Genomic DNA, 71,326 nt, shown 5'->3' with positions numbered 1-71,326 from the left:
AAACCCTGAGATTGGGACCCCCCGAGTTCTCGACTCTCCAACCAGGGGGGAAACAGTCTCTCAGCCTCTACCCTGTCAAACCCTGAGACTGGGACCCCCCGAGTTCTCGACTCTCCAACCAGGGGGGAAACAGTCTCTCAGCCTCTACCCTGTCAAACCCTGAGACTGGGACCACCCGAGTTCTCGACTCTCCAACCGGGGGGGAAACAGTCTCTCAGCCTCTACCCTGTCAAACCCTGAGACTGGGACCCCCCGAGTTCTCGACTCTCCAACCAGGGGGAAAACAGTCTCTCAGCCTCTACCCTGTCAAACCCTGAGACTGGGACCACCCGAGTTCTCGACTCTCCAACCAGGGGGGAAACAGTCTCTCAGCCTCTACCCTGTCAAACCCTGAGACTGGGACCACCCGAGTTCTCGACTCTCCAACCAGGGGGGAAACAGTCTCTCAGCCTCTACCCTGTCAAACCCTGAGACTGGGACCCCCCGAGTTCTCGACTCTCCAGCCGGGGGGGTGGGGAAACAGTCTCTCAGCCTCTACCCTGTCAAACCCTGAGACTGGGACCACCCGAGTTCTCGACTCTCCAACCGGGGGGGAAACAGTCTCTCAGCCTCTACCCTGTCAAACCCTGAGACTGGGACCCCCCAAGTTCTCGACTCTCCAACCAGGGGGAAAACAGTCTCTCAGCTTCTACCCTGTCAAACCCTGAGACTGGGACCACCCGAGTTCTCGACTCTCCAACCAGGGGGGAAACAGTCTCTCAGCCTCTACCCTGTCAAACCCTGAGACTGGGACCCCCGAGTTCTCGACTCTCCAGCCGGGGGGGGAAACAGTCTCTCAGCCTCTACCCTGTCAAACCCTGAGACTGGGACCACCCGAGTTCTCGACTCTCCAACCAGGGGGGAAACAGTCTCTCAGCCTCTACCCTGTCAAACCCTGAGACAGGGACCCCCGAGTTCTCGACTCTCCAGCCGGGGGGGGAAACAGTCTCTCAGCCTCTACCCTGTCAAACCCTGAGACTGGGACCACCCGAGTTCTCGACTCTCCAACCAGGGGGGAAACAGTCTCTCAGCCTCTACCCTGTCAAACCCTGAGACAGGGACCCCCGAGTTCTCGACTCTCCAGCCGGGGGGGGAAACAGTCTCTCAGCCTCTACCCTGTCAAACCCTGAGACTGGGACCACCCGAGTTCTCGACTCTCCAACCAGGGGGGAAACAGTCTCTCAGCCTCTACCCTGTCAAACCCTGAGACTGGGACCCCCGAGTTCTGGACTCTCCAGCCGGGGGGGGAAACAGTCTCTCAGCCTCTACCCTGTCAAACCCTGAGACTGGGACCACCCGAGTTCTCGACTCTCCAACCAGGGGGGAAACAGTCTCTCAGCCTCTGCCCTGTCAAACCCTGAGACTGGGACCCCCCGAGTTCTCGACTCTCCAACCAGGGGGGAAACAGTCTCTCAGCCTCTACCCTGTCAAACCCTGAGACTGGGACCCCCGAGTTCTCGACTCTCCAGCCGGGGGGGGAAACAGTCTCTCAGCATCTACCCTGTCAAACCCTGAGACTGGGACCCCCGAGTTCTCTACTCTCCAGCAGGGGGGAAACAGTCTCTCAGCCTCTACCCTGTCAAACCCTGAGACTGGGACCCCCGAGTTCTCGACTCTCCAACCAGGGGGGAAACAGTCTCTCAGCCTCTACCCTGTCAAACCCTGAGACTGGGACCCCCGAGTTCTCGACTCTCCAACCGGGGGGGAAACAGTCTCTCAGCCTCTACCCTGTCAAACCCTGAGACTGGGACCCCCGAGTTCTCGACTCTCCAGCCGGGGGGGGGAAACAGTCTCTCAACATCTACCCTGTCAAACCCTGAGAATTTTATACGTTTCAATGAGATCACCTCTCATTCTTCTAAACTCCGGAGAATATCGGCCCATTCTACTCAATCTCTCCTCATCGGACAACCCTCTCATCCCGGGAATCAGTCTGGTGAACCGTCATGACACTCCCTGGAAGGCAAGTCTATCCTGAAATCATTTCCACCCCCTCCTCACCTGATAAACACAGACCTAGGGGCAACGGAACAGTAGGTTCCTCAAACCCGATGGGTTCCAGTTTCTAAAGTGGACACAGAAACCTCTTTCCCCAGAGAGTGGTGAGAATGTGGAACTCGCTCCCACAGGGAGTGGTTGAGGTGAATAGTATCGATGTATTTAAGGGGGAAGCTGGATAAACACATGAGGGAGAAAGGAATAGAAGGATATGGTGATCGGGTGAGATGGAGAGGAGGGGGGGGATGGGAGGAGGCTCGTGTGGGGCAGAAACACCAGCACGGAGAGGATGGGCCGAATGGCCTCTTTCTCTGCTGGAGGGGAGACTCCCATCTCTGTAACCTCCTCCAACCCCGACAACCCTCCCTATCTCTGTAACCTCCTCCAGCCCCTACAGCCCTCGCTATCTCTGTAACCTCCTCCAGTCCCTACAACCCTCCCTATCTCTGTAACCTCCTCCAGCCCCTACAGCCCTCGCTATCTCTGTAACCTCCTCCAGTCCCTACAACCCTCCCTATCTCTGTAACCTTCTCCAGCCCCAACAACCCTCCCTATCTCTGTAACCTCCTCTAGCCCCTACAACCCTCCCTATCTCTGTAACCTCCTCCAGCCCCTACAACCCTCCCTATCTCTGTAACCTCCTCCAGCCCCTACAGCCCTCTCTATCTCTGTAACCTCCTCCAGTCCCTACAACCCTCCCTATCTCTGTAACCTCCTCCAGCCCCTACGACCCTCCATATCTCCGTAACCTCCTCCTGTCCCTACAACCCTCCCAATCTCTGTAACCTCCTCCAGCCCAACAAACCTCCCTATCTCTGTAACCTCCTCCAGCCCCAACAACCCTCCGTATCTCTGTAACCTCCTCCAGCTCCCACAACCCTCCCCATCTCTGTAACCTCCTCCAGCCCCTACAACCCTCCCTATCTCTGTAACCTCCTCCAGCCCCTACAACCCTCCCTATCTCTGTAACCTCCTCCAGCCCCGACAACCCTCCGAGATCTCTGCGCTCCCTCCAATTCCGGCCTCTCGCCCATCCCCCGACTCCCATCGCTCCACCATTGGCGGCCGTGCCTTCAGCTGCCTGGGGGCCCCAGGAGACTCAGGAGTCTGTCCTGCCAACTGGAAGGAAACTGAGAGATCACGCAGCCCCAGGCCACGTGGGAATCGGAGACGATCGATTCCACGAGGTTGCAGAAGATGGATTCTGAGGCTGGATGTCTCGAGTGGGATCGTGCACCCACAATCTGCTGACTCCGAGGTGTGTGTGTGAGAGAGAGAGAGAGTTGTTCCCAATGAGCCACAGTTGGCGATGCTGTTTGAACGTTCAATCCTGCAGGTGTAGAGGAACGCAGCTCTGGAACTTTATAAATAGCATCTGTCAGATTGAATCACACTCGTGTTGTGCTCGCGTCTCCCTCCAGGACTGGAGCACAACACTTACAGCTTGACAGTCAAAGAGCATTATCAAAGGAGGCACCAACTTTTGGCGGAAATCATTAGCTGAGGCCCCGTCATCCGTGAATCAGTCAGCGACTTCTTCTCCACATCACAAGAAACCCCCAGTGCAGTACAGAGGGAGTGCCGCACTGTCGGAGGGTCAGGACTGAGGGAGTGCCGCACTGTCGGAGGGTCAGTACTGAGGGAGTGCCGCACTGTCGGAGGGTCAGGACTGAGGGAGTGCCACACTGTCGGAGGGTCAGGACTGAGGGAGTGCCGCACTTTCGGAGGGTCAGGACTGAGGGAGTGCCGCACTGTCGGAGGGTCAGTACTGAGGGAGTGCCGAACTGTCAGAGGATCAGTAATGAGGGAGTGCCGCACTGTCGGAGGGTCAGTAATGAGGGAGTGCCGCACTGTCGGAGGGTCAGGACTGAGGGAGTGCCGCACTGTCGGAGGGTCAGGACTGAGGGAGTGCCGCACTGTCGGAGGGTCAGTACTGAGGGAGTGCCGCACTGTCGGAGTGTCAGTAATGAGGGAGTGCCGCACTGTCGGAGGGTCAGGACTGAGGGAGTGCCGCACTGTCGGAGGGTCAGTACTGAGGGAGTGCCGCACTGTCCGAGGGTCAGTACTGAGGGAGCGCCGCACTGTCGGAGGGTCAGTACTGAGGGAGTGCCGAACTGTCGGAGGGTCAGTAATGAGGGAGTGCCGCACTGTCGGAGGGTCAGTACTGAGGGAGTGCCGCACTGTCGGAGGGTCAGTACTGAGGGAGTGCCGCACTGTCGGAGGGTCAGTACTGAGGGAGTGCCGCACTGTCGGAGGGTCAGTAATGAGGGAGTGCCGCACTGTCGGAGGGTCAGTAATGAGGGAGTGCCGCACTGTCGGAGGGTCAGGACTGAGGGAGTGCCGCACTGTCGGAGGGTCAGCACTGAGGGAGTGCCGCACAGTCGGACGGTCAGCACTGAGGGAGTGCCGCACTGTCGGAGTGTCAGTACTGAGGGAGTGCCGCACTGTCGGAGGGTCAGTACTGAGGGAGTGCCGCACTGTCGGAGGGCCAGTACTGAGGGAGTGCCGCACTGTCGGAGTGTCAGTACTGAGGGAGTGCCGCACTGTCGGAGGGTCAGTACTGAGGGAGTGCCGCACTGTCAGAGGGTCAGTACTGAGGGAGTGCGTCACTTTCGGAGGTTCAGTACTGAGGGCGTGCTGCACTGTTGGAGGATCAGTACTGAGGGAGTGCCGCACTGTCGGAGGGTCAGTACTGAGTGAGTGCCGCACTGTCGGAGGGTCAGTACTGAGGGTGTGCCGCACTGTCGGAGAGTCAGTACTGAGGGAGTGCCGCACTGTCGGAGGGTCAGTACTGAGTGAGTGCCGCACTATCGGAGGGTCAGTACTGAGTGAGTGCCGCACTGTCGGAGGGTCAGTACTGAGTGAGTGCCGCACTGTCGGAGGGTCAGTACTGAGGGAGCGCCGCACTGTCGGAGTGTCAGTACTGAGGGAGTGCCGCACTGTTGGAGGGTCAGTACTGAGGGAGTGCCGCACTGTCAGAGGGTCAGTACTGAGGGAGTGCTGCACTGTCGGAGGGACAGTACTGAGGGAGTGCCGCACTGTTGGATGGTCAGTGCTGAGTGAGTGCCGCACTGTCGGAGGGTCAGTATTGAGGGAGTGCTGCACTGTCGGAGGGTCAGTACTGAGGGAGTGCTGCACTGTCGGAGGGTCAGTACTGAGTGAGTGCCGCACTGTCGGAGGGTCAGTACTGAGGGAGTGCCGCACTGTCGGAGTGTCAGTACTGAGGGAGTGCCGCACTGTTGGAGGGTCAGTACTGAGGGAGTGCCGCACTGTCAGAGGGTCAGTACTGAGGGAGTGTCGCACTGTCGGAGGGTCAGTACTGAGGGAGTGCCGCACTGTCGGATGGTCAGTGCTGAGTGAGTGCCGCACTGTCGGAGGGTCAGTATTGAGGGAGTGCTGCACTGTCGGAGGGTCAGTACTGAGGGAGTGCTGCACTGTCGGAGGGTCAGTACTGAAGGAGTGCTGCACTGTCGGAGGGTCAGTACTGAGGGAGTGCTGCACTGTCGGAGGGTCAGTACTGAGGGAGTGCCGCACTGTCGGAGTGTCAGTACTGAGGGAGTGCTGCACTGTCAGAGGTGCCGTCTTTCAGTTGAGACATTAAACCAAGGCCCCCGTCTGCCCTCTCAGGTGGGTGTAAAAGATCCCACGGCCACTATTTGGAAGAAGAGCAGGGCGGTGAGGGGGGGCGGAGTTCTCCCCGGTGTCCTGGGGACAATATTTATCCCTCAACCAACATCACTAAAAAAAACCAGATGATCTGGGTCATTATCACATTGCTGTTTGTGGCATCCTGCTGTGCGCAAATCGGCTGCTGCGTTTCCAGCATTGCGACAGTGACCACACTTCAGGAAATGTATTTCATCGGCTGAGAAGAACTTTGGGACCTCCTGTGGAGTTGAAAGGCGCTAGAGAAATGCAAGTTCCGTTGATCTGCATTGTTGAATACGGGTGCTGGTTATCAGCACAGTGTTGGTGATATTGTGAATGATTGGAAGGAGGGAGTCCCAGTGATAACTGTGAGTGATCGAGCCCTGTCGAGTAAGGCGAGGGAGTGCAGTGACAGAGCGAAAGGCTTTAGTCATCGAATCACAGACGGAGGCCATTCGGCCCGTCCTGTCTGTGCTGGCTCTCTGTCAGAGCAACTCAGTTGGTCCCACTGCCCCCCGCCTTTTCCCCCGTAGCCCCCGCACAACTTTACTCTTCACATCATTATCCAATTCCCTTTTGAAAGCCACCATTGAATGTGCCTCCACCACACTCTCAGGCAGCGCATTCCACATGCCAAACACTCGCTGCCCATAAAGGTTTCCCCCACCCCCCCGCTCCTCCTCAAGCCCCCATTGCTTCTTTCTCCAATCGCCTTAAATCGGTGTCCTCTGACTCTCCATCCTTCCACCAACGGGAACAGTTTCTCCCGATCGACTCTGTCCGGAGCCCTGGTGGTTTCGAACACCTCGATCAAATCTCCTCTCAACCTTCTCCTCTCGAAGGAGAACAGTCCCAGCTTCTCCAATCTATCCACGTAACTGAAGTCCCTCATCCCTGGAACCGTTCTGGTGAATCTTTTCTGCACCCTCTCTAAAGCCTTCACATCCTTCCTAACGTGTGGTGCCCAGAATTGGACACAATACTCTAGTTGAGGCTGAACCAGTGTTTTATAAAGGTTCAAAACTTTCTTGTTCTTGTACTCTATGCCTCTATTAATAAAGCCCAGGATACTGTATGTTTTATTAACCACTCTCTCAACCTGTCCTGCCATCGTCAATGATTTATGCACATATACACCCTCCCAGGTCCCTGCCTATCCCTCCTCAAAGTTAAGTGCCCCGGAATATTTAGTTCTCAACTTTCATTGCCCAGGAGCCAGGTCTCCGTATTGACTGTCCGATCGATCCCACTTATATCCACTCTGGGCATTCATTCATCGATCGCATCTGCTCAGACAGGCTACGCGATTCCTCCAAAACCTTTTTCCGACAGCGTAATCGTGTGCCTGCGATGCTGGCACCCGCGCCAGCTCACTTCATAATGCCTCATTGTCTGTGATTAATTTGCAATAAATAACCTTGTTATTGATCCCGCGCTTTCCAGCCTAACCTCTCCCTTATAATTGCCCTGGTCTCCCTCGCTTTAGCTTGGCGAAGACCCAGGGAGCTCATTAGGAAAGCTCATTTTAGTGAGTTCCCTTTCTTACCCGCACTGACTGGCAACGCAAGGAATGTACAGTTATCATTCTATCAGTGTGAGGGAGCAACGGGACTAGGACGATGATGTGTGCACGGAAAGGAGTGAGAGTCCCTCTTTAAACAGGATCCCTGATGGAGAGACTCCCTCTTTAAACAGAGTTTCTGACAGAGAGACTCCCTCTTTCAACAGGATCCCTGACGGAGAGACTCCCTCTTTAAACAGGGGTCCCTGACAGAGAGACTCCTTCTTTAAACGGGGTAACTGACGGAGAGACTCCCTCTTTAAACAGGATCCCTGACAGAGAGACTCCCTCTTTAAACAGGGTCCCTGCTGGAGAGAGTCCTTCTTTGAACAGGATCCCTAACAGAGAGACTCCCTCTTTAAACAGGATCCCTGACAGAGAGACTCCCTCTTTAAACAGGATCCCAGATGGAGAGACTCCCTCTTTAAACAGAGTTTCTGACAGAGAGACTCCCTCTTTCAACAGGATCCCTGACGGAGAGACTCCCTCTTTAAACAGAGTTTCTGACAGAGAGAATCCCTCTATCAACAGGATCCCTGACGGAGAGACTCCCTCTTTAAACAGGGGTCCCTGACAGAGAGACTCCCTCATTAAACAGGGTCCCTGATGGAGACACTCCCTCTTTAAACAGGGGTCCCTGATGGAGAGACTCCCTCTTTAAACAGGGGTCCCTGACAGAGAGACTCCCTCTTTAAACAGGATCCCTGACTGAGTGACTCCCTCTTTAAACAGGATCCCTGACAGAGAGACTCCCTCTTTAAACAGGATCCCTGACAGAGAGACTCCCTCATTAAACAGGGTCCCTGATGGAGAGAGTCCTTCTTTAAACAGGATCCCTGATGGAGAGACTCCCTCTTTAAACAGGATCCCTGATGGAGAGACTCCCGCTTTAAACAGGATCCCTGAGAGAGACTCCCTCTTTAAACAGGGGTCCCTGACGGAGAGACTCCCTCTTTCAACAGGGGTCCCTGACAGAGAGACTCCTTCTTTAAACGGGGTACCTGACGGAGAGACTCCCTCTTTAAACAGGATCCCTGACAGAGAGACTCCCTCTTTAAACAGGGTCCCTGCTGGAGAGACTCCCTCTTTAAACAGGATCCCTGACAGAGAGACTCCCTCTTTAAACAGGATCCCAGATGGAGAGACTCCCTCTTTAAACAGGGTTCCTGATGGAGACACTCCCTCTTTAAACAGGGGTCCCTGATGGAGAGACTCCCTCTTTCAACAGGGGTCCCTGACAGAGAGACTCCCTCTTTAAACAGGATCCCTGACTGAGTGACTCCCTCTTTGAACAGGATCCCTGACAGAGAGACTCCCTCTTTAAACAGGAGCCCTGATGGAGAGAGTCCTTCTTTAAACAGGGTCCCTGACAGAGAGATTCCCTCTTTAAACAGGGGTCCCTGACAGAGAGACTCCCTCTTTAAACAGGGGTCCTGATGGAGACACTCCCTCTTTAAACAGGGGTCCCTGATGGAGAGACTCCCTCTTTAAACAGGATCCCTGACTGAGTGACTCCCTCTTTAAACAGGATCCCTGACAGAGAGACTCCCTCTTTAAACAGGATCCCTGATGGAGAGAGTCCTTCGTTAAACAGGATCCCTGATGGAGAGACTCCTTCTTTAAACAGGATCCCTGACAGAGAGACTCCCTCTTTAAACAGGATCCCTGATGGAGAGAGTCCTTCGTTAAACAGGATCCCTGATGGAGAGACTCCTTCTTTAAACAGGATCCCTGATGGAGAGACTCCCGCTTTAAACAGGATCCGTGAGAGAGACTCCCTCTTTAAACAGGGTCCCTGACGGAGAGACTCCCTCTTTAAACAGGGTCCCTGACAGAGAGACTCCCTCTTTAAACAGGATCCCTGATGGAGAGAGTCCTTCTTTAAACAGGGTCCCTGACAGAGAGATTCCCTCTTTAAACAGGGGTCCTTGACAGAGAGACTCCCTCTTTAAACAGGGGTCCTGATGGAGACACTCCCTCTTTAAACAGGGGTCCCTGATGGAGAGACTCCCTCTTTAAACAGGAGTCCCTGACAGAGAGACTCCCTCTTTAAACAGGATCCCTGACTGAGTGACTCCCTCTTTAAACAGGATCCCTGACAGAGAGACTCCCTCTTTAAACAGGATCCCTGACAGAGAGACTCCCTCTTTAAACAGGATCCCTGACAGAGAGACTCCCTCTTTAAACAGGATCCCTGATGGAGAGACTCCCTCTTTAAACAGGATCCCTAACAGAGAGACTCCCTCTTTAAACAGGATCCCTGACAGAGAGACTCCCGCTTTAAACAAGGTTCCTGATGGAGACACTCCCTCTTCAAACAGGGGTCCCTGATGGATAGACTCCCTCTTTAAACAGGGGTCCCTGACAGAGAGACTCCCTCTTTAAACAGGATCCCTGAAAGAGAGACTCCCTCTTTAAACAGGGGTCCCTGACAGAGAGACGTCCTCTTTAAACAGGGTCCCTGACGGAGAGACACCCTCTTTAAAAGGGGTCCGTGACGAAGTGACACCCTCTTAAAAAGGGCTTGCTAACAGAAAAGGAAAGAACTGGAGCCCATCTTTGCACACTTGTCTCGGCATTTATTTACAGAGATACACATTGCATCATGAATCTCCGAAGCCAACAACCACAGTTTCAGTCTGTTTTTATTTATAGGGGCAAAATGACTCCCTCTTTGTACAACACATGTATACAAGTAAATACAATGAATGTGCAATTAACAACTAACATCTCCTTATGTGGCTCGGTGTCAACTTTTATCTGAATTACACTGCTTGGGATGTTTTATTCTGTTAAAAGCGCAAGTTTTTGCTACAATTTGTCAGAGCAGGAAATTATCCTCACTGTCACTGTGTGACGATGAGGAACAGGCAGGGTTATGTGACGGACATGAAGGGAAGGGAGACTTGCATTTCACTAGCGCCTTTCCCCGGCTCAGAACGTCCCAGCACCGGGAGTATGGGGTTCAGACATCCGGAGGGGGGATTCGAACCCTCAAACGTGCTGGCTCCGGAGCGAGAGTGGGCGTTGGGATGTAAAATGGAATACGTGCTGGCGTGCAGGAGGTCTGCCCAGAATCAGCCGCGTCTGGTCGTGTGCAGGGATCAGTTAGGTTTCTGCACCTGTGTGTCCTTCATTAAGCATTACAGATTCACCCAGTACCGCCCTTCACCAAGGGTCATTAACTTGTTTTGATTATGGAATATCTTTCTATTAATAAGAGACTTGCAGTTCTTCTCAGAGTCTTGTATCACCTGTTGTAGCACTTCATCACCTGCAGTTCATCTGTGCCAGTTGCTGGTTTTTGTCAGAAGTGAAGAGGGAGCTTTACTCTGTATTTAACCCCCGTGCTGTACCTGTCCTGGGAGTGTTTGATGGGGGACAGTGTAGAGGGAGCTTTACTCTGTATTTAACCCCCGTGCTGTACCTGTCCTGGGAGTGTTTGATGGGGGACAGTATAGAGGGAGCTTTACTCTGTATCTAACCCCCGTGCTGTACCTGTCCTGGGAGTGTTTGATGGGGGACAGTGTAGAGGGAGCTTTACTCTGTATCTAACCCCCGTGCTGTACCTGTCCTGGGGAGTGTTTGATGGGGGACAGTGTAGAGGGAGCTTTACTCTGTATCTAACCCCGTGTTGTACCTGTCCTGGGGAGTGTTTGATGGGGGACAGTGTAGAGGGAGCTTTACTCTGTATCTAACCCCCGTGCTGTCCCTGTCCTGGGAGTGTTTGATGGGGGACAGTGTAGAGGGAGCTTTACTCTGTATCTAACCCCCGTACTGTACCTGTCCTGGGAGTGTTTGATGGGGGACAGTGTAGAGGGAGCTTTACACTGTATCTAACCCCCGTGCTGTACCTGTCCTGGGGAGTGTTTGATGGGGGACAGTGTAGAGGGAGCTTTACTCTGTATCTAACCCCCGTACTGTACCTGTCCTGGGAGTGTTTGATGGGGGACAGTGTAGAGGGAGCTTTACTCTGTATCTAACCCCCGTGCTGTACCTGTCCTGGGAGTGTTTGATGGGGACAGTGTAGAGGGAGCTTTACTCTGTATTTAACCCCCGTGCTGTACCTGTCCTGGGAGTGTTTGATGGGGGACAGTGTAGAGGGAGCTTTACTCTGTATCTAACCCCCGTGCTGTACCTGTCCTGGGAGTGTTTGATGGGGACAGTGTAGAGGGAGCTTTACTCTGTATCTAACCCCCGTGCTGTACCTGTCCTGGGAGTGTTTGATGGGGGACAGTGTAGAGGGAGCTTTACTCTGTATCTAACCCCCGTGCTGTACCTGTCCTGGGGAGTGTTTGATGGGGGACAGTGTAGAGGGAGCTTTACTCTGTATCTAACCCCGTGTTGTACCTGTCCTGGGGAGTGTTTGATGGGGGACAGTGTAGAGGGAGCTTTACTCTGTATCTAACCCCCGTGCTGTCCCTGTCCTGGGAGTGTTTGATGGGGGACAGTGTAGAGGGAGCTTTACTCTGTATCTAACCCCCGTACTGTACCTGTCCTGGGAGTGTTTGATGGGGGACAGTGTAGAGGGAGCTTTACACTGTATCTAACCCCCGTGCTGTACCTGTCCTGGGGAGTGTTTGATGGGGGACAGTGTAGAGGGAGCTTTACTCTGTATCTAACCCCCGTACTGTACCTGTCCTGGGAGTGTTTGATGGGGGACAGTGTAGAGGGAGCTTTACTCTGTATCTAACCCCCGTACTGTACCTGTCCTGGGAGTGTTTGATGGGGACAGTGGAGAGGTATCAGACCATGAAAGTATCTCTGGGATTTTGTTCACTGCTGCCTGTTTACAGCGAGCGCTGGGAAGTGGATGGTTGAGTTCTGCTCCTGATAAGCAATGACCTTAAAGTCTGTCATAGCCAATCCATCAGCCCAGTAATATACTCGTCTGTTTCAACTCTTGTTACCCTCTCATCCTTGTTGCACATTGCTTCAGATTGCAGAGAAGAAGAATTGTCAAGTCAATCTCCGTCTTTGCACACCAACAGCAACACTTCCCAGCTCATTCACCGTGCATTTACATAGCGCCTTTAATGTAGTAAAGCATCCCAGGGTCCTTCACAGGAGCGTAAATCAGACAAGAATTTGACCGCAGGCCACATCAGGTGATATCAGGGACCGGCAACCAAAAGCTCGGTCAGACAGGTCGGTTTTTCAAGGAGCGTCTTAAAGGATTGGAGAGAGAGAGAGAGAGAGGCGGAGAGGTTTAGGGAGGGAATTCCAGAGCTCGGGGCCCCCAGGCAGCTGAAGGCACGGCCGCCAATGGTGGAGCGATGGGAATCGGGGGGGACGGGCGAGAGGGCGGAATTGGAGGGAGCGCAGAGATCTCGGAGGGTTTGTAGGGGCTGGAGGAGGTTACAGAGATAGGGAGGGTTGTAGGGGCTGGTGGAGGTTACAGAGATAGGGAGGGGTGTAGGGGCTGGAGGAGGTTACAGAGATAGGGAGGGTTGTAGGGGCTGGAGGAGGTTACAGAGATAGGGAGGGTTGTAGGGGCTGGAAGAGGTTACAGAGATAGCGAGGGTTGTAGTTGCTGGAGGAGGTTACAGAGATAGGGAGGGTTGTTCGGGCTGGAGGAGGTTATAGAGATAGGGAGGGTTGTATGGGCTGGAGGTGGTTATAGTGATAGGGAGGGTTGTAGGGGCTGGAGGAGGTTATAGTGATAGGGAGGGTTGTAGGGGCTGGAGGAGGTTACAGAGATAGCGAGGGTTGTAGGTGCTGGAGGAGGTTACAGAGATAGGGACGGGTGTATAGGCTGGAGGAGGTTACAGAGATAGGGAGGGTTGTCGGGGCTGGAGGAGGTTACCGAGATAGGGAGGGTTGTAGGGGCTGGAGGAGGTTACAGAGATAGGGACGGGTTGTAGGGGCTGGAGGAGGTTACAGAGATAGGGAGGGTTGTAGGGACTGGAGGAGGTTACAGAGGTAGGGAGGGTTGTAGGGGCTGGAGGAGGTTACAGAGATAGGGAGGGGTGTATAGGCTGGAGGAGGTTACAGAGATTGGGAGGGTTGTCGGGGCTGGAGGAGGTTACAGAGATAGGGACGGGTGTATAGGCTGGAGGAGGTTACAGAGATAGGGAGGGTTGTAGGGGCTGGAGGAGGTTACAGAGATAGGGAGGGTTGTAGGGGCTGGAGGAGGTTACAGAGATAGGGAGGGTTGTCGGGGCTGGAGGAGGTTACAGAGATAGGGAGGGTTGTCGGGGCTGGAGGAGGTTACAGAGATAGGGACGGGTTGTAGGGGCTGGAGGAGGTTACAGAGATAGGGAGGGTTGTAGGGACTGGAGGAGGTTACAGAGATAGGGAGGGTTGTAGGGGCTGGAGGAGGTTACAGAGATAGGGAGGGGTGTCGGGGCTGGAGGAGGTTACAGAGATAGGGAGGGTTGTCGGGGCTGGAGGAGGTTACAGAGATAGGGAGGGTTGTCGGGGCTGGAGGAGGTTACAGAGATAGGGAGGGTTGTCGGGGCTGGAGGAGGTTACAGAGATAGGGAGGGTTGTCGGGGCTGGAGGAGGTAACAGAGATATGGAGGGTTGTCGGGGCTGGAGGAGGTTACAGAGATAAGGGAGGGTTGTCGGGGCTGGAGGAGGTTACAGAGATAGGGAGGGTTGTAGGGGCTGGAGGAGGTTACAGAGATAGGGAGGATTGTCGGGGCTGGAGGAGGTTACAGAGATAGGGACGGTTGTAGGGGCTGGAGGAGGTTACAGAGATAGGGAGGATTGTCGGGGCTGGAGGAGGTTACAGAGATAGGGAGGGTTGTAGGGGCAGGAGGAGGTTACAGAGATAGGGAGGGTTGTCGGGGCTGGAGGAGGTAACAGAGATATGGAGGGTTGTCGGGGCTGGAGGAGGTTACAGAGATAGGGAGGGTTGTCGGGGCTGGAGGAGGTTACAGAGATAGGGAGGGTTGTAGGGGCTGGAGGAGGTTACAGAGATAGGGAGGGGTGTATAGGCTGGAGGAGGTTACAGAGATTAGGAGGGTTGTCGGGGCTGGAGGAGGTTACAGAGATCGGGACGGGTGTATAGGCTGGAGGAGGTTACAGAGATAGGGAGGGTTGTAGGGGCTGGAGGAGGTTACAGAGAGAGGGAGGGTTGTAGGGGCTGGAGGAGGTTACAGAGATAGGGAGGGTTGTCGGGGCTGGAGGAGGTTACAGAGATAGGGAGGGTTGTAGGGGCTGGAGGAGGTTACAGAGATAGGGACGGGTTGTAGGGGCTGGAGGAGGTTACAGAGATAGGGAGGGTTGTAGGGACTGGAGGAGGTTACAGAGATAGGGAGGGTTGTAGGGGCTGGAGGAGGTTACAGAGATAGGGAGGGGTGTCGGGGCTGGAGGAGGTTATAGTGATAGGGAGGGTTATAGGGGCTGGAGGAGGTTACAGAGATAGGGAGGGTTGTAGGGGCTGGAGGAGGTTACAGAGATAGGGAGGGTTGTCGGGGCTGGAGGAGGTTACAGAGATAGGGAGGGTTGTCGAGGCTGGAGGAGGTTACAGAGATAGGGAGGGTTGTTGGGGCTGGAGGAGGTTACAGAGATAGGGAGGGTTGTTCGGGCTGGAGGAGGTTACAGAGATAGGGAGGGTTGTAGGGGCTGGAGGAGGTGATAGTGATCGGGAGCGTTGCAGGGGCTGGAGGAGGTTACAAAGATAGGAAGGGTTGTCGAGGCTGGAATAGGTTACAGAGTTAGGGAGGGTTGTTGGGGCTGGAGAAGGTTACAGAGATAGGGAGGGTTGTAGGGGTTGGAGGAGGTTACAGAGATAGGGAGGGTTGTAGGGGCTGGAGGGGGTTATAGTGATAGGGAGGGTTGTAGGGGCTGGAGGAGGTTACAGAGATAGGGAGGGTTGTCGGGACTGGAGGAGGTTATAGTGATAGGGAGGGTTGTAGGGGCTGGAGGAGGTTACAGAGATAGGGAGTGTTGTTTGGGCTGGAGGAGGTAATAGTGATAGGGAGGGAAGTAGGGGCTGGAGGAGGTTACAGAGATAGGGAGGGTTGTTGGGGCTGGAGAAGGTTACAGAGATAGGGAGGGTTGTAGGGGTTGGAGGAGGTTACAGAGATAGGGAGGGTTGTAGGGGCTGGAGGGGGTTATAGTGATAGGAAGGGTTGTAGGGGCTGGAGGAGGTTACAGAGATAGGGAGGGTTGTCGGGACTGGAGGAGGTTATAGTGATAGGGAGGGTTGTAGGGGCTGGAGGAGGTTACAGAGATAGGGAGTGTTGTTTGGGCTGGAGGAGGTAATAGTGATAGGGAGGGAAGTAGGGGCTGGAGGAGGTTACAGAGATAGGGAGGGTTGTAGGGGCTGGAGGAGGTTATAGTGATAGGGAGGGTTGTCGAGGCTGGAGGAGGTTACAGAGATAGGGAGGGTTGTAGGGGCTGGAGGAGGTTACAGAGTTAGGGAGGGTTGTTGGGGCTGGAGGAGGTTACAGAGATAGGGAGGGTTGTCGGGGCTGGAATATGTTACAGAGTTAGGGAGGGTTGTTCGGGCTGGAGGAGGTTACAGAGATAGGGAGGGTTGTAGGGGCTGGAGGAGGTTACAGAGATAGGGAGGGTTGTAGGGGCTGGAGGAGGTTACAGAGATAGGGAGGGTTGTCGGGGCTGGAGGAGGTTACAGAGATAGGGAGGGTTGTTCGGGCTGGTGGAAATTGAAATCAAATGCCATCTTCTGCTGTGGTGGGATTTGAACCCATGTCCCCAGAGCAATTCCCTGGGTCTCTGGATTACTAGTCCAGTGACAATACCAGTACACCACCGCCTCCCCTTTGGCGGACGGGGAGCCAGTGTAGGTCAGTGAGTAACAGGGGGTGATTGGTGAAAGCAGACTGGGCCTCGGTTTAATGTCTCATCTGAAAGACGGCACCTCCGACAGTGCAGCACTCCCTCAGTACTGACCCTCCGATAGTGCCGCACTCCCTCAGAACTGGCCCTCCGATAGTGCAGCACTCCCTCAGTACTGACCATCCGACAGTGCAGCACTCCCTCAGTACTGACCCTCCGATAGTGTAGCACCCCCTCAGTACTGACCCTCCGACAGTGCAGCACTCCCTCAGTGCTGACCGTCCGACAGTGCAGCACTCCCTCAGTACTGACCCTCTGACAGTGCAGCACTCCCTCAGTACTGACCCTCCGATAGTGCAGCACTCCCTCAGTACTGACCCTCCGACAGTGCAGCACTCCCTCAGTGCTGACCCTCCGATAGTGCAGCACTCCCTCAGTACTGACCCTCCGACAGTGCAGCACTCCCTCAGTACTGACCCTCCGACAGTGCAGCACTCCCTCAGTGCTGACCCTCCGACAGTGCAGCACTCCCTCAGTACTGACCCTCCGATAGTGCAGCACTCCCTCAGTACTGACTCTCCGACAGTGCAGCACTCACTCAGTACTGACCCTCCGATAGTGCAGCACTCCCTCAGTACTGACCCTCCGACAGTGCAGCACTCCCTCAGTACTGACCCTCCGACAGTGCGACTCTTCCTCAGTACTCACCCTCTGACTGTGCAGCACTCCCTCAGTACTCACCCTCTGACAGTGCAGCACTCACTCAGTACTGACCCTCTGACCATGCAGCACTCCCTCAGTACTGACCGTCCGACAGTGCAGCACTCCCGCATTACTCGCCCTCCGATAGTGCAGCACTCCCTCAGTACTGAGTCTCTGACAGTGCAGCACTCCCTCAGTACTGACCCTCTGACAGTGCATCACTCCCTCAGCACTGACCCTCCGATAGTGCAGCACTCCCTCAGTACTGACCCTCCAACAGTGCAGCACTCCCTCAGTACTGACTCTCTGACAGTGCAGCATTCCCTCAGTACTGAGTCTCTGACAGTGCAGCACTCCCTCAGTACTGACCCTCCGACAGTGCCGCACTCCCTCAGTACTGACCGTCCGATAGTGCAGCACTCCCTCAGTACTGACCCTCCGACAGTGCAGCACTCCCTCAGTACTGACCCTCTGACAGTGCAGCACTCCCTCAGTCCTGACCCTCTGACAGTGCAGCACTCCCTCAGTACTGACTCTCTGACAGTGCAGCACTCCCTCAGTACTGACCCTCTGACAGTGCAGCACTCCCTCAGTACTGACCCTCCGATAGTGCAGCACTCCCTCAGTACTGACCCTCCGACAGTGCAGCACTCCCTCAGTACTGACTCTCCGATAGTGCAGCACTCCCTCAGTACTGACCCTCTGACAGTGCAGCACTCCCTCAATACTGACCCTCCGACAGTGCAGCACTCCCTCAGTACTGACCCTCCGCCAGTGCAGCAGTCCCTCAGTACTGACCCTCCGCCAGTGCAGCACTCCCTCAGTTCTGGCCCTCCGATAGTGCATCACTCCCTCAGTACTGACTCTCCGACAGTGTATCACTCCCTCACTACTGGCCTTCGGACAGTGCAGCACTCCCTCAGTACTGACTCTCTGACAGTGCAGCACTCCCTCAGTACTGACCCTCCGATAGTTCAGCACTCCCGCATTACTGGCCCTCCGATAGTGCAGCACTCCCTCAGTACTGACCCTCCGACAGTGCGGCACTCCCTCAGTACTGACTCTCTGACAGTGCAGCACTCCCTCAGTACTGACCCTCCGACAGTGCAGCACTCCCTCAGTACTGACCCTCTGACAGTGCAGCACTCCCTCAGTACTGACCCTCCGACAGTGCGGCACTCCCTCAGTACTGATTCTCTGACAGTGCAGCACTCCCTCAGTACTGACCCTCCGACAGTGCAGCACTCCCTCAGTACTGATTCTCTGACAGTGCAGCACTCCCTCAGTACTGACTCTCCGACAGTGCAGCACTCCCTCAGTACTGACTCTCCGACAGTGCAGCACTCCCTCAGTACTGACCCTCCGACAGTGCAGCACTCCCTCAGTACTGACCCTCCGACAGTGCAGCACTCCCTCAGTACTGACCCTCTGACAGTGCAGCACTCCCTCAGTACTGACCCTCCGACAGTGCAGCACTCCCTCAGTACTGACCTTCTGACAGTGCAGCACTCCCTCAGTACTGACCCTCTGACAGTGCAGCACTCCCTCAGTACTGACCCTCTGACAGTGCAGCACTCCCTCAGTACTGACCCTCCGACAGTGCAGCACTCCCTCAGTACTGACCCTCCGACAGTGCAGCACTCCCTCAGTACTGACCCTCCGACAGTGCAGCACTCCCTCAGTACTGACCCTCCGACTGTGCAGCACTCCCTCTGTACTGACCCTCCGACAGTGCAGCACTCCCTCAGTACTGACCCTCCGACAGTGCATCACTCCCTCAGTACTGACCCTCCGATAGTGCAGCACTCCCTCTGTACTGACCCTCCGACAGTGCAGCACTCCCTCAGTACTGACCCTCCGACAGTGCATCACTCCCTCAGTACTGACCCTCTGACAGTGCAGCACTCCCTCAGTACTGACCCTCCGACAGTGCATCACTCCCTCAGTACTGACCCTCTGACAGTGCGGCACTCCCTCAGTACTGACTCTCTGACAGTGCAGCACTCCCTCAGTACTGACCCTCCGACAGTGCAGCACTCCCTCAGTACTGATTCTCTGACAGTGCAGCACTCCCTCAGTACTGACTCTCCGACAGTGCAGCACTCCCTCAGTACTGACCCTCCGAAAGTGCAGCACTCCCTCAGTACTGACCCTCCGACAGTGCAGCACTCCCTCAGTACTGACTCTCCGACAGTGCGGCACTCCCTCTGTACTGACCCTCTGACAGTGCAGCACTCCCTCAGTACTGACCCTCCGATAGTGCAGCACTCCCTCAGTACTGACTCTCCGACAGTGCAGCACTCCCTCAGTACTGACCCTCTGACAGTGCAGCACTCCCTCAGTACTGGCCCTCCGATAGTGCAGCACTCCCTCAGTACTGACCCTCCGACAGTGCGGCACTCCCTCAGTACGGACCCTCCGATAGTCCAGCACTCCCTCAGTACTGACCCTCCGACAGTGCAGCACTCCCTCAGTACTGACCCTCCGACAGTGCAGCACTCCCTCAGTACTGACCCTCCAACAGTGCAGCACTCCCTCAGTACTGACCCTCCGATAGTGCAGCACTCCCTCAGTACTGACCCTCCGACAGTGCAGCACTCCCTCAGTTCTGACCCTCCGAAAGTGCAGCACTCCCTCAGTACTGACCCTCCGACAGTGCAGCACTCCCTCAGTGCTGACCCTCCGACAGTGCAGCACTCCCTCAGTCCTGACCCTCCGATAGTGCAGCACTCCCTCAGTGCTGACCCTCCGACAGTGCAGCACTCCCTCAGTACTGACTCTCCGATAGTGTAGCACTCCCTCAGTACTGACCCTCCGACAGTGCAGCACTCCCTCAGTACTGACCCTCCGACAGTGCAGCACTCCCTCAGTACTGACCCTCCGACAGTGCAGCACTCCCTCAGTTCTGACCCTCCGAAAGTGCAGCACTCCCTCAGTACTGACCCTCCGACAGTGCAGCACTCCCTCAGTCCTGACCCTCCGATAGTGCAGCACTCCCTCAGTACTGACCCTCCGACAGTGCGACACTCCCTCAGTACTCACCCTCTGACAGTGCGGCACTCCCTCAGTACTCACCCTCTGACAGTGCGGCACTGATTCAGTACTGACCCTCTGACAGTGCAGCACTCCCTCAGTACTGACCCTCTGACAGTGCAGCAGACCCTCAATACTGACCCTCCGACAGTGCAGCACTCCCTCAGTACTGACCCTCCGCCAGTGCAGCACTCCCTCAGTCCTGAACCTCCGACAGTGCAGCACTCCCTCAGTACTGACCCTCCGCCAGTGCAGTACTCCCTCAGTCCTGAACCTCCGACAGTGCAGCGCTCCCTCAGTACTGACCCTCCAATAGTGCAGCACTCCCTCAGTACTGACCCTCCAATAGTGCAGCACTCCCTCAGTACTGGCCCTCCGACAGTGCAGCGCTCCCTCAGTACTGGCCCTCCGACAGTGCAGCACTCCCTCAGTACTGGCCCTCCGACAGTGCAGCACTCCCTCAGTACTGACCCTCCGACAGTGCAGCACTCCCTCAGTTCTGGCCCTCCGACAGCGCAGCACTCCCTCAGTACTGACCCTCCGACAGTGCGGCACTCCTTCAGTACTGACCCTCCGACGGTGCAGCACTCCCTCAGTACTGGCCCTCTGACAGTGCGGCACTCCCTCAGTTCTGGCCCTCCAATAGTGCAGCACTCCCTCAGTACTGGCCCTCCGACAGTGCAGCACTCCCTCAGTACTGGCCCTCCGACAGTACAGCGCTCCCTCAGTTCTGGTCCTCCGACAGTGCAGCGCTCCCTCAGTACTGACCCTCCGACAGTGCAGCACTCCCTCAGTACTGACCCTCCGACAGTGCAGCACTCCCACAGTACAGACCCTCCGACAGTGCAGCACTCCCTCAGCACTGACCCTCCGACAGTGCAGCACTCCCTCAGTACTGACCCTCCGACAGTGCAGCACTCCCACAGTACAGACCCTCCGACAGTGCAGCACTCCCTCAGCACTGACCCTCCGACAGTGCAGCACTGCCTCAGTACTGACCCTCTGATAGTGCAGCACTCCCTCAGTACTGACCCTCCGACAGTGCATCTCTCCCTCAGTACAGACTCTCCGATAGTGCAGCACTCCCTCAGTACTGACCCTCCGACAGTGCGGCACTCCCTCAGTACTGACTCTCCGATGGTGCTGCACTCCCTCAGTACTGACTCTCCGATAGTGCAGCACTCCCTCAGTACTGACCCTCCGACGGTGTGGTGCTCCCTCAGTACTGACCCTCCGACAGTGCAGCACTCCCTCAGTACTGGACCTGGGGAGTGTGAGGTTGGTTTATGAGTCATTGGAATGGTGACTGGAGCACACGGCCTATGGCCTTGGAGGTGGGAGTGGGGACGAGCTAAACACCCTGAGCTGTGATTGATTGGCAGGGCGAGTGTGTTTGAATGAACATTGGGGGGTAGTGTCAGTGAGTTTCTTGTCTTTAACAGGATTTTCCCACCTCTGAGGGGATGTTTGTTGTGGCTGTCATTCTGTCAGGTTCTGGCCTGCTGGAGTCGGCAGTGAAGCATTGTTAATGAAGAAGCAGAGTTTACTGGAGTCCGCGATTCTGGGATCCATGGTGATGTGACAAGCTGGGAATACTGATTGGGAATTCCTCTCTCTGTGCAGTGCGGGCTGGAGCATCTGAGAGATCTGAGCGAGGTTCCGCTCCCCTCTTCTGTCTTCCCTCGAATTCGGAAATCCTCCGGGTTTCTGGAGCTAATCCTGTCGGAGCTCGGAGTGGGATCGGCACAGGCTGCAGGATGTGGTCAGCGACATCCTGCCTAATTGCACTCAGTCGGGCTATCCCGGGAATACTGCTGGTCCCGGACTTCCTCTCCCCCACCCCTTCAAAAACAGGTCAGCGGGAGGGGAGGGAGATGGGAGCTGGGGAATCAGTCTCTGTCGTGTTAGATCGAGCTGGTTGGGAAATGGGAGGATTTACACAGTTATGCACACTCACTATCACACTGACACACTCAACTTACACACTCATACTCACACACACGTGCACACACTCACTGTCACACTGACACACTCAACTTACACACTCATACTCACACACACACATGCACACACTCACTGTCACACTGACACACTCAACTTACACACTCATACTCACACACACATGCACACACTCACTGTCACAATCACACACTCAACCTACACACTCATACTCACACACACACATGCACACACTCACTGTCACACTCACACACTCAACTTACACACTCATACTCACACACACACATGCACACACTCACTGTCACACTCACACACTCAACTTGCACACTCATACTCACACACACACATGCACACACTCACTGTCACACTCACACACTCAACTTACACACTCATACGCACACGCACACATTCACTGTCAGACTGACACACTCAACCTACACACTCATACATGCACACACTCACTGTCACACTCAACCTACACACTCATACTCACCCACACACATGCACACACTCACTGTCACACTGACAGACTCAACTTACACACTCATTCTCACACACACACATGCACACACTCACTGTCACACTCACACACACACATGCACACACTCACTATCACACTGACATACTCAACCTACACACTCAACTTACACACACACATGCACACACTCACTGTCACACTGACACACTCAACTTACACACACATACTTACACACACACATGCACACACTCACTGTCACACTCACACACTCAACTTACACACTCATACACACACATGCACACACTCACTGTCACACTCACACACTCAACTTACACACTCATACACACACATGCACACACTCACTGTCACACTCACACACTCAACTTACCCACTCATACTCACACACACACACATGCACACACTGACACGCTCAACTTACACACTCATACTCACACACACACATGCACACACTCACTGTCACACTCACACACATGCACACACTCACTATCACACTGACATACTCAACCTACACACTCATACTCACACACACATGCACACACTCACTGTCACACTCACACACTCAACCTACACACTCATACTCACACACACACATGCACACACTCTCTGTCACACTGACACACTCAACCTACACACTCATACTCACACACACATGCACACACTCACTGTCACACTCACACACTCATACTCACACACACATGCACACACTCACTGTCACACTGACACACTCAACCTACACACTCATACACGCACACACTCACTGTCACACTCAACCTACACACTCATACTCACCCACACACATGCACACACTCACTGTCACACTGACACACTCAACTTACACACTCATTCTCACACACACACATGCACACACTCACTGTCACACTCACACACACACATGCACACACTCACTATCACACTGACATACTCAACCTACACACTCAACTTGCACACACACATGCACACACTCACTGTCACACTGACACACTCAACTTACACACACATACTCACACACACACATGCACACACTCACTGTCACACTCACACACTCAACTTACACACTCATACACACACATGCACACACTCACTGTCACACTCACACACTCAACTTACACACTCATACACACACATGCACACAATCACTGTCACACTCACACACTCAACTTACACACTCATACTCACACACACACATGCACACACTGACACGCTCAACTTACACACTCATACTCACACACACACATGCACACACTCACTGTCACACTCACACACACACATGCACACACTCACTATCACACTGACATACTCAACCTACACACTCATACTCACACACACATGCACACACTCACTGTCACACTCACACACTCAACCTACACACTCATACTCACACACACACATGCACACACTCTCTGTCACACTGACACACTCAACCTACACACTCATACTCACACACACATGCACACACTCACTGTCACACTCACACACTCATACTCTCACACACACATGCACACACTCACTGTCACACTCACACACTCAACCTATGCACTCATACTCACACACATGCACACATTCACTGACACACTCAGCTTACACACTCATACTCACACACATGCACACACTCATTATCACAGTCACACACTCAACTTACACACTCATACTCACACACACATGCACACACTCACTGTCACACTGACACACTCAACTTGCACACTCATACTCACACACACACATGCACACACTCAACTTACACACTCATACTCACACATGCACACACTCACTATCACACTCAACTTACACACTCATACTCACACACACACATGCACACACTCACTGTCACCATGAACGTACACACTCATACTCACACACACACATGCACACACTCACTGTCACACTCACACACTCAACGTACACACTCATACACACACATGCACACACTCACTGTCACACTGACACACTCAACCTACACACTCATACTCACACACACACACACACATGCACACACTCACGATCACACTGACACACTCAACTTACACACACATACTCACACACACATGCACACACTCACTATCACACTGACACACTCAACTTACACACTCATACTCACACACACACATGCACACACTCAATGTCACACTGACACACTTAACATACACACACACACACATGCACACACTCACAAATGCACACACATTTTCATTCACAATCAACTTACACACTCACACACAACTCATATACACACACTGACACACAGACACACAACTCACGGTCACAACACACACACACTCATGCACACTCAAAATCAGTCACTCACTCAACACACACTCACACACCACACATACTCATGAACACACACACACACACTCATTCACTCACACGCTCTCACACAAATTCTCTCTCACACACATGCTCATTCACACTCTTCCACACTCACGCACACTCACTCACCCACACACACCATTTACTCTCTCACACATTCTCACACAATCTCTCACACACAAAATTTGTTTCACACACTCACGCACTCTGTCCACGCACATGCTCACACACAGACACACACATTCACACTCACACACACTCATTGATACATACATACACTCTTAAACATACACAAAGGCATGCATGTCTGTGCACGAAAGTGAGTGAGTGAGTGAAAGTGTGTGTGTGAGTCAGGGAGTGAATGATTGTGTATGCACACAGCTGCTCAGTTGTGTCTTGCACCCACTCTTTGAGCTCAGTCCCTGGTTGAGTGTCTCAGTGACTGTGAGTTAGGGTTGTAGGGAGGTGACGGGAACGATAGGAGAAAGGGTGTTGGGTTTTTATGTCAGAGGTCGCACATGTGTGATTAATGATGTGAGGGGATAGTGCTCGGTGACTCCAGTGTATCCCCGTAAAGGTTTTAATTTCCCACTGGTCTAACTGTGTCGGCTGCATTGACTCTGGGTGTCTCAATAAAGACACCCAATCATCCAGAAATTCGACAGCATTTCAGAAAGCTTCTAAATCGGACATTGTCTGGGAGGAGGGAAAAATGGAATCATCAGGTGTAAATAATAATCCAAAAGGAAAATGTATCATTGCTGCTTCGAACCAGAGAGCTGGAATATAAAACACGGGAAGTTTTACTACAGCTTTACAAGTATTTATAATTGCCTTTAATGTACCAAGGTATGTACAGAGATTTCGGAGAGTAATAGGGGCTGGAGGAGGTTACAGAGATAGGGAGGGTTGTAGGGCTGGAGGCCCTCCCTATCTCTGTAACCTCCTCCAGCCCCGACAACCCTCCCTATCTCTGTAACCTCCTCCAGCCCCGACAACCCTCCCTATCTCTGTAACCTCCTCCAGCCCCGACAACCCTCCCTATCTCTGAAACCTCCTCCAGCCACTACAACCCTCCCTATCTCTGAAACCTCCTCCAGCCCCGACAACCCTCCCTATCTCTGAAACCTCCTCCAGCCCTACAACCCTCCCTATCTCTGTAACCTGCTCCAGCCCCGACAACCCTCCCTATCTCTGTAACCTCCTCCAGCCCCGACAACCCTCCCTATCTCTGTAACCTCCTCCAGCCCCGACAACCCTCCCTATCTCTGTAACCTCCTCCAGCCCCTACAACCCTCCCTATCTCTGTAACCTCCTCCAGCCCCTACAACCCTCCCTATCTCTGAAACCTCCTCCAGCCCTACAACCCTCCCTATCTCTGTAACCTGCTCCAGCCCCGACAACCCTCCCTATCTCTGTAACCTCCTCCAGCCCCGACAACCCTCCCTATCTCTGTAACCTCCTCCAGCCCCGACAACCCTCCCTATCTCTGTAACCTCCTCCAGCCCCTACAACCCTCCCTATCTCTGTAACCTCCTCCAGCCCCGACAACCCTCCCTATCTCTGTAACCTCCTCCAGCCCCTACAACCCTCCCTATCTCTGTAACCTCCTCCAGCCCTGACAACGCTCCCTATCTCTGAAACCTCCTCCAGTCCCTACAACCCTCCCTATCTCTGTAACCTCCTCCAGCCCCGACAACCCTCCCTATCTCTGTAACCTCCTCCAGCCCCTACAACCCTCCCTATCTCTGTAACCTCCTCCAGCCCCGACCACCCTCCCTATCTCTGTAACCTCCTCCAGCCCCTTCAACCCTCCCTATCTCTGTAACCTCCTCCAGCCCCTACAACCCTCCCAATCTCTGTAACCTCCTCCAGTCTTTACAACCCTCCCTATCTCTGTTACCTCCTCCAGCCCCTGGAACCCTCCCTATCTCTGTAACCTCCTCCAGCCTCTGCAACCCTCCGAGATCTCTGCGCTCCCTCCAACTCCGGCCTCTCGCCCATCCCCCGATTCCCATTGCTCCACCATTGGCGGCCGTGCCTTCAGCTGCCTGGGGGCCCTAAGCTCTGGAATTCCCTCCCTAAACCTCTCCCCCTCTCTCTCTCTCACTTCCTTTAAGACGCTCCTTAAAAAACTGACCTCTTTGACCGAGCTTTTGGTCACCGGTCCCTAATATCTCCTGATGTGGCTCGGGGTCAAATTGTGCCTGATGTTCGCTCCTGTAAAGCTCATTGGGCGGTTTTATGACATTAAAGACGCTATATAAATTTAAGTTATTGTTGGATAGAGTATTTTTTTTTCTCGTTCAAGCGTGTGGGCGTCACAGGCCAGGCCAGCATTTATTGCCCATCCCTAATTGCCCCTTGAGAAGGTGGTGGTGAGCTGCCTTCTTGAACCGCTGCAGTCCATGTGGGGTAGGTACACCCACAGTGCTGTTAGGGAGGGAGTTCCAGGATTTTGACCCAGTGACAGTGAAGGAACGGCCGATATAGTTCCAAGTCAGGATGGTGTGTGACCTGGAGGGGAACTTGCAGGTGGTGTTGGTCTCCATATTTCCACCTCCTCGTCCAATTCCGTTTGCCTTGGTGAGAAACCCAATGTTTACCATTGTGCTTCTGTTAACCCTCCTCGCTCTCTTTCTCTCTCTCTGTCTCCAGGTCTGCTGCCAGAGGCTGTAGATTTGTTCCAAACCTCGGAAAATATCACCGTGTGCCAGGGACAAACGGCCGCTCTCAGGTAGGACGGACCCGGCTTGCCGAGTCGCTGTAGGGTAGCGTAGTGGAATGCGGAGGCCCCGTCACCCTGTCCCAACGTGTAGCCTTGCCAACTGCGCTTGGACCCATTGACTAGACGCCCCGTCACAGGAGTCACCCCTCAACACCCCACCCCCACAAACGCTCCCCTCCCCCGCCGTTGATTGACCGACGCGCCCAATCGGAAAGCGAGCAGGCTCTCGGTCAACCCGATTGGACGCTCCTTGAGTGTCTACCATTCGAATCAGTCACTAATAAATGCATTGGACTTAACGACACTCAACCAGAGACAGTCAGAGCACCGGACAATGGACAGGGGTTCTGTTCTGGCCGCAGCTTCGTGGTGTCATTGCGCCCGGGCGAGAGCGTCGGGGCGGGTATTTGAGTCCGGGTGCGGTCAGCGGACATGGACTGACCCCTGACCTCGCCCTCACCTGACAGCCACTCACGATCCCGGGGGAAGTGGAGAGACGGGGCATCAGACCTCAGTCTGGAGTAGGAGGCCCTGTCAGGGTCATTTTTACCTCACTTGCCTCCGCTACCAGAGGGCACTGAGGACTAAATCCGCCCCCGCCATTCACCCCGCACCCCCCCCCCCGCCCCCCCCAACGCTTCCCCGAGATTGGGTTTCGGGACCCAGCCAATCTCTGGCCTGTATTCAGGCCAAAGCAAATGTGCAACGGCATCACGTGTGGCTACAAACTGGATTGTGTCCAATGAGGAGATGGACGAAGGGTTTCAACTCTTCGAAAATGACCTCGAGCATCTGCAGCACAGAAACAGGCCGTTCGGCCCATCTTCTCCGTGCTGGTGTTTCTGCCCCACACGAGCCCCCTCTCCACCCCCCCCTCTCCATCTCATCCTATCACCATATCCTTCTATTCCTTTCTCCCTCATGTGTTTATCCAGCTTCCCCCTTAAATGCATCGATACTATTCACCTCAACCACTCCCTGTGGGAGCGAGTTCCACATTCTCACCACTCTCTGGGGAAAGAGGTTTCTCCGGAATTCCCCATCGGATTTATTAGTGACTGTCTTATATTGATGGCCCCGAGTTCTGGTCTCTCCCCCCACAAGTGGAAACATCTTCTCTACGTCTACCCGATCGAAACCCCCTTCATCATTTTAAAGACCTCAATCAGGTCACCCCTCAGCCTTCTCCTTTCTAGCATTTTCTCAGTACTGACCCTCCGACAGTGCAGCACTCCCTCAGTACTGACACTCCGACAGTGCAGCACTCCCTCAGTACTGACACTCCGACAGTGCAGCACTCCCTCAGTACTGACCCTCTGACAGTGCAGCACTCCCTCAGTACTGACCCTCTGACAGTGCAGCACTCCCTCAGTACTGACCCTCCGACAGTGCAGCACTCCCTCAGTACTGACCCTCCGACAGTGCAGCACTCCCTCAGTTCTGACCCTCCGACAGTGTGGTACTCCCTCAGTACTGACCCTCCGACAGTGCGGCACTCCCTCAGTACTGACCCTCCGACAGTGCGGCACTCCCTCAGAACTGACCCTCCGACAGTGCAGCACTCCCTCAGTACTGACCCTCCGACAGTGCAGCACTCCCTCAGTACTGACCCTCTGACAGTACAGCACTCCCTCAGAACTGACCCTCTGACAGTACAGCACTCCCTCAGTACTGACCCTCCGACAGTGCGTCACTCCCTCAGTACTGACCCTCCGACAGTGCGGCACTCCCTCAGTACTGACCCTCCGATAGTGCAGCACTCTGTCAGTACTGACCCTCCGACAGTGCAGCACTCTGTCAGTACTGACCCTCTGACAGTGCAGCACTCCCTCAGTACTGACACTCCGACAGTGCAGCACTCCCTCAGTACTGACCCTCTGACAGTGCAGCACTCCCTCAGTACTGACACTCCGACAGTGCAGCACTCCCTCAGTACTGACCCTCTGACAGTGCAGCACTCCCTCAGTACTGACCCTCCGACAGTGCAGCACTCCCTCAGCACTGACCCTCTGACAGTGCAGCGCTCCCTCAGTACTGACCCTCCGACAGTGCAGCACTCCCTCAGTACTGACCCTCTGACAGTGCAGCACTGCCTCAGTACTCACACTCCGACAGTGCAGCACTCCCTCAGTACTGACCCTGCGACAGTGCAGCACTCCCTCAGTACTGACCCTCTGACAGTGCAGCACTCCCTCAGTACTGACCCTCTGACAGTGCAGCGCTCCCTCAGTACTGACCCTCCGACAGTGCAGCACTCTGTCAGTACTGACCCTCCGATAGTGCAGCACTCTGTCAGTACTGACCCTCCGATAGTGCAGCACTCCCTCAGTACTGACCCTCTGACAGTGCAGCACTCCCTCAGTACTGACCCTCTGACAGTGCAGCACTCCCTCAGTACTGACCCTCCGACAGTGCAGCACTCTGTCAGTACTGACCCTCCGATAGTGCAGCACTCTGTCAGTACTGACCCTCCGATAGTGCAGCACTCCCTCAGTACTGACCCTCTGACAGTGCAGCACTCCCTCAGTACTGACCCTCTGACAGTGCAGCACTCCCTCAGTACTGACACTCCGACAGTGCAGCACTCCCTCAGTACTGAGCCTCCGACAGTGCAGCACTCCCTCAGTACTGACTCTCTGACAGTGCGGCACTCCCTCAGTACTGACCCTCTGACAGTGCAGCACTCCCTCAGTACTGACACTCCGACAGTGCAGCACTCCCTCAGTACTGACCCTCTGACAGTGCAGCACTCCCTCAGTACTGACCCTCTGACAGTGCAGCACTCCCTCAGTACTGACCCTCCGACAGTACAGCACTCTCTCAGTACTGACCCTCCGACAGTGCGGCACTCCCTCAATACTGACCCTCTGACAGTGCAGCACTCCCTCAGTACTGACCCTCCGACAGTGCAGCACTCCCTCAGTACTGATCCTCCGACAGTGTGGTACTCCCTCAGTACTGACCCTCCGACAGTGCGGCACTCCCTCAGTACTGACCCTCCGACAGTGCGGCACTCCCTCAGAACTGACCCTCCGACAGTGCAGCACTCCCTCAGAACTGACCCTCCGACAGTGCAGCACTCCCTCAGTACTGACCCTCCGACAGTGCAGCACTCCCTCAGTACTGACCCTCTGACAGTACAGCACTCCCTCAGTGCTGACCCTCTGACAGTGCGGCACTCCCTCAGTACTGACCCTCTGACAGTACAGCACTCCCTCAGTACTGACCCTCCGACAGTGCAGCACTCCCTCAGTACTGACCCTCCGACAGTGCAGCACTCCCTCAGTACTGACCCTCCGACAGTGCAGCACTGCCTCAGTACTGACCCTCCGACAGTGCAGCACTGCCTCAGTACTGACCCTCCGACAGTGCAGCACTCCCTCAGTACTGACCCTCCGACAGTGCAGCACTCCCTCAGTACTGACCCTCCGACAGTGCAGCACTCCCTCAGTACTGACCCTCCGACAGAGCAGCACTCTCTCAATACTGACCCTCCGACAGTGCAGCACTCCCTCAGTACTGACCCTCCGACAGTGCGGCACTCCCTCAGTACTGACCCTCCGACAGTGCGGCACTCCCTCAGTACTGACCCTCCGACAGTGCGGCACTCCCTCAGTACTGACGCTCCGACAGTGCTGCACTCCCTCAGTACTGACCCTCCGACAGTGCGGCACTCCCTCAGTACTGACCCTCCGACAGTGCAGCACTCCCTCAGTACTGACCCTCCGACAGTGCAGCACTCCCTCAGTACTGACCCTCCGACAGTGCAGCACTCCCTCAGCACTGACCCTCCGACAGTGCGGTACTCCCTCAGTACTGACCCTCCGACAGTGCAGCACTCCCTCAGTACCGACCCTCCGATAGTGCGTCACTCCCTCAGTACTGACCCTCCGACAGTGCGGCACTCCCTCAGTACTGACCCTCCGACAGTGCAGCACTCCCTCAGTACTGGCCCTCCGACAGTGCAGCACTCCCTCAGTACTGACCCTCCGAATGTGCAGCACTCCCTCAGTACAGACCCTCTGACAGTGCGTCACTCCCTCAGTACTGACCCTCCGACAGTGCGGCACTCCCTCAGTACTGACCCTCCGACAGTGCAGCACTCCCTCAGTACCGACCCTCCGACAGTGCGGCGCTCCCTCAGTACTGACCCTCCGACAGTGCAGCACTCCCTCAGTACTGACCCTCCGACAGTGCAGCGCTCCCTCAGTACTGACCCTCCGACAGTGCAGACTCCCTCAGTACTGACCCTCCGACAGTGCGGCACTCCCTCAGTACTGACCCTCCGACAGTGCAGCACTCCCTCAGTACTGACCCTCCGACAGTGCAGACTCCCTCAGTACAGACCCTCCGACAGTGCAGACTCCCTCAGTACAGACCCTCTGTTAGTGCAGCACTCCCTCAGTACTGACCCTCCGACAGTGCAGACTCCCTCAGTACAGACCCTCTGATAGTGCGTCACTCCCTCAGTACTGACCCTCCGACAGTGCAGCGCTCCCTCAGTACTGACCCTCTGACAGTGCAGCGCTCCCTCAGTACTGACCCTCCGACAGTGCGGCGCTCCCTCAGTACTGACCCTCCGACAGTGCGGCACTCCCTCAGTACTGACCCTCCGACAGTGCGGCGCTCCCTCAGTACAGACCCTCTGACAGTGCAGCACTCCCTCAGTACTGACCCTCCGACAGTGCAGCGCTCCCTCAGTACTGACCCTCCGACAGTGCAGCGCTCCCTCAGTACTGACCCTCCGATAGTGCGTCACTCCCTCAGTACTGACCCTCCGACAGTGCAGCGCTCCCTCAGTACTGACCCTCTGACAGTGCAGCGCTCCCTCAGTACTGACCCTCCGACAGTGCGGCGCTCCCTCAATACTGACCCTCCGACTGTGCAGCACTTCCTCAGTACTGACCCTCCGACAGTGCAGCATTCTCTCAGTACCGCACTGGGAGTGTGTGATGGTTAAGTGGAGAGGAATCTCCGATCATTCCATTGTCCACACATTTGTGCCTCCGACTGCGACCAGGAGTGGGAACCCTGGCTGTTTTGTCTGGCTAATAGCACAAGGGTACTGAGTCCAACTCCCTCAGCTGCAATTAACAAGCTTGGCAGAGGTCAGGGTTCAAACCTCTCTTCGGGGGCCCTGTCCATCAATGAACCGATGAACAGATCCTCACAGTGGATGTTCTGTTAGTCTCACTGGGAGACTCCCTCATTCCTATACTGTCCCTTCCTCTCTCCCTCTCTCACTTCCTCCCTCTCACCCTCTCTTTCTCCCTGTCTCTCACTCGCCCCTCCCCATCTCTCGCTCTCTCTCACTCCCCCTCACACTCACCCTCTCACTCCCCCTTCTCTCGATCTCTCTTCTCTCCCTCTCTCTCACATGCTCTCACTCTCTCTCTCTCACACCCCACCACTCTCTCTCTTGTGCTTCCTCTCTCTCACACCCCCTCTCTTCCCCCCCCCCACTCCCTCCTCTCCCTCTTTTTCACTCCCTCTCCCTCTTTCTCTGACTCTCTTTGTCTCTCTCACTCCTCTCCCTCCCTCCTACTCTCTCTCCCCCTCTCCCTCCCATTGTCTCTATCGAACTCTGTCTCTGTCTCTCCCCCTCTCTCTCACACCTCTTCTCCCACTCTCTCTCTCTGTCTGTTGTGCCCCTCTCTCACACACAGCCCCCTCTCTTTTCCCCAATCTCCTTGTCTGTCCCTCTCTCTCCCTTTCAGTCCCTCTCCGTCTCTCTCTCTCTCCGTCTCTCTCTCTCCCGCTCCCTCTCTCACTCTCTCATTCTGTTTCCCCCCTCAGTTGTTACATTGATAATAATGTCACTCGTGTGGCCTGGTTAAATCGCTCCAGTATCATGTACGCCGGAAGAGACAAGTGGTCAATGGACTCGAGAGTGAGCCTGGGAGCACACAGTGAGCTGGAGTACAGTATCGAGATCACGCCAGTCGATGTATACGATGAGGGACTTTACACCTGCTCCTACCAAACAATGGACCAACCACACACTGTCCAGGTCTACCTCATAGTACAAGGTAGAGCCCAGAACTCAACATTACTCTGTATCTAACCCCCCGTGCTGTACCTGGGAATGTTTGATGGGGGACAGTGTAGAGGGAGCTTTACTCTGTATCTAACCCCCCGTGCTGTACCTGGGAATGTTTGATGGGGGACAGTGTAGAGGGAGCTTTACTCTGTATCTAACCCCCGTTTTTTTTTTTTTTTCTTTTTTTTTGCTGTGAATCAGCAACCACTAAATTGAGAGCCCTCCACCTCACTAACCCCATAGAGGGAGCTTTACTCTGTATCTAACCCCCGTGCTGCACCTGTCCTGGGAGTGTTTGATGGGGACAGTGTGGAGGGAGCTTTACTCTGTATCTAACCCCCGTACTGTACCTGTCCTGGGAGTGTTTGATGGGGACAGTGTAGAGGGAGCTTTACTCTGTATCTAACTCCCGTGCTGTACCTGTCCTGGGGAGTGTTTGATGGGGACAGTGTAGAGGGAGCTTTACTCTGTATCTAACCCCAGTGCTGTACCTGTCCTGGGAGTGTTTGATGGGGACAGTGTAGAGGGAGCTTTACTCTGTATCTAACCCCCGGATTGTACCTGTCCTGGGAGTGTTTGATGGGGACAGTGTAGAGGGAGCTTTACTCTGTATCTAACCCTCGTACTGTACCTGTCCTGGGAGTGTTTGATGGACACACTAGTTGAAAGCTCTATACTTTGAGAAAGCGGAGGGAGAAGTTTTGCTTTTGATTCTGAAGAGAGGTCTGAATGTTTTAAATCTCTTGTTTCCTTGCTCCCTTAGTGCCAGCGAAGATCATGAACATCTCCTCAGACATTACCGTTAATGAGGGCAGTAATGTCGTGTTGCTCTGTCTCGCTATCGGCCGTCCTGAACCTGTAGTCACCTGGAGAAAAGTCACCTCAAAACGTAAGCTGAAAGGGTTAAATTACGAGGGCGGGTTGCACAGACTGGGCTTGTCTCCCCTCGAGTGTCGAAGATTAAGGGGGGTGATCGAATCGAGGGGGGTTTAAGATGATTAAAGGATTCGATCGGGTCGATAGAGAGAAACTATTTCCTCTGGTGGGGGGGAGGGGGGAGTCCAGAACAAGAGGGCAGAACCTTAAAATCAGAGCCAGGCCGTTCAGGGTCAGAATGGGCCTCCTCCTGTTCCTGTGTAACAGGCTCGAGAGGGGCCGAATGGGCCTCCTCCCGTTCCTGTGTAACAGGCTCGAGAGGGGCTGAATGGGCCTCCTCCTGTTCCTGTGTAACAGGCTCGAGAGGGGCCGAATGGGCCTCCTCCTGTTCCTGTGTAACAGGCTCGAGAGGGGCCGAATGGGCCTCCTCCTGTTCCTGTGTAACAGGCTCGAGAGGGGCTGAATGGGCCTCCTCCTGTTCCTGTCTACTGCTCCCTCTCAAGGGTGAGTAATAGTCTGACTGAGATCTTTCACTGTCTTTCTCTCATTATCCGCTAAAACATTTCTAAATCACTGGTTCGTCCACAACTGGAGGATTGTGACCGAAACTGGGCACCACAAACTTTAGGAAAGGATGTTAAGGCCTGGGGAATTTTACAGTGGAATGTTTACCCGAATCGTCCCAGGAATGAGGGACTCACAAGATACTGAGACGGATGATCCCAGAACTGAGAGGTTATAACTATCAGGAAAGACTGACCAGTCTGGGGGTCCTTTCTCTAGGACAGAGAAGGCTGAGGGGTGACCTGATTGAGGTCTTTAAAATGATGAAGGGGGTTTCGATCGGGTAGACGTAGAGAAGATGTTTCCACTTGTGGCGGGGGGGGAGACCAGAACTCGGGGCCATCAATATAAGACAGTCACTAATAAATCCAGTGGGGAATTCCGGAGAAACCTCTTTCCCCAGAGAGTGGTGAGAATGTGGAACTCGCTCACACAGTCATACTCCCTCAGTACTGACCCTCCGACAGTGCAGCACTCCCTCAGTACTGACCCTCTGACAGTGCAGCACTCCCTCAGTACTGACCCTCCGACAGTGCTGCACTCCCTCAGTACTGACCCTCCGACAGTGCGGCACTCCCTCAGTACTGACCCTCCGACAGTGCAGCACTCCCTCAGTACTGACCCTCCGACAGTGCTGCACTCCCTCAGTACTGACCCTCCGACAGTGCGGCACTCCCTCAGAACTGACCCTCTGACAGTGCAGCACTCCCTCAGTACTGACCCTCTGACAGTGCAGCACTCCCTCAGTACTGACCCTCCGACAGTGCTGCACTCCCTCAGTACTGACCCTCCGACAGTGCGGCACTCCCTCAGTACTGACCCTCCGACAGTGCAGCACTCCCTCAGTACTGACCCTCCGACAGTGCTGCACTCCCTCAGTACTGACCCTCCGACAGTGCTGCACTCCCTCAGTACTGACCCTCCGACAGTGCGGCACTCCCTCAGTACTGACCCTCCGACAGTGCAGCACTCCCTCAGTACTGACCCTCCGACAGTGCAGCACTCCCTCAGTACTGACCCTCCGACAGTGCTGCACTCCCTCAGTACTGACCCTCCGACAGTGCGGCACTCCCTCAGTACTGACCCTCCGACAGTGCAGCACTCCCTCAGTACTGACCCTCCGACAGTGCGGCACTCCCTCAGTACTGACCCTCCGACAGTGCAGCACTCCCTCAGTACTGACCCTCTGACAGTGCAGCACTCCCTCAGTACTGACCCTCCGACAGTGCAGCACTCCCTCAGTACTGACCCTCTGACAGTGCAGCACTCCCTCAGTACTGACCCTCTGACAGTGCAGCACTCCCTCAGTACTGACCCTCCGACAGTGCTGCACTCCCTCAGTACTGACCCTCCGACAGTGCGGCACTCCCTCAGTACTGACCCTCCGACAGTGCAGCACTCCCTCAGTACTGACCCTCCGACAGTGCTGCACTCCCTCAGTACTGACCCTCCGACAGTGCGGCACTCCCTCAGTACTGACCCTCCGACAGTGCAGCACTCCCTCAGTACTGACCCTCTGACAGTGCAGCACTCCCTCAGTACTGACCCTCCGACAGTGCAGCACTCCCTCAGTACTGACCCTCTGACAGTGCAGCACTCCCTCAGTACTGACCCTCTGACAGTGCAGCACTCCCTCAGTACTGACCCTCCGACAGTGCAGCACTCCCTCAGTACTGACCCTCCGACAGTGCAGCACTCCCTCAGTACTGACCCTCCGACAGTGCAGCACTCCCTCAGTACTGACCCTCTGACAGTGCAGCACTCCCTCAGTACTGACCCTGTGACAGTGCAGCACTCCCTCAGTACTGACCCTCTGACAGTGCAGCACTCCCTCAGTACTGACCCTCCGACAGTGCAGCACTCCCTCAGTACTGACCCTCTGACAGTGCAGCACTCCCTCAGTACTGACCCTCCGACAGTGCAGCACTCCCTCAGTACTGACCCTCTGACAGTGCAGCACTCCCTCAGTACTGACCCTGTGACAGTGCAGCACTCCCTCAGTACTGACCCTCTGACAGTGCAGCACTCCCTCAGTGCTGACCCTCCGACAGTGCAGCACTCCCTCAGTACCGACCCTCCGACAGTGCAGCACTCCCTCAGTACCGACCCTCGACAGTGCAGCACTCCCTCAGTACCGACCCTCCGACAGTGCAGCACTCCCTCAGTACCGACCCTCCGACAGTGCAGCACTCCCTCAGTACCGACCCTCCGACAGTGCAGCACTCCCTCAGTACCGACCCTCCGACAGTGCAGCACTCCCTCAGTACCGACCCTCCGACAGTGCAGCACTCCCTCAGTACCGACCCTCCGACAGTGCAGCACTCCCTCAGTACTGACCCTCCGACAGTGCAGCACTCCCTCAGTACTGACCCTCCGACAGTGCAGCACTGCCTCAGTACTGACCCTCCGACAGTGCGGCACTCCCTCAGTACTGACCCTCCGACAGTGCGGCACTCCCTCAGTACTCCAGTTTGTAAAGAGAATCAACTCTTTCTGTTGACAGAGGTGAATCATTCTTTTAATAACAGACTGTTTGGTTGTTTGTTTTCCTGTTCCTTTACAGACAGTTATTTCATAAACGAAGGAGAATATTTGGAGATCTCACAGATTAAGCGACAGCAAGCCGGAGATTATGAATGTGTCTCAAGCAATGGGCTATCCAGTCCTGACACAAAGAAAGTCCGGATAACAGTGAACTGTGAGTATAATCAATCTGTGGAGGGAGTGAGGGCAGCGAGGGGCGGGCGGGGACCGGACCTCAATCCGTTAAAACGAAACCCAGAGCAAGCCGCCGTGTGGAGCTACCAGGAGGGTGTGCTGTCCCCTTTAATGGGGAACTGCCCCTTTAAGAAGGTGGGAGACCCAGAGTAACGGGGGAGTGATGGTTTGAGGGACCAGTATTTCACTGATCTGGAACCTCCTCTCGCCCGTCTCCCAGTACACTGTGTGTGTGAGTCAGGGTGCTGGTGGGATTGAGTGGGATTGTGAGGCCACCCTTGGTGGAATTGCCGAGTCCATGTTCACAGGAGGGAGCTGAGGCCTGGCCGGTCTCTACTGAGCAGCAGCAGCTGCCTGAGTGGGAGAGGTTCCTCAGTGTCACTCTCGCCCTCGCCCTCGCACTCACACTCTCCCTCACCCTCTCCCTCTCCCTCTCCCTCACACTCTCCCTCACACTCTCCCTCTCCCTCACACTCTCCCTCACAGACTCCCTCACACTCTCCCTCTCCCTCACCTTCTCTCCCTCTCCCTCACCTTCTCTCCCGCTGCCTCACCACCTCCCTCAAACTCACCCACTCCCTCACCCTCTGCCCCTCGACCTCACCCTCTCACTCATCCTTTCCCTTTCCCTCTACCTAACCCCCTCCCTCATACTCACCCTCACCCCCTCCCTCACCCTCTCTCCATCAGCCTCTCTACCTCGCCCTCTCCCTCACACTCGCCCTCATCTTCACCCTCTCTGTCAGCCTCTCCCTCACCCTCTCACCCTCTCCCTCACCTTCACCATCTCTCCCTCACCCTCTCCCTCACCCTCTCCCTCATCCTCTATCCCTCGCCCTCACACTCACCCTGTTCCTCACCCTGTCCCTCGCCCTGTCCCCCATCCTCTCCCTCATCCTCTCCCTCACCCTCTCTTCCTCACCCTCACCCTCTCCCTTACCCTCTCTCTCTCTCCCTCACCCTCACTCTCTCTCTCTCTCTCTCTCTCTCTCTCACCCTCACTCTCTCTCTCTCTCTCTCACCCTCACTCTCTCTCTCTCTCACCCTCACTCTCTCTCTCACTCTCTCTCTCACCCTCTCTCTCACCCTCACTCTCTCTCTCACTCTCTCTCTCACCCTCACTCTCTCTCTCACCCTCACTCTCTCTCTCACCCTCACTCTCTCTCTCTCCCTCACCCTCACTCTCTCTCTCTCTCTCTCTCTCACCCTCACTCTCTCTCTCTCTCTCTCACCCTCACTCTCTCTCTCACTCTCTCTCTCACCCTCACTCTCTCTCTCACCCTCACTCTCTCTCTCACCCTCACTCTCTCTCTCACCCTCACCCTCACTCTCTCGCTCTCCCACGCCCTCTCCTTCTCCCTCGCCCTCTCGCCCTCGCCCTCTCTCCCTCGCCCTCTCCCTCTCCTTGACCCTCAGCCTCACCCTTTCCCCTCTCCCTCACCCTCAACCTCTCTCTCTCCCTCTCCTTTACCCTCAGCCTCACCCTCTCCCTCACCCTCACCCTCTCTCTCTCCCTCTCCTTTACCCTCACCCCTCTCCCCTCTCACCTCTCTCTTCTCTCTCTTCTCTCTCTCCTCTCTCTCTGCTCTCTCTCTGCTCTCTCTCTGCTCTCTCTCTTCTCTCTCTCCTCTCTCTCTGCTCTCTCTCTGCTCTCTCTCTTCTCTCTCTCTTCTCTCTCTCTCTCTCTCTCTCCCCCCCCCCCCCTCCCCGCACCTCACTAAAACGGTGAGTGGTGGTAAATGGTGTTTTTCGGACTGGAGGACGGTAGACAGTGGTGTTCCCTAAGGGTCAGTGCTGGGACCACTGCTTTTTCTGCTATATATAAATGATTAGGATCTTGGAATACAGAGGAGAATCTCAAAATTTGCCAATGATACCAAACCTGGAGGTGTGGCAAACACTGAGCATGATATGAACCACCTGCAACAGGACATAGATAGGCTGGCAGAATGGGCAGACAAGTGGCAGATGGAATTTAATACAGACAAGTGTGAGGTGATGCATTTTGGCAGAAGGAATAAGGAGAAGCAATGTACACTTAATGGCACAGGTCTAAAGAGCGTGCAGGAACAGAGGGACCTGCGATCATTGACGGTGGCAGGACATATTGAGAGAGTGGTGAGTAAAGCATATGGGATCTTGGGATTTATAAATAGAGGCATTGAGTACAAAAGCAGGGAAGTTATGCTGAACGTTTATAAAGCTCTGGTTAGGTCCCAACTGGAGTATTGTGTCCAGTTCTGGTCACCACACTTCAGGAAGGATGTGAGGGTCCTTGAGAGGGTGCAGAGGAGATTTACCAGAATGGTTCCCGGGATGAGGAATTTTAGTTACAAGGTTAGGTTGGAAAAGCTGGGGTTGTTCTCCCTGGAGTAAAGGAGATTGATGGGAGATTTAATAGAAGTGCACAAGATTATGACAGACTTAGACAATGAAAAACTGTTCCCATTAACTAATGGGACAAGGATGAGGGGACACAGATCAAACGTTTTGGACACAAGATACAGGGGAAATATGAGGCAGCACTTGTTTACACAGCGTGTGCTAATGGATCTGGAACTCACTGCCTACAAGTGCAGTGGAAGGGGAGACGATGAATGCCTCCAAGAGGAAGTTGGATGGACACCAGAGAGAATTAGACTTGTAGGGGTAGGGGGATCGAGCCCGGGGAGTGGGAATGACTGCATAGCTTTGTGGAGAGCTGGCACGGAGTGGATGGGCCCAATGGCCTCTTTCTGTGCTCCTCTTTTTATCCCTCCTCCTCTCCTCTTTCTTTCTCAGTCTTTGACTCGCCTTTCCCTTTCTCTCCTCTTTCTCCTCCCTCCTTCTTGCTCCCTCTCTCCTTCCCTCTCTCGCTCCCTCCTTCATTGTCCCTCCTTCTCTCCCCATCTCTCTGTCTCTCTCTCTCTCTCTGTTTTCCTCCTCTAAAACCACACTTCCGCGCCTCCCCTCCTCGTCTCCAGCCCTCCCCCTCCCCTCTGCCCCTCCTCCTCTACCCCTCCCTCTCCCCTCTGCCCCTCCTCCTCTACCCCTCCCGCTCCCCTCTGCCCCTCCTCCTCTACCCCTCCCTCTCCCCTCTGCCCCTCCTCCTCTACCCTTCCCTCTCCCCTCTGCCCCTCCTCCTCTACCCCTCCCTCTCCCCTCTGCCCCTCCTCCTCTACCCCTCCCTCTCCCCTCTGCCCCTCCTCCTCTACCCCTCCCTCTCCCCTCTGCCCCTCCTCCTCTACCCCTCCCTCTCCCTCTCCCCTCTGCCCCTCCTCCTCTACCCTTCCCTCTCCCCTCTGCCCCTCCTCCTCTACCCCTCCCTCTCCCTCTCCCCCTCCTCCTCTACCCCTCCCTCTCCCCTCTGCCCCTCCTCCTCTACCCCTCCCTCTCCCCTCTGCCCCTCCTCCTCTACCCCTCCCTCTCCCCTCTGCCCCTCTTCCTCTACCTCTCCCTCTCCCCTCTGCCCCTCCTCCTCTACCCTTCCCTCTCCCCTCTGCCCCTCCTCCTCTACCCCTCCCTCTCCCTCTCCCCTCTGCCCCTCCTCCTCTACCCCTCCCTCTCCCCTCTGCCCCTCCTCCTCTACCCCTCCCTCTCCCTCTCCCCTCTGCCCCTCCTCCTCTACCCCTCCCTCTCCCCTCTGCCGCTCCTCCTCTACCCCTCCCTCTCCCCTCTACCCCTCCCTCTCCCTCTCCCCTCTGCCCCCTCCTCTCCTCCCCCCCCTCCTCCGGTGAGGGCAGCGGTGCGGGAGTTTCTGATGTAACGCACTCACACTCAGCTTTCTCTCCCTGGCAGACGCACCGATGATCACGGACGTGAGGAATGTGACAGTGAGGAAGGGTCACGCAGCTGTTCTCCGGTGCGAGGCTCTCTCCGTCCCTGCAGCAGACTTTCAGTGGTATAAGGAGGAGAAGAGGTGAGGACGCAACAGATACAGAGACTGGGACGGCTCGCAGCTCCCTCTGTCACTCCGAGGGAAGGAGGGGGACAGAGGGAGGGAGACAGAGGGAGGGAGACAGAGGGAGGGAGACAGAGGGAGGGAGACAGAGCGAGAGACAGAGGGAGAGAGAAAGAGGGAGAGAGAAAGAGGGAGAGAGAAAGAGGGAGGGAGACAGAGGGAGGGAGACAGAGCGAGACAAAGAGAGAGAGAGAGAGAGATTGAGACTGAGATAAAGACAGAGACAGAGAGAGAGAGATAAAGAGAGACACAGAGAGAGATAAAGAGTGACAGAGAGAGATAAAGACAAAGAGAGAGACAGAGAGAGAGAGAAATAAAGACAGAGAGAGAGTTAAAGAGAGAGACAGAGAGAGAGAGAGAAAGATGTAGAGAGAGAGAGAGAGATAGACAGAGAGCGATAAAGCCAGAGAGAGATAAAGCCAGAGAGAGACAGAGACAGAGGGACAGAGAGAGATAAAGACAGAGAGAGAGAGAGATAAAGACAGAGAGAGAGAGGGAGAAAGGGAGACAGAGAGAGAGAGAGAAACAGGGAGCGAGAGATTTGAATTCTTTTACACTTTTACCTGAGATTTGAGCCCCATCTTTCTCCACCTCAGGCCATCCCAAAACTTCACAGCCAATGAAGTCCTTGTTTTGAAGTGTGCTCACTGTTGTAATATAGGAAATGTGGCAGACAATTCCACACAGCAAGATCCCACAAACAGCCATGTGATAATAACCTAGATCATCTGTACCTGTCCTGGGAGTGTTTGATGAGGACAGTGCAGAGGGAGCTTTACTCTGTATCTAACCCCCGTTTTTTTTTTTTTTTTTCTTTTTTTTTCACAAGGTGACCTTTATACCCCGGGCCCCTTTTATATTTTTCACATCGAGGGGGCCTTTATCCCTCAGGCCCCCTTTATGTACATATTTACAGTTTTAAAATAACTTTATTAAAACAGATAAATAAACAAAAAAACTCAAATTAAAATGCCATTCTCGGCGTCGACGATGCACTCCAGTCCCTGCGGTGCCCACCGGTCGCGCAAGGCCTCAAGCGTACCGGCGGACACCGCATGCTCCTTTTCCAGGGACACCCGGGCGCGAACGTAACCGCGGAAGAGGGGCAGGCAATCGGGGAGGACGGACCCCCCGACGGCCCGCAACCTGGACCTGTGAATTGCCACCTTGGCCAGGCCCAGGAGCAGACCGACGAGGAGATCCTCCTCCCGGCCCGAGCCCCTCCGCACCGGGTGCCCAAAGATCAGGAGCGTGGGACTGAAGTGCAGCCAGAATTTGAGGAGCAGCCCCTTCAGATACTCAAATAGGGGCTGCAACCTCGCACACTCCGTATAAATGTGGAACACGGACTCGTCCAGGCCGCAGAAAGTACAGGTGGCCTGGGAGTCCGTGAACCTACTTAAAAGCCTATTGCACGGGACTGCTCTGTGCAGCACCCTCCACCCCAGGTCCCCGATGTAAAGGGGGAAGACTCCCGCGTAGAGAGACCTCCATCGGGGTTTCCCCTCGCCGCCAGATGGCAACGCGGACCGCCAGGGCGTGTCCGGCCGGCTGACGAGGGCGAGGAAGTGGAGAGTGTGCAGGAGCAGCCCATACAGGAAACCCCTCCGCGCCGATTGGAATGGCACGGAGGGCATTTCCGAGAGGCGGTTCGGGTTGTGCGGGACCGGCTCCCGAGGAGGGTTTCGGGGCCTGGGTCCGATGAGCAGTTCTGGCCGAGCGGGGGTCAGCTCGGCCGGGATCGCTCCGCACTCCCGAGCCCCCTCGCCACCCGCAGTGAGGGGCGCCCCGGGGGTTTCGGCTACTCCTCCGCCCGCCGGACCGTCCCCGGAGTCGGCCGCCCGGACAGCCGAGGCGCTCTCCTCCGCCGGCGGGGGAGCGCCCTGAGTGGAGGCGACCATGTTCCAGACTCGGAAAAGATCCCGGTAAAAGACAGGCAACTCCCTCAGAGAGGCGCGGCTAACGGACTCCACCGGGAGCTGCGTGTCGTCTTGAAGGCAGTGACACTGGCGGAAAAAATACGTCGCCAGCGCACACCATCTGGGAGGACGCTCGACGTACAGGTATCTCTGCAGGGTCCGAAGGCGGAGAGTCGCAGCCTGGGTGCGGACGCACACCAGCGACTGACCGCCCTCCTCGATCGGGAGACTCAGGACTGCGGCAGAGACCCAGTGTTTCCTCTTGCCCCAGAAGAAATCGACGAGTTTCTTCTGGATCTTGGTGGCAAATACAGGGGGCGGGGCCAAAGTGACCAACCGGTACCACAGCATGGAGGCCACCAGTTGGTTTATGACCAACGCTCGGCCCCTGTAGGAAAGCACTCGGAGCAGTCCTGTCCAGCGCCCCAGCCGAGCGGTGACTTTCGCCTCCAACTCCTGCCAGTTTGCCGGCCAGGCTTCCTCAGCGGGGCTAAGGTGGACTCCCAGATAGAGGAGGTGCGTGGTGCTCCACGCAAAAGGTGTAATCTCCTCCGGCAGGGAGTCCACCCGCCACTGACCAACCAGGAGTCCGGAACATTTCTCCCAATTGATCCTCGCGGAGGACGCGGCAGAAAAGGTCTGCTGGCAGTCGCGCATCCTCCGCAAGTCAACGGGATCTGTGATTGCGAGGAGCACGTCGTCGGCGTAAGCCGAGAGGACGACCCGCATGGCCGGCTCGCGCAGAGCCAATCCCGTCAACCTCCTGCGAAGCAGGCACAGGAAGGGCTCCACGCAGATGGTATACAATTGGCCGGACATGGGGCACCCCTGACGCACTCCTCTCCCAAATCGAAGGGGCGCCGTCAAGGACCCGTTAACTTTGACTAGACACTCTGCGGCGGCGTATAAAAGTCGGACCCGGGCCACGAAATGCGGCCCGAGTCCGAAAGCGCGCAGAGTCCCGAAAAGGTAATCGTGATCCACCCTGTCGAACGCCTTCTCCTGATCGAGGGAGAGAAAGGCGACCGACTGACCAGTCCTCTGGGAAAGATGGATCAGGTCCCGGACCAGGTGGATGTTGTCCTGGATGGACCGGCCCGGGACCGTGTAGGACTGGTCGGGGTGGATCATGTGGGCCAGCACGGAGCCCAGGCGGGTAAACATAGCCCGGGCAAAGATCTTATAATCCGTGCTGAGGAGGGAGACCGGACGCCAGTTTTTAAGCAGGCGGAGATCGCCCCTCTTCGGCAGCAGGACGATGACCGCCCTGCGCCACGAGAGGGGCATCTCCCCGGTCGTCAGGCTTTCCCCCAGGACCCGCGCGTAATCGTCCCCCAGGACGTCCCAGAACGCCCTGAGGAACTCCACGGTCAACCCATCCAGCCCTGGGGATTTGCCCCTCGAGAGCTGGTGGAGGGCGCCAGTCAGCTCCGCCAACGTGAGCGGAGCCTCCAATCCTTCGGCGCCCTCCGGGCTGACCTGTGGCAGGTCCTCCCACAAAACTCTGCGCGCATCCTCGCTGGACGGATCCGGAGAGAACAACGCACTGTAATACGTCCGGACCAGGAGGCCCATTCCCTCCGGATCCGTGATGGAGGATCCGTCGTCGGCCAGCAGCTCAACGAGCTGCTTACGGACCCCCCGCCATTTTTCCAGCGAGTAGAAGAAGGGTGAGGCGCGGTCCAAATCTTGCAGGATCTGGATCCGCGACCTCACGTACGCGCCTCGGGACCCTATGAGCTGCAGGTCCCTCAGCGCGCCCTTCTTCTCTTTGTACGCCTGCCACAGGGCCGGGTCCGCGACGGCATGACCGAGGCGGGATTCCAAGTCGAGCACCTCCCTCTCAAGGCGCCCGATCTCGGCTTCCCGCCTTTTGGTCGACCCCTTCGCGTACTCCTGACAGAAGACGCGGATGTGAGTCTTGCCCACATCCCACCATAGCCTCAAGGAGGGGAAGCCCCCCTGCTTCCTTCTCCAGTCGGCCCAGAATCGACAGAACGAGTCCCGAAATCGCACGTCCTCCAGCAGCCGGTTGTTAAAGTGCCAGTACGCGGACCCCGCCCGCGTGCGGAGCGGAGTGAACTCCGCCCACACCAGGCGGTGGTCCGAGCACGGCACCAGCCGCATGGAGGCCGCCGAAACGCGGGAGACGTACGCCTGCGAAATGTAGAGGCGGTCGATTCGCGACCCCCCTCCTCCAGACCTCCACGTGAAGGCGCTGGAGTCGGGATGGAGATTCCGCCAGACGTCCACCAAGTTAAGGGAGCTGATCAGTCCCCTCAACTTCTCCACCGACGCTTGGCCGCGCTGGGGACCGGAGCGATCCCCCACCTCGAGGGTGCAGTTAAAATCCCCCCCGAGGATGATGCACTCGCCGCTATCGATGGAGCTCAAGAGAGCGGACACTTCTTCAAAGAAGCGCGCTTGCAAAGCGCCGGGCCTGGGCGCGTACACGTTCACAAAGTGGAGCGGCACGCTACCCAGGCGAACGGCGAGGTGGAGCAAGCGGCCCGGCACTAGCTCCTTGACCCCCAAGATCTCCGGCTGAAAAGTCGGGGCCAACAAGATAGCCACCCCACTAGAAATAGGGGTGAGGTGACTCATGTAGACCCCACCCTGCCACTCCAGGAGCCAGGTGGCTTCGTCTCCCGGAACGGTGTGGGTTTCCTGCAGAAAGCTCACCGCGTATCTCCCTTCCCTAAGGACTGAGAGATTGTGAAATCTGCGGTGAGCCCCTCTGCTGCCGTTGATGTTGAGGCTGGCTATGGTTATCTTCATGTCAAAGGTACTTAAAACCCGTCACCAACAGCTCACTGTGAGGAGGGAGTGGAAGTGCACCTGGCCCTCCACTCCCCCAGCAACCCATTGAGGAACACATTAAAACGGCGCCTCTCAACCAGTTTCACGTCCGCGCGCTTGCCCGCTATCTTAAGGGCGGCACGGACGGACTGGATGATCAGCACCAGATTCGACCAACGGTCGAGGGCCAGCTGAACTTTATTGCGGCAACCCCTGCAAGCCGCGAGGAAATCCCGGAGTTCCGCCGTGGGGATGAGAGGAGATTCGGTGGGAGGCACGAGGGACTCCACCACCTCACTGGCGATGGAATCAAGATCATCCTCCGTGCCCCGCACCGAATCCCCATCCTCCTCCGGGTCGTCACCGCCAGCGGCCAACACATCCACCACACACTGTGGGGCGGACGTCCCGGCCGCGCCAGCTGGTCCCGCCTCCGTCACGATCCCACCCCCAGGATCGATGGCGGAGGAGTCCTCTCTGGGTTCTATTGTGAAACTGGAGCCTGTAGGCACCAGCGGTTCAGGACCCCCCTCCACCTCCGTCCCCAGGGCAATGAGTGGTCCAGGGGAGACAGAAGTTCCGGACTCCGGGAAACCAGCCGGAGCCGAGATTGGAGGCGGAGGGAGGAGGCTATCTCCCGCTCCGCCAGCACCCACAGGCCCAGCAGGTGGGGCAGCATTCTCAGTTATAACTGGGTCGGGTGTCTCCTGGTTGGTGGTGGACTCCGGCTGGGAGGCCCGACCCTCTGGGGCCTCGCCCTCCCCTTCATTCAGGACACCCGACCCAGTAGCAGTGGCAGAATGGGCGGCTTCCCCAGGCTCCCCCACCACAAGCAGGGCCCCACTTACTCCTTCAGTAGGGGCCTCATGTACCGGGGCCATCCCCTTCCCTCCATCCTGAGGAATTGGGAGCACCTGCCCGGACTTTGCAGCCTTGGTGGTGGCGGTAGGGGAAACCTGGGGACCCGAAACAGGAGACAGCTCCCCTCCAACAGATGGGCCCTGCGCCTCAGGGCCCCTTGTTACCTCTGTGGAGGGGTGCCTTCTCCTCTTTTTCCCAGTTGTGTGCGGAGGCTCAGAGACCTCCATATCATCAGAGGCCTCCACCTCCACACTCTCCTTTTTTTTATTCACCCTGGGCCTGAGCCCAGCCCTGGGGCAATTTGACTTCCCGAGATCGGGCCTTGGGCTGAGCTCAGGCTCGGGTAGTGTCACGATATCCAGGGGACGCGCCTCTCGATGTTTATTTCTCCTCCGCGCCTTCCTTCCACTTGGACGGTCACCCCCCTCCCTGCCGGAGGCCGTGAAAACCACAGCCTCCGGTACCGACTGAATGGTATCTGGTGGTGGTGTAGTGGGGGTGGGAGGAGGTGCAGCGTCGCCACCCTGGGCCGCTGAGTTGGAGTTGGCAGCCGGGAGGTTGGGGCAGTTCTTACGAACATGCCCCACCCCCTTACAGACATGGCACCGCACCCCGTCCAAGGTCCAGAAGACGCGGTAGGCCGTCCCCTGGAATTCTACATTGAAGTGGCCCTCTGTCACCTCCTCCCGCGCCAGCTGCATGAATAACTGGCGGCGGAAGGAGTAGACGTGTCGGAGGCTGTTCTCCCGAAGACCGAGCGGGACTGGGGTGAGCCCCGTCTTTACCTCCCCCAGATGGTGCAGGTGGGGAAGGAGGAGCTCACCAGGGATGAAGGGTGGGACATTGGATAAAATGAGCCTTTGCGCAGTGGCCTCCAGGGGGTCCACTGGCAGAAAGGTCCCGCCCACGGTGAGCCCCTTGCTCAGAGCCAGGGACACCGCCCGCTCGGTCTTCAGGAAAAACACTGCCTTCCCGTACATTTTAGAGGCTGCAACAATGGCCGAAGGGCCGACAACCTCGGCCATTGCTTTCACGCATGCCTCTATAGTCATGTTCGGGTGGACGTAGCTCTTGACCCCATGCTTCGTTGTTAATAAAGCAAAAGGTGACGGGGCAACAGGTGCAGCTGCAGCAGCCGCAGCAGCATATGAACGGGAAGGCCCCGCCACCGGCGAAGAGGGGCTTGCCATGGGGTCTAAGAGCCACGTCCACCCCCAAGAAACAAAACAAATTTACACAATTTTTAAAAAAAAGCAAACTTTAAACAAGGTGGAGTGGGAGTAGAGGAGGATGGGGTAGGATGGTAAAGGAAATGGGGAGGATAGGTGACTGAGGCGACTGAGTGGAGGAAGGGAGAGAAAGGCTGAAAAGGATGTTTGATCCAACTGCCAGTTGGAGCACCTTTATCACAATTAGTCCAAAACTGTTTGTTGTCTTCCAGTTGGGGGAGGCTTCTTCGCCCGGGACGGCTGGAGCCGCCCGGTACTCTCCTCTTCTGATTTTAACAAGACAGTCTTCACCCGGGCAACTCCAGCTGTCCCGAGCAGGCAGTTGGGGTGGGGAGGGAGCTCCCTGTGTGTAACACCAATACAAACACAGGGGCCCCTACTGGATTTGGCTGCCCCACCCCTGAGTCTTCAGGCCTCTTCTCCCTCCCCCAAACAGTTTAAACTTCAGAGTCTTTCAGGTGCCCTGACACCCACCTTTCCAGAAAAATTGCAGCCTTCCTTGATGGTTTCCCTCCACTCTGTATTCACCTTTCTCCAGTCTCTCTCCCCAGTTGCTGCAGTCTCCACTCTCCACTCTGCAGTTGCTGCAGCACAGGTGCAGCTGCTCCCCCTGATTGCTGGCAGGAAGTGCTCCAAATTGACCAGCCAATCCCTGTGCTGGACCTGTCCTGGGAGTGTTTGATGGGGACAGTGTAGAGGGAGCTTTACTCTGTATCTAACCCCTGTACTGTACCTGTCCAGGGGAGTGTTTGATGGGGGACAGTGCAGAGGGAGCTTTACTCTGTATCTAACCCCCGTACTGGACCTGTCCTGTGAGTGTTTGATGGGGACAGTGTAGAGGGAGCTTTACTCTGTATCTAACCCCCGTACTGGACCTGTCCTGTGAGTGTTTGATGTGGACAGTGTAGAGGGAGCTTTACTCTGTATCTAACCCCCGTTTTTTTTTTTTTTTTTTTTTTTTTTTTTTTTCTCTGTATCTAACCCCCGTACTGTACCTGTCCTGGGAGTGTTTGATGGGGACAGTGTAGAGGGAGCTTTACTCTGTATCTAACCCCCGTACTGTACCTGTCCTGTGAGTGTTTGATGGGGACAGTGTAGAGGGAGCTTTACTCTGTATCTAACCCCCGTTTTTTTTTTTTTTCTTTTTTTTTTATAAGGTGGCCTTTATACCCCAGGCCCCTTTTATATATTTTTTATGTCGAGGGGGCCTTTATTCCTCAGGCCCCCTTTATATACACACTTATATTTTTAAAATAACTTTATTAAAACAGATAAATAAACAAAAACTCAAATTAAAATGCCATTCTCGGCGTCGACGATGCACTCCAGTCCCTGCGGTGCCCACCGGTCGCGGAAGGCCTCAAGCGTACCGGCGGACACTGCATGCTCCTTTTCCAGGGACACCCGGGCGCGAACGTAACCGCGGAAGAGGGGCAGGCAATCGGGGAGGACGGACCCCCCGACGGCCCGCAACCTGGACCTGTGAATTGCCACCTTGGCCAGGCCCAGGAACAGACCGACGAGGAGATCCTCCTCCCGGCCCAAGCCCCTCCGCACCGGGTGCCCAAAGATCAGGAGCGTGGGACTGAAGTGCAGCCAGAATTTGAGGAGCAGCCCCTTCAGATACTCAAATAGGGGCTGCAACCTCGCACACTCCGTATAAATGTGGAACACGGACTCGTCCAGGCCGCAGAAAGTACAGCTGGCCTGGGAGTCCGTGAACCTACTTAAAAGCCTATTGCACGGGACTGCTCTGTGCAGCACCCTCCACCCCAGGTCCCCGATGTAAAGGGGGAAGACTCCCGCGTAGAGAGACCTCCATCGGGGTTTCCCCTCGCCGCCAGATGGCAACGCGGACCGCCAGGGCGTGTCCGGCCGGCTGACGAGGGCGAGGAAGTGGAAAGTGTGCAGGAGCAGCCCGTACAGGAAACCCCTCCGCGCCGATTGGAATGGCACGGAGGGCATTCCCGAGAGGCGGCTCGGGTTGTGCGGGACCAGCTCCCGAGGAGGGTTTCGGGGCCTGGGTCCGATGAGCAGTTCCGGCCCAGCGGGGGTCAGCTCGGCCGGGATCGCTCCGCACTCCCGAGCCCCCTCGCCACCCGCAGTGAGGGGCGTCCCGGGGGTTTCGGCTACTCCTCCGCCCGCCGGACCGTCCCCGGAGTCGGCCGCCCGGACAGCCGAGGCGCTCTCCTCCGCCGGCGGGGGAGCGCCCTGACTGGAGGCGACCATGTTCCAGACTCGGAAAAGATCCCGGTAAAAGACAGGCAACTCCCTCAGAGAGGCGCGGCTAACGGACTCCACCGGGAGCTGCGTGTCGTCTTGAAGGCAGTGACACTGGCGGAAAAAATACGTCGCCAGCGCACACCATCTGGGAGGACGCTCGACGTACAGGTATCTCTGCAGGGTCCGAAGGCGGAGAGTCGCAGCCTGGGTGCGGACGCACACCAGCGACTGACCGCCCTCCTCGATCGGGAGACTCAGGACCGCGGCAGAGACCCAGTGTTTCCTCTTGCCCCAGAAGAAATCGACGAGTTTCTTCTGGATCTTGGTGGCAAATACAGGGGGCGGGGCCAAAGTGACCAACCGGTACCACAGCATGGAGGCCACCAGTTGGTTTATGACCAACGCTCGGCCCCTGTAGGAAAGCACTCGGAGCAGTCCTGTCCAGCGCCCCAGCCGAGCGGTGACTTTCGCCTCCAACTCCTGCCAGTTTGCCGGCCAGGCTTCCTCAGCGGGACTAAGGTGGACTCCCAGATAGAGGAGGTGCGTGGTGCTCCACGCAAAAGGTGTCATCTCCTCCGGCAGGGAGTCCACCCGCCACTGACCAACCAGGAGTCCGGAACATTTCTCCCAATTGATCCTCGCGGAGGACGCGGCAGAAAAGGTCTGCTGGCAGTCGCGCATCCTCCGCGAGTCAACGGGATCTGTGATTGCGAGGAGCACGTCGTCGGCGTAAGCCGAGAGGACGACCCGCATGGCCGGCTCGTGCAGAGCCAATCCCGTCAACCTCCTGCGAAGCAGGCACAGGAAGGGCTCCACGCAGATGGTATACAATTGGCCGGACATGGGGCACCCCTGACGCACTCCTCTCCCAAATCGAAGGGGCGCCGTCAAGGACCCGTTAACTTTGACTAGACACTCTGCGGCGGCGTATAAAAGTCGGACCCGGGACACAAAATGCGGCCCGAGTCCGAAAGCGCGCAGAGTCCCGAAAAGGTAATCGTGATCCACCCTGTCGAACGCCTTCTCCTGATCGAGGGAGAGAAAGGCGACCGACTGACCAGTCCTCTGGGAAAGATGGATCAGGTCCCGGACCAGGTGGATGTTGTCCTGGATGGACCGGCCCGGGACCGTGTAGGACTGGTCGGGGTGGATCATGTGGGCCAGCACAGAGCCCAGGCGGGTAGACATAGCCCGGGCAAAGATCTTATAATCCGTGCTGAGGAGGGAGACCGGACGCCAGTTTTTAAGCAGGCGGAGATCGCCCCTCTTCGGCAGCAGGACGATGACCGCCCTGCGCCACGAGAGGGGCATCTCCCCGGTCGCCAGGCTTTCCCCCAGGACCCGCGCGTAATCGTTCCCCAGGACGTCCCAGAACGCCCTGAGGAACTCCACGGTCAACCCATCCAGCCCTGGGGATTTGCCCCTCGAGAGCTGGTGGAGGGCGCCAGTCAGCTCCGCCAACGTGAGCGGAGCCTCCAATCCTTCGGCGCCCTCCGGGCTGACCTGCGGCAGGTCCTCCCACAAAACTCTGCGCGCATCCTCGCTGGACGGATCCGGAGAGAACAACGCACTGTAATACGTCCGGACCAGGAGGCCCATTCCCTCCGGATCCGTGATGGAGGATCCGTCGTCGGCCAGCAGCTCGACGAGCTGCTTACGGACCCCCCGCCATTTTTCCAGCGAGTAGAAGAAGGGTGAGGCGCGGTCCAAATCTTCCAGGATCTGGATCCGCGACCTCACGTACGCGCCTCGGGACCCTATGAGCTGCAGGTTCCTCAGCGCGCCCTTCTTCTCTTTGTACGCCTGCCACAGGGCCGGGTCCGCGACGGCATGACCGAGGCAGGATTCCAAGTCGAGCACCTCCCTCTCAAGGCGCCCGACCTCGGCTTCCCGCCTCTTGGTCGACCCCTTCGCGTACTCCTGACAGAAGACGCGGATGTGAGTCTTGCCCACATCCCACCATAGCCTCAAGGAGGGGAAGCCCCCCTGCTTCCTTCTCCAGTCGGCCCAGAATCGACAGAACGAGTCCCGAAATCGCACGTCCTCCAGCAGCCGGTTGTTAAAGTGCCAGTACGCAGACCCCGCCCGCGTGCGGAGCGGAGTGAACTCCGCCCACACCAGGCGGCGGTCCGAGCACGGCACCAGCCGCATGGAGGCCGCCGAGACACGGGAGACGTACGCCTGCGAAATGTAGAGGCGGTCGATTCGCGACCCCCCTCCTCCAGACCTCCACGTGAAGGCGCTGGAGTCGGGATGGAGATTCCGCCAGACGTCCACCAAGTTAAGGGAGCTGATCAGTCCCCTCAACTTCTCCACCGACGCTTGGCCGCGCTGGGGACCGGAGCGATCCCCCACCTCGAGGGTGCAGTTAAAATCCCCCCCGAGGATGATGCACTCGCCGCTATCGATGGAGCTCAAGAGAGCGGACACTTCTTCAAAGAAGCGCGCTTGCAAAGCGCCGGGCCTGGGCGCGTACACGTTCACAAAGTGGAGCGGCACGCTACCCAGGCGAACGGCGAGGTGGAGCAAGCGGCCCGGCACTAGCTCCTTGACCCCCAAGATCTCCGGCTGAAAAGTCGGGGCCAACAAGATAGCCACCCCACTAGAAATAGGGGTGAGGTGACTCATGTAGACCCCACCCTGCCACTCCAGGAGCCAGGTGGCTTCGTCTCCCGGAACGGTGTGGGTTTCCTGCAGAAAGCTCACCGCGTATCTCCCTTCCCTAAGGACTGAGAGATTGTGAAATCTGCGGTGAGCCCCTCTGCTGCCGTTGATGTTGAGGCTGGCTATGGTTATCTTCATGTCAAAGGTACGTAAAACCCGTCACCAATACCTCACTGTGAGGAGGGAGTGGAAGTGAACCTGGCCCTCCACTCCCCCAGCAACCCATTGAGGAACACATTAAAACGGCGCCTCTCAACCAGTTTCACGTCCGCGCGCTTGCCCGCTATCTTAAGGGCGGCACGGACGGACTGGATGATCAGCGCCAGATTCGACCAACGGTCGAGGGCCAGCTGAACTTTATTGCGGCAACCTCTGCAAGCCGCGAGGAAATCCCGGAGTTCCGCCGTGGGGATGAGAGGAGATTCGGTGGGAGGCACGAGGGACTCCACCACCTCACTGGCGATGGAATCAAGATCATCCTCCGTGCCCCGCACCGAATCCCCATCCTCCTCCGGGTCGTCACCGCCAGCGGCCGACACATCCACCACACACTGTGGGGCGGACGTCCCGGCCGCGCCAGCTGGTCCCGCCTCCGTCACGATCCCACCCCCAGGATCGATGGCGGAGGAGTCCTCTCTGGGTTCTATTGTGAAACTGGAGCCTGTAGGCACCAGCGGTTCAGGACCCCCCTCCACCTCCATCCCCAGGCCAATGTCTGGTCCAGGGGAGACAGAAGTTCCGGACTCCGGGAAACCAGCCGGAGCCGAGACTGGAGGCGGCGAGAGGAGGCCATCTCCCGCTCCGCCAGCACCCACAGGCCCAGCAGATGGGGCAGCATTCTCAGTTATAACTGGGTCGGGTGTCTCCTGGTTGGTGGTGGACTCCGGCTGGGAGGCCCGACCCTCTGGGGCCTCGCCCTCCCCTTCATTCAGGACACCCGACCCAGTCGCAGTGGCGGAATGGGCGGTTTCCCCAGGCTCCCCCACCACAAGCAGGGCCCCACTTACTCCTTCAGGAGGGGCCTCACGTACCGGGGCCATCCCCTCCCCTCCATCCTGAGGAATAGGGAGCACCTGCCCGGACTTTGCAGCCTTGGTGGTGGCGGTAGGGGGCACCTGAGGACCAGAAACAGGAGGCAGCTCCCCTCCAACAGATGGGCCCTGCACCTCAGGGCCCTGTGTTATTTCTGTGGAGGGGTGCCTTCTCCTCTTTTTCGCACTTGGGCGCGGAGACTCAGAGACCTCCATGTCATCAGAGGCCTCCGCCTCCGCACCCTTTTTTCCTTTTTTAGTCACCCTGGGCCTGAGCCCAGCCCTGGGACAGGTGGATTCCATGGGAATGGGCTTTGGGCTGAGCTCAGGTCCGGGTTGAGTCAAAGTGTCCAGGGGACGCGCCTCACGATGTTTCTTTTTTCCCCGCGTCTTCCTTCCGCTCGGACGGACGCTCCCCTCCCCGCCAGAGGCTGTGAAAACCACAGCCTCCGGAACCGACTGAGCGGTGTCTGTTGGATGTGCGGGGGGAGTGGGAGGAGGTGCTGTGGAACCACTCTGGGCCGCCGAGGTGGAGCTGGCGGCCGGGAGGTTGGGGCAGTTCTTCCGAACATGCCCCACCCCCTTGCAGACGTGGCACCGCGCCCCGTCCGAGGTCCAAAAGACGCGGTAGGCCGTCCCCTGGAACTCCACATTAAATTGGCCCTCCGTGTCCTCCTCCCGCGCCAGCTGCATAAATAACTGGCGGCGGAAGGAGTAGACATGTTGGAGGCTGTGCTCCCGAAGACCAAGCCGGACTGGGGTGATCCCCGACCTCACCTCCCCCAGATGGTGCAGGTGGGGGAGGAGGGGCTCACTGGGAATGAAGGGTGGGACGTTGGACAACATTATCCGATGCGCAGTGGCCCCCAGAGGGTCCGCTGGCAGGAAGGTCCCCCCCACAGTGAGCCCTTTACTCAGGGCCAGGGACACCGCCCGCTCGGTCTTCAAAAAGAACACAGCCTTCCCATACATCTTTGAGGCCGCAACAATGGCCGAGGGGCCGACAACCACGGCCATTGCCTTAACGCAGGCCTCAATAGACATGTTGGGGTGGGGATAGCTCTTCACCCCATGGCTGCATGTCAATAATTTAAAGGGTGACGGGGCCACGTGGGCAGCCACAGAAGCTGCAGCTGCGTAGGTAGTAGAGGGCCCCGCCACCGGTGATGAAGGGCTTGCCATGGGTCCAAGAGCTAAACCCACCCCAAATTGTGGACTTGCACACTAAATAACAGATTCACAGAAAAATTTGAAAAGACAAACAAACAAACAACAGGTTAGTGGAGAGGCTGAGGTAAGAGAGGAGAGGTAAAGACAGGCTGGAAGGGATGACTTGCTTTCTGGAGGTGCTGCTCACAGTACACTTAAAACAGTCTTTGAAGTTGGTCTTCCGGTCTTCTGGTTGGGGGAGTCGTCTTCACCTGGGTCAGCTGAAGCTGCCCAGGCACTATCTATCCCCTTCCGTCTGTTTAGCTGGGCAGCTTCAGCTGACCCAGGCTTGGCAATTGGGGTGGGGAGGGAGCTTTCCTGTGTGCTTTTGCAGCAGCACAGATTCCTGTTGAATTGGCAGCCCCACCCTTGTTGTTCCAGCCACTTGTTCCTCCCCCAACAGTCCAAAGTAAATTACTGGTGTTCAGCACCCACCTCCAGACAAAGCCTTGTTTCCAACAAAAAAAGAATGTCACTTTCTTCTCTTTTAAAGGTGATTGTTGTTGGAGTTTTCCTCTGCTTGTTTGTAGAAGCTCTCCCTTGCTCAGTGTAGCTCCTCTCTCCACCTCTGCAACCTCCAACTGTCAGCTGCACCTCGTTGATGCACTCAGGCTCCCAAATCAGTGGGCAGCCAATCCCAGTGCTGTACCTGTCCTGTGAGTGTTTGATGGGGACAGTGTAGAGGGAGCTTTACTCTGTATCTAACCCCCGTACTGTACCTGTCCTGGGGAGTGTTTGATGGGGACAGTGTAGAGGGAGCTTTGCTCTGTATCTAACCCCGTACTGTACCTGTCCTGGGAGTGTTTGATGGGGACAGTGTAGAGGGAGCTTTACTCTGTATCTAACCCCCGTGCTGTACCTGTCCTGGGAGTGTTTGATGTCTAACTCTGACTCTTTCCTCTCAGGCTCTCTGGCAGTATTGAGGGATTGCGAATTCAGAAAGACCGAACAAGGTCCCTGTTGATGTTCTTTAACGTGTCCCAGGAGAGTTACGGGAATTACACCTGCTTTGCGTCTAATAAACTGGGAGTTTCGAACGCCAGTATGCTGCTTCACGGTGAGTGTCAGGGTCAGAGTTCACCGACCGTGGGCAGACCGTAACTCTCTTCATGTTTCACTGGGAGCAGCCTGCTGATGCCTGCCTCTGACAGTCGGAGGGAGATGGGGAGAGAAAGGATGGGATTGAGAGATGGAGGGAGGGGAGAGAGGGACTGAGGGAGCAGAACGGATGGGGGTGAGAGAGGGGGAGAGGGGAAAGAGTGGGCTGGAAGGAGCAGGAGGAGAGAGACGCAGAGCAAGAGGGAGATGGAGAACATAAGGGCATAAGAATTAGGAGCAGGAGTAGGCCATTCGGCCCCTCGAACCTACCTGACTATACAGTAAGACCATGACTGATCTGATTGTGGCCTTAACTCCAATTTCCTGTCTGTTCCCCATAAACCTTGACTCCCTTGTCAATCAGAAATCTGTCTAACTCAGCCTTGAATATATTCACTGACCGAGCCTCCACTGCTCACTGAGGAAGGGAATTCCAAACACTAACCACCCTCTGAGAGAAGAAATTCCTCCTCATCTCTGTATTAAATGGGAGACCCCTTATTCTGAAACTGTGCCCCCCTCGTTCTAGATTCCCCCACATGGGGAAAGAAACATCCTCTCACCATCTACCCTGTCAAACCCTCTCAGAATCTTATACATTTCAATAAGATCACCTCTCATTCTTCTCAACTCCACTGAGTACAGGCTCAACCTGCTCAACCTTTCCTCATAAGACAAACCCTTCGTCCCAGGAATCAGCCGAGTGAACTTTCTCTGAACTGCTTCCAATAATGCAAGTGTGTCCCTCCTGAAGGAAGGAGACCAAAACTGTACACAGCACTCTCGGTGTGGTCTCACCAATACCCTGTACAGTTGTAGCAAGACCTCCCTACTTTATACTCCATCCCCCCCCTTGCAATAAAGACCAACATCCCATTCGCCTTCCAATAACCTGCTGTACCTGCATGTTGACCCTTGGTGATTCATGTACAAGGACACCCAGATCCCTCAGTAACGCAGAATTCCGCAGTCTCTCTCCATTTAAATAATAATCTGCTTTTCTATTCTTCCTGCCCAAGTGGACAACCTCACACTTTCCCACATTATACTCCGTCGGCAACAATTTTTGTCCCACTCACTTAACCGATCTATATCCCTTTCCTCTCTCTTTGTATCCTCCTCACAACTTGCTTTCCTACCTATCTTTGTAACCTCTGTAAATTTGACGACAATACACTCGGTCCCGTCATCCGCGTCATTAATGTGAATGTTTGATAGTTGCATCTCCAACACTGATCCCTGTCGCACTTCACGAGTTACAGTTCCCGCATTGAAAATGACCCATTTCTCCCGACTCTCTGTTTCCTGTTAGTTAGCCAATCCTTCATCAATGGTTAATCAGTGGTTAGCACCGCAGCCTCATAGCTCCAGCGACCTGGGTTCAATTCTGGGTACTGCCTGTGTGGAGTTTGCAAGTTCTCCCTGTGTCTGCGTGGGTTTCCTCCCACATGCCAAAAGACTTGCAGGTTTATAGGTAAATTGGCCATTATAAATTGCCCCTAGTATAGGGAGGTGATAGGGAAATATAGGGACAGGTAGGGACGTGGTAGGAATATGGAATTAGTGTAGAATAAATGGGTGGTTGATGGTCGGCACGGACTTGGTGGGCCGAAGGGCCTGTTTCAGTGCTGTATCTCTAAACTAAAACTAAGGGGAGGGAGGGGAGAGAGAAAATGGGAAAGAGAGAGGGAGAGAAGAGAGAGTGCAGGGGGCGGGGAGAGGCGGAAAGAGGGAGGAGAGAGAGAGGGGGTGAAACAGAGAGAGAGGCGGGAGAGTGAGGCCCGCAGAGGGGTAGGGGGAGAGAGAGAGAGAGAGAGAAAGAGAGGAAAAGATGGAGGGGAGAGTGAGAGAGCTGGGCGGGGGGGGGGGTTGTGGAGGCGTTGTAAGAGGCAGAGGGAGTGGGGAAAGGAGGGGAGTGGGGTGAGGGGGAAGGGGAGTGAGGGGAGGGCGGGTATGTGTGAGTTGCCTAGGCCAGTCGGCCATATTGCTCATCTCTCTCTCTCTTTTGCCTGCAGGTGGGCCTCCATCCCATGGGGCGGTGGTTGCCGTGGAGATCAGTCTTTGGCTCTGGCTGGTGGCCACGAGTTGTTTAGTGATGTTCCGGAACGATTAACGATTCATTGAGGGCTCGGGGTGGGAGGGGAGGGGGGGGGGTGCGGAGGGGTGTGCGGGTGGGGGAGGGGGGAGCCGGTTGACGCCAGGGGGTGAAAGGTCGAGACGTCTCCCGGGCTCATCCCATTCCGAGCTCGATCCCCGATCTGGGAGCTCAGCCTCAGCAACCCATTCCTCTCCTCCCACCCCACCCCCCGCCCAGATTTGGGGAGCGGGGTATAATTCCCACCTACCCCCGCACCCCCCCAGCTACGGATCACCATCCAACGATGGAGGGCGAGGGCGGGATCTCGGCCTACAGAGCCCTCCCTGAACATCCATCCCTCCCCGCTGTCCCACCATGGTCGAACAGCCCAAGCGTGCTCTCTGGCCGCTTGACCCACCTCCCAAAGCCCGGCGGACGCTGAGGGGGCCCCGCAGTCGGTTCCCCTCCCCTCCCGCTGGACCCTTCCCCACCCCAAACTGAGCCATGCCAATGGGCTGCGGACGCAGCCTCCGGCCTACACGGTTACCATGGCAATTGCCCATGGAGGCCTTGGAGGAGGGGGAAGGGGGCAAATTCCCTTCTCTTAAAACATGCAACGGAGTGGGCGCAAATTGGCAGAAAGGAAGGCTGACCCTTGACCCCTCCCAAACCGTGCTGTCCCCTTAAAGGATGATTAAAGGGGCAGGCCACCTGGACGCTAAAGGTTTGCGATCGTAGTTGTGCCCGGTGGACGTGCCAAACATCCGCTCGCCTCCATATCCTCCAACTCTCTCTCTTAAATAGTCTAGTGAATTTACCTCACTCCCTTTTCCTCGCCTCCCACACACAAGGTCGTGGGTTCAACTCTCCATTCAAGAGCCGAGACCCCCAGGGTCAGTACTGAGGGAGTGCCGCACTGTCGGAGGGTCAGTACTGAGGGAGTGCCGCACTGTCGGAGGGTCAGTACTGAGGGAGTGCCGCACTGTCGGAGGGTCAGTACTGAGGGAGCGCTGCACTGTCGGAGGGTCAGTACTGAAGGAGCGTTGCGCTGTCGGAGGGTCAGTACAGAGGGAGTGCTGTGCTGTCGGAGGGTCAGTACTGAGGGAGCGCTGCACTGTCGGAGGGTCAGTACTGAGGGAGTGCTGCACTGTCGGAGGGTCAGTACTGAGGGAGCGCTGCGCTGTCGGGGGGTCAGTACTGAGGGAGCACTGCACTGTTGGAGGGTCAGTACTGAGGGAGTGCTGCACTGTCGGAGGGTCAGTACTGAGGGAGCGTTGCGCTGTCGGAGGGTCAGTACTGAGGGAGTGCTGCGCTGTCGGAGGGTCAGTACTGAGGGAACGCTGCGCTGTCGGAGGGTCAGTACTGAGGGAGTGCTGCACTGTCGGACGGTCAGTACTGAGGGAGCGCTGCGCTGTCGGAGGGTCAGTACTGAGGGAACGCTGCGCTGTCGGAGGGTCAGTACTGAGGGAGTGCTGCACTGTCGGAGGGTCAGTACTGAAAGAGTGTTGCGCTGTCGGAGGAACAGTACTGGGGGAGTGCTGCACTGTCGCAGGGTCAGTACTGAGGGAGTGCTGCACTGTCGGAGGGTCAGTACTGAGGGAGTGCTGCACTGTCGGAGGGTCAGTACGGAGGGAGTGCTAAACTGTTGGAGGGTCAGTACTGAGGGAGTGCTGCACTGTCGCAGGGTCAGTACTGAGGGAGTGCTGCACTGTCGGAGGGTCAGTATTGAGGGAGCGCTGTACTGTCGGAGGGTCAGTACTGAGGGAGTGCTGCACTGTCGGAGGGTCAGTATTGAGGGAGTGCTGCACTGTCGGAGGGTCAGTATTGAGGGAGCGCTGCACTGTCGGAGGGTCAGTACTGGGGGAGTGCTGCACTGTCGGAGGGTCAGTACTGAGGGAGTGCTGCACTGTCGGAGGGTCAGTATTGAGGGAGCGCTGCACTGTCGGAGGGTCAGTACTGGGGGAGCGCTGTACTGTCGGAGGGTCAGTACTGAGGGAGTGCTGCACTGTCGGAGGGTCAGTATTGAGGGAGTGCTGCACTGTCGGAGGGTCAGTATTGAGGGAGCGCTGCACTGTCGGAGGGTCAGTACTGGGGGAGTGCTGCACTGTCGGAGGGTCAGTACAGAATGCGACACTCCATTGGCTGCGAATGGCTTTGGGACGTGGTGGTGACAGGCGCTGGGGAAATGGAAGCCGTACTTTGTTGATACCCCTTCAAGGGGTCAAAGCAACCTGCCCAGTAACTCAGTTGGCTGCTCGTGCCCGGCCGGCCTGACCAGCCGGACCTCTGGTTTGCTGCCCTGCCCTGTGCTGACCCATGACCCCGATGGCTTTACAAAGGGTTTAGCCTGCCCCCCCCCCCCCTTGCAATTGTATTCTCAATCCCCGTAACGGCCAACTCCATTTCCTCCTGGCGCCAAGTGGGGCAAGGCCCTATGGTCAGTCTGTGCAGGGACTGGTAACCAGTGGGAGGGGAGGGTGTGATGGAGGGTGTGGTGGTTAATGTAAGATGTGGGATGGGTTTGGGGTTGCTGAGGTGGAAAGGGAACCTGTAAAAATGTCAGCCCCCGCCCCCCTTGGCTGGCTTGCCTAAAATAAAAGGCCGGTTGGCTGCACTTAGGCCTCAGGCCTTTGCTAGGCCCCACTGGCGTTGCCACGGTAACCTCATTGCACAGAGTCAACTCAGATTTCGGCGTTCGGCGAACAGGGGGGCCAACGGTGAAGCATCTCAGTTCCACGTCTTCCAAGGACTCATTTGTGTTGTGGTTCAGTGTTGTCTAACTCTCAGTCTGTGTGTGCAGCACGAGCATTAATCAGCCCCTGCTCCCCAAACCCCGCCAACTCCCGCCCCCTTGACCCTGGGGGCGACGAGAGACGCACCCATTGATCATTTTTTTTTAAACTGAGGGCTCTTTTCATTGTGTGGTTTGTGCGTTGTCAATTGAAAGGTGCAGCCTTTGGTGAGAATGGAGAGGGTGGGGTGGGGGGTGGTGGGGAATGGGAGAGGAGCCGGCACGCAGCAGATGGGCCGAACGGCCTGTTTCTGTGCTGCAGGCTTGACGTGATGTCATGCACTATGTTCAGTGAAAGGGGACTGTCTGTCTGATCCCCGTCTGTTCGCCAACATCAACTGGGCGGTAGTTGCTTGAGCTCGGGGGCCATCGCACACGGGACGGGGGTATAAATTCCCTCCCTGTTCCCGAGCTCGGGAGGCCATGGACTAGCTCTGTTACACAGGAACAGGAGGAGGCCCATTCAGCCCCTTCTCGAGCCTGTTTACACAGGAACAGGAGGAGGCCCATTCAGCCCCTTCTCGAGCCTGTTTACACAGGAACAGGAGGAGGCCCATTCGGCCCCTCTTGAGCCTGTTACACAGGAACAGGAGGAGGCCCATTCAGCCCCTTCTCGAGCCTGTTACACAGGAACAGGAGGAGGCCCATTCAGCCCTTCTCGAGCCTGTTTACACAGGAACAGGAGGAGGCCCATTCAGCCCCTTCTCGAGCCTGTTACACAGGAACAGGAGGAGGCCCATTCAGCCCTTCTCGAGCCTGTTTACACAGGAACAGGAGGAGGCCCATTCAGCCCCTTCTCGAGCCTGTTACACAGGAACAGGAGGAGGCCCATTCAGCCCTTCTCGAGCCTGTTTACACAGGAACAGGAGGAGGCCCATTCAGCCCCTTCTCGAGCCTGTTACACAGGAACAGGAGGAGGCCCATTCAGCCCCTTCTCGAGCCTGTTTACACAGGAACAGGAGGAGGCCCATTCAGCCCCTTCTCGAGCCTGTTACACAGGAACAGGAGGAGGCCCATTCAGCCCTTCTCGAGCCTGTTTACACAGGAACAGGAGGAGGCCCATTCAGCCCCTTCTCGAGCCTGTTACACAGGAACAGGAGGAGGCCCATTCAGCCCCTTCTCGAGCCTGTTTACACAGGAACAGGAGGAGGCCCATTCAGCCCCTTCTCGAGCCTGTTTACACAGGAACAGGAGGAGGCCCATTCAGCCCCTTCTCGAGCCTGTTTACACAGGAACAGGAGGAGGCCCATTCGGCCCCTCTTGAGCCTGTTACACAGGAACAGGAGGAGGCCCATTCAGCCCCTTCTCGAGCCTGTTTACACAGGAACAGGAGGAGGCCCATTCAGCCCTTCTCGAGCCTGTTTACACAGGAACAGGAGGAGGCCCATTCGGCCCCTCTCGAGCCTGTTACACAGGAACAGGAGGAGGCCCATTCGGCCCCTCTTGAGCCTGTTACACAGGAACAGGAGGAGGCCCATTCGGCCCCTCTTGAGCCTGTTACACAGGAACAGGAGGAGGCCCATTCAGCCCTTCTCGAGCCTGTTTACACAGGAACAGGAGGAGGCCCATTCGGCCCCTCTTGAGCCTGTTACACAGGAACAGGAGGAGGCCCATTCGGCCCCTCTTGAGCCTGTTACACAGGAACAGGAGGAGGCCCATTCAGCCCCTCGAGCCTGTTCCTCCATTCAATTAGATCATGACTGATCTGTATCTTCACTCCATCTCCCCCCCTTGGTTCTGTAACCCTTAATCCCCTCACCCAGTAAAAATCCATCAATCTCAGGTTTGAAATTTCCAATTGACCCCCGGCCTCGACAGCTTTTTTGGGGGAGAGAGTTCCAGATTCCCACTCCCCTTTGTGTGAAGAAGTGCTTCCTGACATCACCCCCTGAACGGCCTGGCTCTGATTTTAAGGTTCTGCCCCCTTGTTCTGGACTCCCCCCTCCCCCACCAGAGGAAATAGTTTCTCTCTATCGACCCGATCGAATCCTTTAATCATCTTAGACACCTCACGAGTCAGTTCAACGGGTCAGGACCTCCGTGAATGAGAAGCTTCCAGAATGTCGCCTGGCCCAGATGTGACGCAGAAGTGGAGCCACCGCGTCGATCCGTGCGGAACACGTCTTCCTCGTGGTTGAGCCCATCTCCAAGGGCCTGCACCACCTCAGTCGCTGCGGCCTTCCCGCGGAGTGAAACCTTCGCCTCGTCACCACTGGGAGCGGGAGGCCTCCAGAATTATGATCAGGGTCATGCGTTTGTGTGTCGGGGTCCGCAAGGGCCATTCCTCACCAATCGAACCCAACCCCCCTCAGGTAGTTTCCCCATCCTCACTGCACGGGGTCAGTCATTGGGCAAGTCCGTGAAAGATCAGATGTTTTTGCAGGGGTCAGATTTCCCCGAGTGGTCATCTCCTTATAACGAATCGGGCAATCTAAATGGGCGGTGCCCCCGCTTGAGATTATCTTTTACAGGAGAGCGGAAGAGTGTTTTAATTGGTAACTCGGACCCAATGCAAGGCTTCCCACCTTTCAGGCGCCAGTGAGTCTGGGTAAAATTTTTGTCAGCCCCACAACCTCAGGCAGAGTGCCTGGTTATGTCGGGTGGCCAGTCTCCCTCGCGAGTTGAATTTGGCAGTGTTTACTACAGGATAAAGGGAACGGCCGTCACAAAGCAGGAAGGCGTTGACAAGTAGGGAGCTCAATAACAGAGAGTATCTCACAAGAATGCTGCTCTCACTCCGCGTTGGGGAGGTTCGATAGGCTGCTGTACTGTCGGAGGGTCAGTGCCGAGGGAGTGCTGCACTGTCGGAGGGTCAGTACTGATGGAGTGCTGTACTGTCGGAGGGTCAGTGCTGAGGGAGTGCTGCACTGTCGGAGGGTCAGTACTGATGGAGTGCTGTACTGTCGGAGGGTCAGTGCTGAGGGAGTGCTGCACTGTCGGAGGGTCAGTACTGAGGGAGTGCTGCACTGTCGGAGGGTCAGTATTGAGGGAGCGCTGCACTGTCGGAGGGTCAGTACTGAGGGAGTGCTGCACCGTCGGAGGGTCAGTACTGAGGGAGCGCTGCACTGTCGGAGGGTCAGTACTGAGGGAGTGCTGCACCATCGGAGGGTCAGTACTGAGGGAGCGCTGCACTGTCGGAGGGTCAGTACTGAGGGAGTGCTGCACTGTCGGAGGGTCAGTACTGAGGGAGTGCCGCACCATCGGAGGGTCAGTACCGAGGGAGTGCTGTACTGTCGGAGGGTCAGTACTGAGGGAGTGCTGCACTGTCGGAGGGTCAGTACTGAGGGAGTGCCGCACCATCGGAGGGTCAGTACCGAGGGAGCACTGCACTGTCAGAGGGTCAGTACTGAGGGAGTGCTGTACTGTCGGAGGGTCAGTACTGAGGGAGCACCGCACTGTCGGAGGGTCAGTACCGTGGGAGTGCTGTACTGTCGGAGGGTCAGTACTGAGGGAGTGCCGCACATCGGAGGGTCAGTACTGAGGGAGCGCTGCACTGTCGGAGGGTCAGTACTGAGGGAGTGCCACACCATCGGAGGGTCAGTACTGAGGGAGTGCTGCACTGTCGGAGGGTCAGTACTGAGGGAGTGCCACACTGTCGGAGGGTCAGTACTGAGGGAGCGCTGCACTGTCGGAGGGTCAGTACTGAGGGAGTGCTGCACTGTCGGAGGGTCAGTACTGAGGGAGTGCTGCACTGTCAGAGGGTCAGTACTGAGGGAGTGCTGTACTGTCGGAGGGTCAGCACTGAGGGAGTGCCGCACATCGGAGGGTCAGTACTGAGGGAGTGCCGCACATCGGAGGGTCAGTACTGAGGGAGCGCTGCACTGTCGGAGGGTCAGTACTGAGGGAGTGCTGCACCGTCGGAGGGTCAGTACTGAGGGAGCGCTGCACTATCGGAGGGTCAGTACTGAGGGAGTGCTGCACTGAGCTGGAGTGACAGAGGGAGGGTAAGATATTGGAGATGGAGGGACAGGCAGCGGGGGATTGGAAACGGAGGGAGAGACACTGAGGGATCTGAGGTTGAGGGACAGAGACACTGAGGAATTGGAGCCAGACGGGCTAAACTCTAAATTGACTGACTGCACTCTTGATTAGGTCTGTGTTTTGCTGCCTCGGCAGAACAAATCAAACCTTTTTAGTCTCAAACATTTTGTTGAAACTCCGAGACTGCAGACAAGAGTTGGTGGGGGATGGAAAACCACATTATTCGAGTGTGGATAAATTTCGTTTGAACTGGCTGAACCTCACAAGGAGGGCTGAATCATATCCAAACATATCCATCATTTCTGTGTGCTGTTTTAACTTTGGATTTTGTTTGCCTGTCGATATATATATGTGTGTTTGTGTGTTTAACTATTGGGGTGAGTTGCAACAGCTTCTGCACGTTACTTAGGGGAGGTGAATTGTTTGACGTTAGCGTGCGAATCGAGCATGTTCAATGTCCTGTGAATCATGAACAAGGAAAAACATATTTAATGAATGCAATTAATTGTAAAACAGCCATTCTCCTCCATTTCCCACATGTCCAATGTGTGGAATTTTTTCCAGTACATAAATTAAATAATTCACTATTTTTTAAAAAAAAAAGAACACAAGCTCTCTGAGTCTATTTCCCATCTCCGCTTTTCTTTTTTGTCTCCAAATATTCTGTTCAGCGGACTGAAGATTTGACTGCTCGACACTGTCCCCCGTCAAACACTCCCACAGCACGGGGGTTAGATATAGAGGAAAGCTCCCTCTACACTGTCCCCCGTCAAACACTCCCACAACACGGGGGTTAGATATAGAGGAAGGCTCCCTCCACACTGTCCCCCATCAAACACTCCCACAGCACGGGGGTTAGATATAGAGGAAAGCTCCCTCCACACTGTCCCCCATCAAACACTCCCACAGCACGGGGGTTAGATATAGAGGAAAGCTCCCTCGACACTGTCCCCGTCAAACACTCCCACAGCACGGGGGTTAGATATAGAGGAAGGCTCCCTCCACACTGTCCCCCGTCAAACACTCCCACAGCACGGGGTTTAGATATAGAGGAAAGCTCCCTCTACACTGTCCCCCGTCAAACACTCCCACAGCACAGGGGTTAGATATAGAGTAAAGCTCCCTCTACACTGTCCCCCGTCAAACACTCCCACAGCACGGGGGTTAGATATAGAGTAAAGCTCCCTCTACACTGTCCCCCGTCAAACACTCCCACAGCACGGGGGTTAGATATAGAGGAAGGCTCCCTCCACACTGTCCCCCATCAAACACTCCCACAGCACGGGGGTTAGATATAGAGGAAAGCTCCCTCTACACTGTCCCCGTCAAACACTCCCACAGCACGGGGGTTAGATATAGAGGAAGGCTCCCTCCACACTGTCCCCCATCAAACACTCCCACAGCACGGGGGTTAGATATAGAGGAAAGCTCCCTCTACACTGTCCCCCGTCAAACACTCCCACAGCACGGGGGTTAGATATAGAGGAAGGCTCCCTCCACACTGTCCCCCATCAAACACTCCCACAGCACGGGGGTTAGATATAGAGGAAAGCTCCCTCTACACTGTCCCCGTCAAACACTCCCACAGCACGGGGGTTAGATATAGAGGAAGGCTCCCTCCACACTGTCCCCCGTCAAACACTCCCACAGCACGGGGGTTAGATATAGAGGAAGGCTCCCTCCACACTGTCCCCCATCAAACACTCCCACAGCACGGGGGTTAGATATAGAGGAAGGCTCCCTCCACACTGTCCCCCGTCAAACACTCCCACAGCACGGGGGTTAGATATAGAGGAAGGCTCCCTCCACACTGTCCCCCATCAAACACTCCCACAGCACGGGGGTTAGATATAGAGGAAGGCTCCCTCCACACTGTCCCCCGTCAAACACTCCCACAGCACGGGGGTTAGATATAGAGGAAGGCTCCCTCCACACTGTCCCCCATCAAACACTCCCACAGCACGGGGGTTAGATATAGAGGAAGGCTCCCTCCACACTGTCCCCGTCAAACACTCCCACAGCACGGGGGTTAGATATAGAGGAAAGCTCCCTCTACACTGTCCCCCGTCAAACACTCCCACAGCACGGGGGTTAGATATAGAGGAAGGCTCCCTCCACACTGTCCCCGTCAAACACTCCCAGGACAGGTACAGCACTGGGATTGGCTGGGCAATTTGGAGCACTTCCTGCCAGCAATCAGGGGGAGCAGATGCACCTGTGCTGCAGCAATTGCAGAGTGGAGAGAGGAAACTGCAGCAACTGGAGAGAGAGAGACTGGAGAAAGTTGAATACAGAGTGGAAACTGCAGCAACTGGAGAGAGAGATTGGAGAAAGGTGAATACAGAGTGGAGGGAAACCATCAAGGAAGGCTGCAATTTTTCTGGAGAGGTGGGTGTCAGGGCACCTGAAAGACTATTAAGTTTAAACTGTTTGGGGGAGGGAGAAGAGGCCTGAAGACTCAGGGGTGGGACAGCCAAATCCAGTAGGGACCCCTGTGTTTGTATTGGTGTTTGCACACAGGGAGCTCCCTCCCCACCCCAACTGCCTGCTCGGGACAGCTGGAGTTGCCCGGATGAAGACTGTCTTGTTAAAATCAGAAGAGGAGAGTACCGGGCGGCTCCAGCCGTCCCGGGCGAAGAAGCCTCCCCCAACTGGAAGACAACAAACAATTTTGGACTAATTGTGATAAAGGTGCTCCAACTGGCAGTTGGAACAAACATCCTTTTCAGCCTTTCTCTCCCTTCCTCCACTCAGTCACCTATCCTCCCCTTTTCCTTTACCATCCTACCCCATCCTCCTCTACTCCCACTCCACTTTGTTTAAAGTTTGCTTTTTTTTGTTTCAATTGTGTAAAATTGGTTTGCTTTTTGGGGGTGGACGTGGCTCTTAGACCCCATGGCAAGCCCCTCTTCGCCGGTGGCGGGGCCTTCCCGTACATATGCTGCTGCGGCTGCTGCAGCTGCACCTGTTGCCCCATCACAGTTTGCTTTATTAACATCGAAGCATGGGGTCAAGAGCTACGTCCACCCGAACATGACCATAGAGGCATGCGTGAAAGCAATGGCCGAGGTTGTCGGCCCTTCGGCCATTGTTGCAGCCTCTAAAATGTACAGGAAGGCAGTGTTATTCCTGAGCACCGAGCGGGCGGTGTCCCTGGCTCTGAGCAAGGGGCTCACCGTGGGCGGGACCTTTCTGCCAGTGGACCCCCTGGAGGCCACTGCGCAAAGGCTCATTCTATCCAATGTCCCACCCTTCATCCCTGGTGAGCTCCTCCTTCCCCACCTGCACCATCTGGGGGAGGTAAAGACGGGGCTCACCCCAGTTCCGCTCGGTCTTCGGGAGAACAGCCTCCGACACGTGTACTCCTTCCGCCGCCAGTTATTCATGCAGCTGGCGCGGGAGGAGGTGACAGAGGGCCACTTTAATGTCGAGTTCCAGGGGACGGCCTACCGCGTCTTCTGGACCTTGGACGGGGTGGGGCATGTTCGTAAGAACTGCCCCAACCTCCCGGCTGCCAACTCCAACTCGGCGGCCCAGGGTGGCGACGCTGCACCTCCTCCCACCCCCCCTACACCACCACCAGATACCATTCAGTCGGTACGGGAGGCTGTGGTTTTCACGGCCTCCGGCAGGGAGTGGGGTGACCGTCCAAGTGGAAGGAAGGCGCGGAGGAGAAATAATCAGAGAGAGGCGCGTCCCCTGGACACCGTGACACTACCCGAGTCTGAGCTCAGCACAAAGCCCGATCTCGGGAAGCCAACTTGCCCCAGGGCTGGGCTCAGGCCCAGGGTGAAGAAAAAAAAGGAGTGTGGGGAGGTGGAGGCCTCTGATGATATGGAGGTCTCTGAGCCTCCGCGCCCTGGTGGGAAAAAGAGGAGAAGGCACCCCTCCACAGAGGTAATGAGGGGCCCTGAGGCACAGGGCCCATCTGTTGGAGGGGAGCTGTCTCCTGTCTCGGGTCCCCAGGTTTCCCCTACCGATACCACCAACGCTACAAAGTCCGGGCAGGAGCTCCCTATTCCTCAGGATGGAGAGGAGGGGAAGGCCCCGGTACATGAGGCCCCTCCTGAAGGAGTAAGTGGGGCCCTGCTTGTGGTGGGGGAGCCTGGGGACGCCGCCCATTCTGCCACTGCTACTGGGTCGGGTGCCCTGAGTGAAGGGGAGGGCGAGGCCCCAGAGGGTCGGCCCTCCCAGCCGGAGTCCACCACCCACCTAGAGACACCCGACCCGGTTATAACCGAGAATGCTGCCCCATCTGCTGGGCCTGTGAGTACTGACGGAGTGGGAGATAGCCTCCTCTCTCCGCCTCCAGTCTCTGCTCCAGCTGGTTTTCCGGAGTCGGGAACTTCTGTCTCCCCTGGAGCACTCATTGGCCTGGGGATGGAGGTGGATGGGGGTCCTGAACCGCTGGTGCCTACAGGCTCCAGTTTCACAATAGAACCCAGAGAGGACTCCTCCGCCATCGATCCTGGGGGTGGGATCGCGACGGAGGTGGGACCAGCTGGCGCGGCCGGGACGTCCGCCCCACAGTGTGCGGTGGGCGTGTCGGCCGCTGGCGGTGACGACCCGGAGGAGGATGGGGATTCGGTGAGGGGCACGGAGGATGATCTTGATTCCATCGCCAGTGAGGTGGTGGAGTCCCTCGTGCCTCCCACCGAATCTCCTCTCATCCCCACGGCGGAACTCCGGGATTTCCTTGCGGCTTGCAGAAGTTGCTGCGATAAAGTTCAGCTGGCCCTCGACCGATGGTCGAATCTGGCGCTGATCATACAGTCCGTCCGTGCCGCCCTTAAGATAGCGGGCAAGCGCGCGGACGTGAAACTGGTTGAGAGGCGCCGTTTTAATGTGTTCCTCAATGGGTTGCTGGGGGAGTGGAGGGCCAGGTGCACTTCCACTCCCTCCTCACAGTGAGGTGTTTGTGACGGGTTTTAAGTACCTTTGACATGAAGATAACCATAGCCAGCCTCAACATCAACGGCAGCAGAGGGGCTCACCGCAGATTTCACAATCTCTCAGTCCTTAGGGAAGGGAGATACGCGGTGAGCTTTCTGCAGGAAACCCACACCGTTCCGGGAGACGAAGCCACCTGGCTCCTGGAGTGGCAGGGTGGGGCTACATGAGTCAACTCACCCCTATTTCTAGTGGGGTGGCTATCTTGTTGGCCCCGACCTTTCAGCCGGAGATCTTGGGGGTCAAGGAGCTAGTGCCGGGCCGCTTGCTCCACCTCACCGTTCGCCTGGGTAGCGTGCCGCTCCACTTTGTGAACGTGTACGCACCCAGACCTGGCGCGTTGCAAGCGCGCTTCTTTGAAGAAGTGTCCGCTCTCTTGAGCTCCATCGATAGCGGTGAGTGCATCATCCTCGGGGGGGGATTTTAACTGCACCCTCGAGGTGGGGGATCGCTCCGGTCCCCAGCGAGGCCAAGCGTCGGTGGAGAAGTTGAGGGGACTGATCAGCTCCCTTAACTTGGTGGACGTCTGGCAGAATCTCCATCCCGACTCCAGCGCCTTCACGTGGAGGTCTGGAGGAGGAGGGTCGCGAATCGACCGCCTCTACATTTCGCAGGCGTACGTCTCCCGCGTCTCAGCGGCCTCCATGCGGCTGGTGCCGTGCTCGGACCACCGCTTGGTGTGGGCGGAGTTCACTCCGCTCCGCACGCGGGCTGGGTCCGCATACTGGCACTTTAACAACCGGCTGCCGGAGGATGAGCGATTTCAGGACTCGTTCTGTCGATTCTGGGCCGACTGGAGAAGGAAGCGGGGGGGCTTCCCCTCCTTGAGGCGATGGTGGGATGTGGGCAAGACTCACATCCGCGTCTTCTGTCAGGAGTACGCGAAGGTGTCGACCAAGAGGCGGGAAGCCGAGATCGGGCGCCTTGAGAGGGAGGTGCTCGACTTGGAGTCCCACCTCGGTCATGCCGTCGCGGACCCGGCCCTGTGGCAGGCGTACAAAGAGAAGAAGGGCGTGCTGAGGGACCTGCAGCTCATAGAGTCCCGAGGCGCGTACGTGAGGTCGCGGATCCAGATCCTGGAAGATTTGGACCGCGCCTCACCCTTCTTCTACTCGCTGGAAAAATGGCGGG

The 71,326-nt window shown here is 56.4% G+C and overlaps 1 protein-coding gene across 1 annotated transcript; it reads left to right on the top strand.

The window, feature by feature from the left end:
• The first annotated feature begins 27,159 nt into the window (after nucleotides 1-27,159).
• iglon5 (IgLON family member 5) lies at nucleotides 27,160-58,509 on the top strand. Its single transcript, XM_068018738.1, has 7 exons — nucleotides 27,160-27,234; nucleotides 33,022-33,254; nucleotides 34,029-34,154; nucleotides 37,269-37,403; nucleotides 41,201-41,321; nucleotides 56,204-56,355; nucleotides 58,412-58,509. Exons 2-7 carry the CDS (start codon nucleotides 33,077-33,079, stop codon nucleotides 58,507-58,509), a joined length of 810 nt encoding a protein of 269 aa, XP_067874839.1. The 5' UTR covers nucleotides 27,160-27,234; nucleotides 33,022-33,076.
• The last annotated feature ends 12,817 nt before the right edge of the window (nucleotides 58,510-71,326 follow it).

This window comes from Heterodontus francisci, chromosome 39 (genome assembly GCF_036365525.1).
Source record: "Heterodontus francisci isolate sHetFra1 chromosome 39, sHetFra1.hap1, whole genome shotgun sequence".
In the NCBI taxonomy this organism is placed as follows: domain Eukaryota; kingdom Metazoa; phylum Chordata; class Chondrichthyes; order Heterodontiformes; family Heterodontidae; genus Heterodontus; species Heterodontus francisci.
This window is presented reverse-complemented; position numbering and strand designations above follow the sequence as displayed.

Coding starts and splice junctions, on each gene's coding strand:
- iglon5 (XM_068018738.1), top strand. CDS start 33,077: ATGTACGCCGGAAGAGACAAGTGGTCAATGGACTCGAGAGTGAGCCTG. Junction 34,155..37,268: donor GAGAAAAGTCACCTCAAAAC/GTAAGCTGAAAG, acceptor GTTCCTTTACAG/ACAGTTATTTCATAAACGAA. Junction 41,322..56,203: donor TGGTATAAGGAGGAGAAGAG/GTGAGGACGCAA, acceptor CTTTCCTCTCAG/GCTCTCTGGCAGTATTGAGG.